This window comes from Benincasa hispida, chromosome 1, assembly GCF_027475165.1.
Source record: "Benincasa hispida cultivar pf3 chromosome 1, pf3_genome.v1.1, whole genome shotgun sequence".
Lineage (NCBI taxonomy): Eukaryota > Viridiplantae > Streptophyta > Magnoliopsida > Cucurbitales > Cucurbitaceae > Benincasa > Benincasa hispida.
Window position 1 is genome coordinate 85,686,497 of NC_143478.1, and position 72,089 is coordinate 85,758,585.

A 72,089-nucleotide genomic window follows, 5' to 3' on the forward strand; every position below is an offset into this window, starting at 1 on the left:
TGGAGGTGTCCTATACAAAGAGTTCGTATAAAACCCAGACCACGAGATGACTAGACTCAATAACGCCGTTGATACTAGAGACTTACATCTCACCTAAATAACCATAGGTGACACGACCTCAATCTTGAGTGTTTTGGGAACTACTGCCTTTGAGGGCGGTCCTTTAATTAGTATGGGTGAGAGTGGCCAGATTGCCAACTCAACATGCCTATCTTTTTGGGGACTTGTCTGATTTGGGAGCTGGGAACTCAATCCACAAGATGGAGTTCACTTCTTTCCCGAAGTAGGGACAAGTAGAGAGATTACTCCCTTAAGGGTTGATTCCGGGGCTTGAACATAGTGGCCATAACTTCTCTTTGGAAGAGAGGACTCAGTCATAGTTGAACTATGAGGGATAGTGGTACTTAAGGAGTTAGATGTAACTACAGGGGCATAATGGTTATTGGCCCAGTTGTACTTACAAGCGATCTGTGAAGGGTTGTCACACTTCTTATTAGTTAAGATGGACACATAATATATCTGTGCTAAGGAGAGTTCAGCTGTCGATCTTTAGTGGAGTGTCTGGTAGTTAACGAATGGTGGATCCTGTGACTAAAGAGTTTAGTCTGTTATTCACGTACCGTTGGTGCTTCGAGCTACAGGTCCATAAGGTCCCCTTGGTAGCTCAATGGATTCAGTTAAGATAAGTTCTTGGTGTTAATTTGAAATGTTCAAATTGATAAGAGGTAATTCGTTTATATATGATATGATCGGTATGATATATGAGATACATCTAGTAGAAGATTAATATAAATGAGATTTACATTAAGTACCATGGAATAGAAAAAGAGCTATGGTTTAAATGTTTCATGAGATGAAATATTAAAACTATAGGTTATAAATATAGTATGATAAGTTTGTTATCATTTATATTAATAATATTATCAATTATTGAATAATTAAATCTTTTTCTCTAATAACCAATTGAGTGGGAGGTTATTGGTGGTTCATGGTAACTATGAGATAAAAGGAAAATTGTTTTCCTAATTTTAGTAAGTTTTTTGTCAAAAATTATTTTAGAGATTTTTCTCAATCGAAATCTCACAGAACGGAAGTTGTCAAGTAAATCGGATTTACTAAGTGAAAAATTGAAAAAGGTAAACGATCGTGTAGTGTTTGTAGGCGACAGATACGGAACTAAGGGATGAGCTAAATGATCGCTTAACTTTTGTTAGACGAACGCTTAGCTTTTGATAAACGATTGGGCATCGACCTATACGATAAGTTCTATCTTCTCCCACTTGCTCATTCGTTTACACGATTGTTGAATTCTGCGCCTTCTGCCTCAATCCAAGTCCATACAGAGCCCACCCTCTGGATTATCCCACCGAAAATACCAAGGTAGCCTTCTTGGTGGTGTCATACTCATCGACTCCATCGAGGTTTTGTGGAGGCCGTTCGTGCTATTGGAGAGTTCGTGATCGAGGCGATCGTTGTGTTCGAGTGTACGGTGTTCGTGCAGTGGAGCGGTCGTGTTGGTCGAGCGTTCGAGGTTGCTGTGTTCGAGCGTTCGTGATCGAGGAGCGTGGAGACGAGTCTATAAATGTTCGTAGCATTTCTCCTTGTTCATTTGTATTTTCATGCTGTAATTTTTGTAATGAATGCCTAACCATTAGTTTGTGTTTACGACTGTAATTGTAACGTTCATACATGATTGTAATTTGCAATAATTTTTTTCACTGCTCATGAAAATCCTCGTGATCGATTTCCTTCAATTGGTATCATAGCTAGGTTATTCTAATATTCCAAATTACAAGTCTGTTTTGAACTTCATTCTACAGTCGTGGTGGGTTTCTGCATTTGTGTTTAATCGTTAAGTGCATTTGTGGATGAAGTTGATGAATATTTTGGGTTTAATTGTCTTTAGTTAAAGCCTTCTGTAATTACAAAGTGTTAATTTGTAAGGGTCCCTGTGTTTTTTGGCGTAATGAACTTGCAATCGAGTATGTAATTCAAAGAGTTTGAGTTAGTCGAGTCATTTGTAATGAAGTTTCGAAGCATGGAGATGTGGTTCTTAACGAAGAAGAAAACCAAGCGTTGGTCGTATCGTGTAGGCTAAGTTAAACAATCTTTGGAATTTAACTAAGCGATCGTTTAGATTTTTCTAAACAATTGTTTAACTAATGCTAAGTGATGGGATAAATCGTTTACTCTATCGCGTAGCGTTGGTTGCCCGATCGCGTAGGCGCTAGAGGTAGAAGATCGTAGTGGGAGCATGTGATGCTCATCGTTTAGTAAAAGGCGCGCGCTAGACGATCGTGTAGTTAGCAAGCCTCATCACTTAGTTACTACCTATACGATCGTGCGTATACGATACGAAGGCGCTAGCTAAGTGATGGCTTAGGCGATGGTACTTTACGGTATCGTAGTAGTTTAGGCGATTGTAGAAGGCGGGCGTTGTGCGAAACGCGCTAAGCGATCACGTACCTTAGGCTTCATCGCTTAGAAGAAGGTACACGATCGTATAATAATTGCTAAATGATGGTTTAGCCCTAGGAGCGTTAGTAAGCGATAGAACGAAGTTTTTGTTTTATCGTGTAGATGATCATGGGGAGTTTAGTACACGATGGTTGGAGACGCGATGCTTCGCCGAGCGGTTCAAGACCCGGTTCGCTTGTTTGAACCAGAGACTCCTTGTCTTTGTAATAGTTAGCTTTATTTTTGTGATTTTAAGGCAATTTCACCCGGTTCATAAACATTTCTTTATTATACATGTGATGTTTGGTACTTATATGCCAAAGTGTTCGACATATAATTTAAAACCCACCTTAGGTTGTGCCATTGTTCATGCATCATGTATTATAAATGTTACAATCGAGTAGGAAGAAATTACTTGAAAGCATGTGTATGCATCATGAAATATAAGAGTTATATTTTGCATGCAGTGAGCATTATCATGCATCATCTTTTTATTCTAAGTGTTATAGTCTAAGGGTGAATGGAAACATGTTTTGCTTGTTTCATTGTTGTTTTGTATAAGTGTTATATAAAAGACGTAGTAATGAATGGACAATGCATTGAGCATGACACTTAGGCTATTTATAAGCATTATGAATGCCTTGCATGTGTTAGCTTCACATTGTGGTGTTGATTTTAAATGTTATAAAGGAAATTAGACCTAAAATCAATAAGAAAGAGTTGCATGCGGACTTAGGGTGAACTAAAGTTTTTTTAAAAGGGTTTTAAAATTGGATTAAGATAGACCTAAGTTCAAGTGGTTCTAAAGAGTTTAGTAACCTAGACTAATCTTTCAAAATCGGTTTAATAGGATTAAATTGGTTGGCATAAAAGATTAAATTTGTTTTAAATCTATCTATAAGAGACTTTTTGTCTAAGACAGGTTCTGGCTAGGCTGGGGTTCTTAAGTTGACGGAAATCTAACACCCCTACTTGGGAACCTACCTGGAAAAGTGAATTAGATAGATTTTCAATAAGCATGCGACGATTTGGTCAAAGACTCCGTTAAAGAGTTTAATGGATGATGATCAAAAGTTGTTTAACTATCCAAGGTAAAAGTTACTCTTGGCCAAACCTAAAAGTCACTTAGTTAAAATCCTTAGTCGTGTTTTTTCTAAGTAATTTAAACCCTAGGTTACAAAATACTCAGTGAGAGGAAGAGATGTATCTGATATGTCTATGATTCTACTCATGTTTCTCCCTTTATGTTCACACCGTAAGATTCATGCTTGGCCTCGTGGTGCCCTGGGAGCATCCCCCTTCGGATGGTGTTTGCATGAGTCAATATCAAGGTGGACGGAGAGAATGTTTATAGTAAGTGGGTAAAGGATGTGTGTCAACACGTCCTATGGTCTCTGTCATTGGTTCACACCGTGAGATCATTCTGTACTCCCTCGTGTCGCCTTTGGTCGTCCCCCTTCGAATGAGTTTTGTGCAATTGGCCAAGATCAAGGTGAACTCTAGAAATGGATAGGTTCGCTTTAGGTTTTTCCCCAGTCGGATTTTTTTCCCTTCGAATTGGCTTTTTGGGTAGACCTCTAGGGCTTAAAATGGTGGGTCACACTTACGGGAGATTGTTAAGTAAGTTAATGATCTCTTGGCCAAATCAATGATGGCTAGTCATTATAGGAGCAAGAGTTGTTCTGGTATTAATGACTGGTTGAAAACTTCTCAATTCAGAGGAGGGATAACTGACCTCCCTTCAACGTCTTTTGTCCTAAATCTTTGAAGCGTCATTGCGAAACTAGATGTCACACAGGGTACATATTAGTTTTGTTAAAACCTTATTGGATGTTGTTTTGTTTTACAATGGGTATTTACTTTAAAACTTAATGTAGGTCAATATGTTTTTCTTTTCAGCAACTTGTTAGTATTTCCATTTCAAGCTTTTAAAATGACCGATTACTTACAGTGGAAAAAATCGTGTGAAATGTATTTCGTGGCAAATGACCTCGATCCCACTACTCTCCAAAAGAGGAAACAAGACAATAAATCTGATTTATTGGTCTTGGAGACGTGTCTGGTAGAGAATGATGATTCTGCCTTGATCCTTGATTTGGGTGTTACCAATCAGTTCCTCTTACCAAGGATTCGGTTCCTAGCAAACGTTGCCATAGAGAAAGATGACTCTACGAGTCGATACTGGTGAGGTTGTTTCAGCTATTGCCGTAGGTAGGCTGAAGTTATTTGTTAACAAGAAAGGTTATCTGTTACTGGATAATATTTTTGTAGTTCCTCATATTAAGAGGAACTTAATCTCGGTTTCATGTCTCATTGAACAATGCTATATAGTCTCCTTTTCTGAGAATAAAGTGTTTATTTTCAAGAATGGAATGGAGATTGGTTATGGTTCAATGGAGAATAACTTATATGTACTAAGGTCGTTAGTCATAAAAGCCTTGTTTAACACTGAAATTTTCAGTACGGCAACAACAACTAAAAGACCAAATATTTCTCCTAAGGAAAACGCCCATCTTTCGCATATGAGGTTAGGTCACATCAACCTCAATAGGATTGAGAAGTTGGTGAAAAGTGGACTTCTAAAGAGTTTAGAAGAAAAATTCTTGCCGGTATGTGAATCATGCCTCGAAGGCAAGATGACCAAACGACATTTTACTGGAAAAGGTTACAAAGCCAAGGAATCCTTGGAGCTTGTACATTCAGACCTCTGTGGTTCGATGAATGTTAGAGCTCGGGGTAGGTATGAATATTTCATCTCTTTCATAGATGATTATTCAAGGTTCGGGTATCTCTACCTAATGCAATGTAAGTCTGAAGCTATTGACAAGTTCAAGGAGTATAAGGCTGAAGTTGAAAACTTGTTAGGTAAAACGATAAAAACACTACGATCTGATCGTGGTGGAGAGTATATGGATCTCCAATTCTAGAACTATATGATAGAACATGGGATTGCGTCCCAACTCTTAGCACCTGGTACACCTCAGCAGAATGGTGTATCAGAAAGGAGAAACATAACCTTGTTGAACATGGTTCAGTCTATAATGAGTTATGCTCATCTTTTAGACTCGTTTTGGGTAGTAGAGACTGCATGTTATATCCTAAATAACGTTCCCTTGAAAAGTGTTTCTGAAACACCTTTTGAGTTATGGAGAGGCTGTAAAGGTAGTTTACGCCACTTCAGGATTTGGGGCCGTCCGGCACATGTGCTAGTGACTAACCCAAAGAAGTTGGAACTGCGTTTGAGAAGGTTTGCCTCTTTGTAGGCTACGCCAAGGAAACAAGAGGTGGATACTTCTATAATCCGAGTGAGAACAAAGTGTTTGTTTCTAAAAATGCTATCTTCTTAGAAGAAGACCACATAAGAGATCATAAGCCACGTAGTAAGCTCGTTTTGTGTGAGATCTCTAGTGAGACTGAGATTACTGAACGTTCAACAAGAGTTGTTGAACAGGCCGACAGATCAACAAGAGTTGTTGAGGTCAGAACGTCTAGTAAACCAACTCAAAAATTGAGACTACCTCGACGTAGTGGTAAGGCTGTGAACCCACCAGATCGCTACATGGGTTTGACTAAAGCCCAAAACGTCATTATGAATGATGGGATCGAGGATCCGTTGTCTTTTAAAAAAGCAATAGAGGATGTTGACAAAGATGAATGGGTTAAGGCCATGAACCAGGAAATTGAGTCTATGTACTTCAATAACGTCTAGGAGCTTGTTGATCCACCTGATGAGGTAAGACCTACTGGGTGCAAGTGGATCTATAAGTGAAAAAGAGGTGTAGATGAAAAGGTGCAAACCTTAAAGGCTATACTCATGGCAAAGGGTTATACCCAGGTTGAGGGAGTTGACTATGAGGAAACTTTCTCACTTGTTGTCATGCTGAAGTCTATCAGGATTCTCCTGTCCATAGCCACGTTTTATGATTATAAGATATGGAAAATGGACGTCAAGACTGCCTTTCTTAATGGTAAACTTGAGGAGACCATCTATATGACTCAACCAGAAGGGTTCATAGTTTCAGATCAAGAGCAAAGAGTTTGTAAGCTTAATAGGTCCAATTATGGGCCGAAACAAGCATCTAGATCTTGAAACACCAGATTTGACTCTGCTGTCAAGTCGTTTGGCTTTAATCAGAACGTTGATGAGCCTTGTGTATACAAGAAGATCATCAACAGCTCAGTAGCTTTCCTGGTACTATATTTGGATGATATTCTACTCTTTGGGAATGATGTAGGGTATCTGACCGACATTAAGAAATGGCTAGCTACCCAGTTCCAAAGGAAAAATTTGGGTGAGGCACAATATATTCTAGGGATCCAGACCATTCGAGATCGTAAGAACAAATGGTTAACCCTGTCTCAGGCATCATACATTGATCAAATGTTGATCAAGTACAGAATGTAGGATTCCAAGAGAGCTTTGTTACCCTTCAGGCATGGAATCGTATTTTCTAAGGATCAATGTCCTAAGACACCTCAAGAAGTTAAGGAGATGAGATAGATTCCTTATGCTTCTGCTGTAGGAAGCTTAATGTATGGACAACAGTCAAGATGATCCTCAAGTATCTTCGGTGAACGAGGAACTACATGCTCGTGTATGGAGATAAAGATTTGATCCTTACAGGATACACGGACTCTGACTTTCAGATCGATCGAGATTCTCGCAAATCGATATCAGGGTCAGTGTTTACTCTGAATGGAGGGGTTGTAGTCTGGTGAAGCATCAAGTAAGGATGCATCGCAGACTCCAATATGGAAGCCGAATACGTAACCGCTTGTGAAGTAGCTAAAGAGGTTGTTTGGCTGAGGAAATTCTTTTCAGATTTGGAAGTTGTTCCAAATATGGATTTTCCTATCACTCTTTATTGTGATAACAGTGGGGCTGTGGCAAATTTGAAGAAGCCTCGGAGTCATCGTCGGGGTAAGCACATCGAACGAAAATATCACGTAATCAGGGAGATTGTGCATCACGGTGATGTGATAGTCACAACTATTGCATCGGAACACAACATTGCTAATCCCTTTACAAAGGCCTTCACAACTAAAATGTTCAAGGGTACCTAGAGAGTCTGGGTCTGCGGAACATGCGGCATCTTGTCTAGGCAAGTAGATGATACTGGGATATGCCCTAGTTTATTTATATTGTACATGTTTTTTATTGTATTGTACATTAGTCTCTTGAGTCATTAGGACAAGTGGGAAATTGTTGAGATTGGTGTCCTATTCTCCCAGAGTCTCATTGTTTGTAATGATACATCATTCTGGTATTTACTCATATCCAATAAACAAAGCTCCATGGTTATCTTATGTGAACTTAAGCATGTATATGTGATATACAAGTGGATCCTGCCTTAAGTGATAACCTAAATAGGTCTGTAGTATAAGGATTAAGGTGGGATACCTAATCCTAGTGACACTACGGCCCACTTTGTAGAGGTTTGCAAGTGTTGTAAACTACTACAGATGGTAGATTCTGACCATTCATGTGGAGACTTGCGAGCGGGGGTGTCCTATGCAAAGAGTTCGTATAAGACACGAACAACGAGATGACTAGACTCTATATATAACGCCGTTGATACTAAAGACTTACATCTCACCAAAACGACTGTTGGTGACACGACCTCAATCCTAAATGTTTTGGGAACTCCTGCCTTTGAGGGTGGTCCTTTGATTAGTATGAGTGAAAGTGGCCAGATTGACAACTCAACATCCCTACCTTTTTAGGGACTTGTCTGATTTTATTGGGAGGTGGGAACTCAATCCATAAGATGGAATTCACTCATTTCCTGAAGCAGGGATAAGTAGAGAGATTGCTCCCTTAAGAGCTGATTCCGGGGCTTAAACATAGTGACCACAACTTCTCTTTGGAAGAGAGGACTCGGTCATAGTAGGACTATGACTTATGTTCATTAGAGGGATTAGTGGTACTTAAGAAGTTAGATGTAACTATAGGGGCATAACGGTTATTGACCCAGCTGTACTTAAGCGATCTGTGAAGGGTTGTCGCTCTTCTGATTAGTTAAGATTGACATATAATATATCTGTGGTAAGGAGAGTTCAGTTGTCGGTCTTTAATGGAGTGCCTCGTACTTAATGGATGGTGGATCCTGTGATTAAAGAGTTTAGTCAGTTATTCACATACCGTTGAAGCTTCGAGCTACAGGTCCATAAGGTCCCCTTGGTAGTTCATTGGATTTAGTTGAAGATCAGTTCTTGGTGTTGATTTGAAATGTTCAAATTAACAAGAGGTAATTCGATTATATATAATATGGTCAGTATTATGTATGAGATACATCTAGTGGAGGATTAATGTAAATGAGATTTACATTAAGTACCATGGAATAGAAAAAGAGCTATGGTTTATATGTTTCATGAGATGAAATATTAAAACTATAGGTTATAAATATAGTATGATAAGTTGGTTATCATTTATATTTATAATAATATTAATTATCGGATAATTAAATATTTTTCTCTAATAACCAATTGAGTAGGAGGTTATTGGTGGTTCATGGTAACCGTGAGATAAAAAGGAAAAATGTTTTCCTAATTTTAGTAAGTTTTTTTGTAAAAAAAATTTTTGTGAAGATTTTTCTCAATCGAAATCTCACGGAACGGAAGTTGTCAAGTAAATCGGATTTACTAAGTGATAGCTTGAAAAAGGTAAACGATCTTGTAGTGTTTATAGGCGACAAACTCGAAACTAAGCAATGAGCTAAATAATCGCTTAGCTTTTGCTAAACGATTGGGCATCGACCTACACGATAGGTTCTGTCTTCTCCCACTTGCTTAATCGTTTACACGATTATTGAATCCTCTGTCTTCTGCCTCAAACCAAGTCCACACAGAGCCCACCCTCTGGATTCTCACACCGAGAATACCAAGGTAGCCTTCTTGGTGGTGTCATACTCAACTCGACACCGTCGAGGTTCTGTGGATGTCATTCGAGGTTCTGTGGAGGTCATTCGTGACCGAGGCGATTGCTATGTTTGAGTGTGCGGTGTTCGTACAATGGAGCGGTCGTGTTGGTCGAGCATTCGAGGTTGTTGTGTTCGAGCATTCGTGATCGAGGAGCATGGAAACAAGTCTACAAATATTCGTAGCATTTCTCCTTATTCATTTATATTTTCATGCTGTAATTTCTGTAATGAATGCATAACTATTTATTTGTGTTTATGACTGTAATTGTAATGTTCATACATGATTGTAATTTTGAATGATCTTTTTCGTTACTCATGGAAATCCTCGTGATCAATTTCCTTCAATTCCAACTCTTAACACCTGGTACACCTTAGCAAAATGGTGTAGTAGAAAGGAGAAACCGAATCTTGTTGGACATGGTTCGATCCATGATGAGTTACACTTCTTTATCTGACTCGTTCTAGGGATATGCAGTATAAACTACAACTTATATTTTGAATTGTGTTCCATTTAAGAGAGTTTCTTAAACAAGAATTATGAAATGTCCATAAAGGTAGTTTACACCATTTCAGAATATGTGATTGCACAACATATGTGTTTGAGGCTAATCCTAAAAATTGAAACCTTGCTTAAAATTATGCCTATTTGTAGGCTACCCAAAAGGAATGAGAGGTGGTTACTTCTACGATACAAAAGATAATAAAGTGTTTTGTCGACAAATTCTATATTCTTTGTAGAAGATCATAAAAGGGAGCACAAACCACACAGTAAAGTAGTATTGAATGAGCTTTCTAGCAAAAAATACTGAACCTCTAATAAGAGTTATTTAAGAGCTAAGAGTTATTTAAGAGCTAAGTATATCAACAAGAGTTGTTGATGTCGGTTCATCCAGAAGGTCACATCCTTCTCAAACATTGAGGGAACCTCGACGTAGCGGGAGAGTTCCAAACCCGCCTGTTCGTTTTATGGGTTTAATGGAAACCCTAGTCGTCATATCTGATGGTGAAGTTGAGGATCCATTACCATATAAGAAAATAATGGAGGATGTTGATAAAGATGAATGGATCAAAGCTATTAATCTCAAAATGCAGGTTATGTATTTCAATTCAATCTAGGATTATATAGATCAATTTGATGCTGTAAAACCTATAGGTTGCAAATGGATCTACAAGAGAAAAGAGGGTGAAGATGGTAAGGTGCAAACCTTCAAGGTTAGACTAGTGGCAAAGGATTATACCCAGGTTCAGGGAGTTGACAATTGAGAGACTTTCTCACCTGCTGCCATGTTAAAGTCTATCTGGATACTCTTGTCTATTGTCGCATATTATGACTATGAGATCTGGGAAATGGACATTAACCTGCTTTTCTAAACGGCAATTTTGAGAAGATCATTTATATGCAGTAGCCAGAGGGATTCATAACCCAAAGTCAAGAGAAAAATGTTTGAAAGCTTAATCGGTCCATTTATGGCCTGAAACAAGCTTTTCGATCTTGGAACATAAGATTTGATTTTGCAATCAAGTCTTATGATTTTTATCAACACGTTGATGAACCTTGTGTTTACAAGAAAATCATTAACAATTTAGTAGCTTTCTTAGTGTTATATATAGATGATATCCTACTCATTGGAAATGATGTAGGACTACTGACTGACATAAAATAATGGCTAGCGGCCCAATTACAAATGAAAGATTTGGGAGAGGCGAAATTTGTTCTAGGCATTCAGATCTTTAGAGATCGTAAGAACAAATGGCCAGCTTTGTCTTAAGCATTATATATTGACAAAATACTTATCAAGCATTCGATACAAAACTTCAAGAGAGGCTTACTACCTTTCAGGTACAGAGTTGTTTTGTCTAAGGAACAGTGTCCTAAGACACCTCAAGAAGTCGAGGAAATGAGACAGATCCCCTATACATCAGTTATTGGCAATCGATGTATGTGATGCTATGTACTAGACCTGACATTTGTTATGCAGTAGGGATAGTTAGTAGATGTCAATCTAATAAAGATTAGGTCACTGGATTTTCGTTAAAACCATCATCAAATATCTTAGGAGAATAAGGGACTTCATGCTTATGTATGGGTTTAGGGATTTGATCCTTACAGAATACACTGACTCTGATTTTCAGACTGATAGGGATTCTAGGAAATCCACTTTAGGATCAGTGTTTACTCTTAATGAAGGAGTTGTAGACTGGTGAAGCACTAAGTAGGGGTACATTGCTCACTTCGCCATGGAGGTAGAATATGTAGCGGCTTGTGAAGCTGCCAATGAGGCTGTTTGACTCCTTGACTCAACTGGAAGTAGTTCCAGACATGTCAAAACCTATCACTCTGTACTATGATAATAGTGATGTTGTGGCTAATTCCAAAAAGTCCAGGAGTCACAAGCGTGGGAAACATATTGAGCACAAGTATCACTTGATTTGAGATATTGTGCGTCGAGGAGACTTGATCATCACGTAGATAGCTTTGACGCACAACATTATTGATCTGTTAGCTAAGGTGTTTGAGGATCACTTAGAGAGTTTAGGTCTACGAGACATACCTCATTTTGTCTAAGACAAGTGGAAGATATTACTTGACGCATATTGTATGCCTTACTTTCTTGTTTTTGTGTACATTATACATATTTGTATTTACTTTTGTACACCCCACTAGCTTTAGGACATGTGGGAGATTATTGGGGTTGATGTCCTAAATCTCATTGGTCTTATAGTTGTAATTGTATTGTACAAATAATTTTATTTATCTAATAAAATAAAGAGATATTTTATTTATCATTTAGTTGCCTTTATCCACAAAAACTAATAAACTAAGATCTAGGGTTATTTTCTGAAACTTAAACATGTATGTAGAGACATACATGCAGATCATGTTTAAATGATAACCTAAATGGTCTATAGTACATGAATAAGGTTGGGCACTTTATCTTAGTGACAGTACGATTGCGACCTGCTTTGTAGTTGTTACAATTGTTGTAAAATGCTACAAATTATATGATCCTGATCATTCATGCATAGACATGTGAGTAGGGATGTTCTATGCAAAGAGTTTGTATAAGATCAGACCACAAAATGTGTAGTCTCTCTATATAACATCGTTGATAAATGAGACTTGCATTTTATCAGGATGACCATAGGTGACTTGACCTAAATCCTGAATGAATTATGAACTCCTGCCTATGAAGGTGGTTATTTGATTTGTATGGGCGAGAGTGGCCAGTTTTGCCGACTCAATATACCTACCATTTTTAGGATTTGTTTGATTAGAGAGTTGGGAATATAAATACACAAGAAGAAATTCACTCCTTATCTATAGTAAGAGACTGTAGATAAATTGCTCATTTAAGAGCTTATTTCGGGGCTTGAACAATGTGGCGTCACACCCTCTCTTGGCCCGAGAGGGGTTTGATCATTGTTGGACTATGACTTATTGTTCATTAGAGGGATCCGTAGTAATTAAGGAGTTATATGTAACTACAGGGGAAAACGGTAATTATGGCCCAACTATACTTACAAGCAATTTGTGAAAGGTACGAATCGCATCGTTGGTTGGTATATATCACTAAACACAAAAATATATCTGTAGTGCAAAGAGTTCAACTGTCAGTCTTTAATGGAGTGATGACAGTTAATGGAAGTTGATTAATTTAATTAAGAAGTTTGATTAATTAATCGAGTACCATTGGAGCTTTAAACCATAGGTACATAAGGTCCCCTCATTAGCCTGAATAAAAATGAGAATTAAATTAATTCGGATTATTTTGAATTGTTCAAATTAATAGAGGGAATTATTTATATAAAATTATATGAGATATGATTTGAGAGAAAATATCAAACTTAATATGAATTTTGTTCATATTAAATTATTGAGAGAATTTGTTTTTATAATATTAAGTTAAAGTATATATATAAATTTAATAAAAATTAGTTTTATTTAATTACATGTATATTTTTTAATTACACAAAATAGGTTGTTAATCAAAGTACATATTAATTAAATGAAAAATAGTTTTATTTAATTATATGTATTTTTAATTACATAAACTTTTCATTTTCTTCAAATAACTTATAAACCTTTTATTTTCTTCAAAAAAATCTCTCATTATTATTTGGAAGATGAAAAGAAATATTCTTCTCATTCTTTTTATTTTCCACTTGCACTATTTAAATACTCCAAAATGTGTTGGAGTTGTAAGGGGTTGAAAATATTGAAGTTGTTGAAGGTTTTGGAAAAGTGTTTTTTTCTCAAAACAAAATAATTTCCTCTCCAAATTATTCAAACTAACCCACAAACTCTCTACGATTCTCTACCCTGAGAATATCGAGGTCTCCACATGGTGATATATGTTGTTTGTGCTGGATTTTATATCCTAAAACTCATAGTTTATAAATTAATAAACATATTCTGTTTTGTTTTTCAATAAAGTTGTTATTGAAATTGTAATCTTAAATCCAATAAACTAAGGTCCTAAGGCTATTTAATGTAGTTTGAACTTTATGTAGCAACATAAATGTAGATCAAGTTCAAATATATAGCCAAAATTGTCTATAGTATATGAATAAGGTTGAGAGCCTTATTCTGAGGACAATATGGATGCGGCTCACTTTGTAGTTAGTATAAACGATATGATCCTGAATTGTTCATATAGAGATATGTGAGTGGGGGCATCCTATGCAATGAGTTTGCATAAGACTAAACCATGAAATAGTTATTTTTTACGTTCTAAATGTCGTTTTATGTATAAAACTAATTATTTCGTTAATTGATGACCTAGGTAACTTAATCTTAATTCTGAGCTAACTATGAACTCCTGTTCACTCGGAATTATCCTTATATTTGCATAGATGAGGGTAGCTCATCATGTTGGCCCAATAAGCCTCCCATTTCAGGGATAAGATCGGGTGGATAGCTGGGAATGTAAGGTGGAAGACGGAATTCACTCCTACCCGTTATAGGGATAGCAGATAGGTTGTTCCCTTTAGTACTGAATCCAGGTCTTAAACAAGGGGCCCCACCCTCTCCTTGGCCCGAGAAGGGTTTGGTTTATAGGTTGGACCTTAAACCAATTGTTCATTAGAGGATCAGTGGAACTTAAGGAATAAGATGTAGTCTCGGGGGTAAAACGGTTTTTATGACCTAGCCGAGATTACGAACAACCTGTGAAGGATTTGCTTACTAATCATGGTTATATCAAATGGACACAAATATATCTATAGTGAGGGGGGTGCAACTACGGGACTATAGTGGAATGACCCGTTAGTTAACGAATGTTGATTAGCTCCGTCTAAAGAGTTTAGCTAGCTAATCTCGGATCGTTGAAGCCCATGATCTATAGGTCTATTAGGTTCCCCTACTAGCTCATATGGAATAAACTTAGAACAGTATGATAGAATAATTCGAATTGTTCGAATTAGGTGAAGAGAGAGAAACCGACAAGTATAAGTGATATAGTGGTCAGATTTTCAGTTTAGAAATACAGATTTAATATTTAAATGTGATTTAAATACTAAGAATATGAATATGTTCATATTCGGAAGCTCGGAAATAATGGAAATAGTCAAAGATGTAAAAAGTCAAAGAGTTGACTGTTGACTATGAAAAGTCAAACTTTGACCGACCTTATATTCAAATGTGATTTGAATTTTGAGAAAATGAATGCGGATTCATGCTCGGGAGGTCAAAATTAGTCAACACGAAAAAATCATAAAAAGTCAAAATGTTGACTTTTTGGTCAAAGTTTGACTTTGATCAAATGACTATTTTGCCCTTTGACTAAAGTTAGTGGGAAAATCCAAACTTTTGTTGGATAATTTCACTAACAAAATAGTGGACTTGGATGAAAGAGGTTTGACAATTTGCCAATTTTTGTTTTCAAAATTGGGCTGGAAACCAAACCCAAACCCTACCCAAATTCCATCTTCTTTTCAATCTCTTTCTCTCTCTCATTTTCTTCATCCACCAGGTCCCACAATCTGATTCTGAGTCCATAAGATAGTAGGTCAACTCTAGTGGTGGTTCAGAAGAGTTCGGGTCGAGATTCAACGAGGAAAAGTGGTTTTCGGGAGCTACAAAGGTTGTATCCTATCCTATTAATTTACTGTTTTTCCCTTGATTTGCATGCTAGTTTCCTTTTAATTAAAAGTAATTAGAGTGTAATTAGATCCTAATTCCACTGCGTATGTCTCGTGTTCCATCATGTGGTATCAGAGCATGCTTTAATTACGCTCAATTGCTTTTGGTGGGTATTTTTTTCCTTTCTATTCAAGTGTTGAATGAAATATGGACTAAAGTGGATTTATTATGATTTTGGCATTGTTTTTCTTTAAATTTCTTGTGAAAATTTGTAATTGCTCACATGTTTATGAGCATTGATGTGTGAAAAAGGGTCTAGAAATTTTTTAGAGTCATTAGAGTTGAAATTAGGCTCTAATTTCTTGATTCCGAGAGAGAGGACAACAGCAAAATTGAAGAAATTGTGATCACAGACTCGAATTCTACTCCCACACCCGACCCGCCAGCCCGAGCGCTCCGACCTGGATTCTTTCGCACGTGCGCTTGGCTTGCACTCTTCCCAGCCCGGATTCGACTAGTGCGACTCGCGTGCCCGTGCGCCCTGCCCGCTCCGCTCGCAACCCACACGTTGTGCGCCGACCTGGTTTGTAGTCTGCCTGTTCGCGCCTGCTCCACCTCTGTCGACCCGCCCTGCGTCTCCGTTGACTGCACCAACGAGCGTTGACCAGCCGATCTAGACCAATCTGTTTGACCTGATTGAGCCGATTTGACCGGTTCAACTTGGTTTTTGGTGTTTTTGGGCCGGTTCGAGTGGTTTTTTAGCAGTTCCAGATGGTTCAAAGTGCTTGAAGCCGGTTCCAGGAAGCTGGTTGCTGATTTGTGTAATAAATTAGTTATTTGTTTGTTTTTAATGCCAAAATCGATCCACTTTAGTGTTTTTTACCTATTATGCATGTGATGTATAATGTTGTTTGATTATGTATGCATATAGTATGCCATATTGTTTTAAAACCCCACCATAGGAAAAACATGTGACATGCATTTGTTATATCTTATAAGTGTTATAAAATATATACTATGCATGTTTAGTTTTAATATAAGTGTTATATTAAAGCATGTTTGATTGAAGGAAGCATGTTATAGATGAATGCACTAGGGTTATAATTGTTATAATTTATTTTATAATTGTTATAAAATAACCTAGACTTCTAAAATCTATAACAAAGATAAGATGCATGCTCAATTAAGGTTACCATCGAGCAATCACAATTTTCCTATAAAATAGGTCGATATCTTGTAAAATCGAAGTTACAAGAAAACTCACCCGACAAGATCTTGGCAAAAAGTCAGATAAAATGACTAAGGTTGAAGGTTTTTAAGTTGACGGTTCACGGAACACCTACTACCTGGAGATCAAGTCGGCGTCTGAGTTAGGTTAAACCGGTTTTATGAGCATGTGTGAATGGTATGAGGTAATAAAATTTGTTTATCACCTAGACATCGTAGGTTAAAAATCCAGTATAAAAGTTATACTCGGATGAATCACCTAGACTTAGGATATGTTTAGTTAGCTGAAATGTATCGCTAAGTATTTTATACCCTAACCGTCTAGAACACTTCAGCTAGAGAGAAGTAATGTACTTTTAGCTCTAGCGTCCCTAAGAGTTCACACCATGAGATTCATGCTTGGCTTTGGACCGCCCTGGGAGCGGACGGAGAGTGTTTGCATGAGTCATTACCAAGGTGAATAGAGGAAGATGTTCATAGTAAGTGGGAGAAGGAAGTGTGTCAACACATCCTACGTTCTCTTCCATTAGGTCGCACCGTGAGATTCCTATAATGCGCCTGCATGTCTACCCTAGAGCGACCTTACCAATCGGAGGGCTGTATTATAGGATTCAGAACTTCGCGAACTCTAGAAATTGATAGGGTCTCTCAGGTCCGTTTTCATTCTTGTATTTCCAACTTCGGGAGCATAATGATTTCGATCTTTGATATCTGAAAATGGAGGGTCACTTACAAGAATTACTAGGTGTTAGTAAATTCTTGATCAAAGTAGCGATAACTGAGTTACTATAGGAATAAGAGTTATTCTAGTAATAGTATCTAGTCAAGATAGTCTTGGTTCAATGGAGGAATAGTCGATCACCCCTCGGTGGAGGTTATTCTAAACCATTGAAATATCATTGCAAAATATAATAATGAAAGGTACATTATTAGTTTTTTTTTTTTGTTAAACTTGATTGGATTTAAAAGATTAATGTTTTTTATTAAAAAAGATATGTTTTTATTTCAGCATGACTAACTCTTTAGTTCAACTATTAGCTTTTGAAAAACTTAACGGCGATAATTACTCAACATGGAAAAATAATTTGAATTCAACACTAGTAATAGATGACCTGAAATTTGTCTTAACTGAGGAATGTCCTCAGGCCCCTGCCTCGAAAGAAGCACAAGGTAAATATGATTTACTAGTTGCTGAAACATGTTTAGTGGAGTATGATACCTCAACCTGGATATTGTATTCAGGAGCCACTAATCATATTTGCTTCTCTTTTCAGGAAACTAGTTCCTGAAAAAAGCTTGAAGAAGGCAAGATCACCCTCAAGGTTGAAACAGGAGAGGTTGTCTCGGTCGAAGCAGTAAAAGAATTGAAGTTGTTTTTCAATGATAGATATATCATACTTAAAGATGTTTTGTATGCTCCTAAAATGAGATGGAATTTAATATCTATCACATGTATATTGGAACAAATGTGTAAAATATCTTTTGAAGTTAATGAAGCGTTCATTTTTAGAAAAGGTATTCAAATTTGTTCTACTATACTTGAAAACAACTTATATAAGTTAAGACCAACTAAAGCAAAATTTGTCTTAAATACTAAAATGTTTAGAACAGCTGAAACTCAGAATAAAAGACAAAAAGTTTCTTCTAATGCCTATCTATGGCACCTAAGACTTGGCCATATAAATCTCAAAAGGATTGAGAGATTGGTTAAGAATGGACTCCTAAATCAGTTAGAAGACAATTCTTTACCTCCATGTGAGTCTTGTCTTGAGGGAAAAATGACTAAGAGATCTTTTACTGGAAAAGGTCTCAGAGCCACAATACCCTTAGAGCTCGTACATTCGGACCTCTGTGGATCGATGAATGTCAAAGCTCGAGGTGGGTATGAATATTTCATCAGTTTTATTGATGATTATTCAAGGTATGGTCATATTTACCTAATGCATCACAAGTCTGATTCTTTTGAAAAGTTCAAAGAATATAAGGCTGAGGTTGAGAACCAGTTAGGTAAAACAATTAAGACACTACAATCAGATCGAGGTGGGGAGTACATGGACTTAAGATTCCAGGACTATATGATAGAACACGGAATAAAGTAACAACTCTCTGCACCTAATATGCCACAACAGAACGGTGTATCTGAAAGAAGAAACAGAACCTTGTTGGACATGGTTCGCTCAAATGATGAGCTTTGCTAAGTTACCTGATTCCTTTTGGGGACATGCATTAGAGACTCTGTCTATATTTTGAATAACGTTCCCTCTAAAAGTGTTTCAGAAACACCTTATGAGCTAGAAAAGCTGTAAAGGTAGTTTACGTTACTTTAGGATTTAAGGATACCCGACACACGTGTTAGTGCAAAATCCTAAAAAATTGGAACGTCGTTTAAAACTATGCCTATTTGTAGGTTATCCAAAAGAAACAAAAGGTGGTCTATTTTACGATCCTCAAGAGAATAAGGTATTTGTATCGACAAATGCCACATTCTTAGAGGAAGACCACATAAGAAGTCATCAACCTCGCAGTAGATTAGTATTGAATAAAATTTCCAAAAACGCTACAGATAGAGCTAGTTCATCTACTAAAGTAATAGATAAAACTAGTACATCTGGTTAGTCACATCCTTCTCAAGAGTTGAGAATGCCTCGACGTAATGGGAGGGTTGTTCATCAGCCTGACCATTATTTGGGTTTAACAGAAACACAAGTTGTCATACCTGATGACGACATAGAGGATCCATCGACCTATAAACAGGCGATAAAAGATGTGGACCATGATCAGTTGGTCAAAGTCATGGACCTCAAAATGGAGTCTATGTACTTCAATTCTGTCTGGGAACTTGTTGATCAACGAAATGATGTAAAACCAATTGGTTGTAAATGGATCTACAAGAGAAAACGAGACTAACTCGATAAAGTACAGACTTTTAAGGCTTGACTTGTGGCAAAGGGTTATACCCAGAGAGAGGGAATGGACTATGAAGAAACTTTCTCTCTCGTTGCCATGCTTAAGTCTATTAGAATACTCTTATCCATTGCCACCTTTTATGACTATGAAATTTGGCAAATGGATGTCAAAACAGCCTTTCTAAACGGCGATCTTGAGGAGAGTATCTATATGGCTCAACCAGAGGGGTTTATTGCACGAGGTCAAGAACAAAAGGTTTGTAAGCTTCAAAAATCCATTTATGGATTGAAACAAGCTTCTAGATCTTGGAATATAAGATTTGATACTGCGATCAAATCTTATGACTTTGAACAGAATGTTGACGAGCCTTGTGTTTACAAGAAAATCGTCAATTCTACTATAGCGTTCTTAGTTTTATATGTTGACGATATTCTACTAATTGGGAATGAAGTAGGTTACCTAACGGACATCAAGAAATGGCTAGCAACACAGTTCCAAATGAAAGATTTAGGAAATGCGTAGTATGTTCTCGGAATTCAGATTATTCGGAACCGCAAGAACAGAACACTAGCCATGTCTCAAGCGACTTATATAGACAAAATATTGTCTAGGTATAAGATGCAGAATTTCAAAAGAGGTCTGTTACCTTACAGATATGGAATTCATTTGTCAAAGGATCAATGTCCTAAGGCACCTCAAGAGGTTGAGGATATAAGACGCATTCCTTATGCTTCCGCAGTAGGGAGCCTGATGTATGCAATGTTATGTACTAGACCTGACATATGCTACGCAGTAGGGATAGTCAGTAGATATCAGTTCAATCCTGGATATGATCATTGGACTGTTATTAAAAATATCCTCAAGTATCTTAGGAAAACGAGGAACTACATGCTCGTGATGGTACTAAGGATTTGATCCTTATTGGATACACTGACATTGATTTTCAAACTGATAAAGATGCTAGAAAGTCTACATCTAGATCAGTGTTCACTCTTAACGGAGGAGCAGTAGTGTGGAGAAGCGTAAAACAGACCTGTATAACTGACTCCACAATGGAAGCTGAATACGTAGCTGCTTGCGAAGCAGCAAAGGAAGCAGTATGGTTAAGGAAGTTCTTGACAGATTTAGAAGTCATTCCAAATATGCATCTGCCTATCACCCTATATTGTGATAATAGTGGTGCAGTTTCAAATTCAAGAGAACCAAGAAGCCACAAGCGCGGCAAGCATATTGAGCGCAAATACTATCTGATCCGGGAGATTGTACATCGTGGAGACGTTGTAGTAACTCATATATCTTCTGAGAAAACATTGTTGATCCTTTTACAAAGGCCCTCACGGCTAAAGTGTTTGAAGGTCACCTATAGAGTTTAGGTCTACGAAGTTTGTAAACTAGGACAAGTGGGAGAACTTTTGGGTATATGCCCTAGTTTATTGTATTCATATGTTTATTGTACTCATATGTTTCTCACTTAAATTCAACATTGTGATACTCCACTAGGAGTTTTAGTCCAAGTGGGAGTTTGTTGGATTTTATGTCCTAAAACTCGTAGTTTGTAAATTAATAAACATATTCTGTTTTGTTTTTCGATAAAGTTGTTATTGAAATTGTAATCTTGAATCCAATAAACTAAGGTCCTGAGGCTATTTAATGTAGTTTGAACTTTATGTGGTGACATAAATGTGGATCAAGTTCAAATATATAGCCAAAATGGTCTATAGTATATGAATAAGGTTGGGCGCCTTATTTTGGGGACAATATGGATGTGGCCCACTTTGTAGTTAGTACAAACGATGTGATCCTGAATCGTTCATATAGAGATATGTGAGTGGGGGCATCCTATGCAATGAGTTTGCATAAGACTGGACCATAAAATAGTCATTTTTTATGTTCTAAATGCCGTTTTATGTATAAAATTGACTATTTCGTTAATTGATGACCTAGACAACTTAATCTTAATCCTGAGCCAACAATGAACTCCTGCATAGGTGAAGGCAGCTCATCATCGCTGGTCCAATAAGCCTCCCATTTCAGGAGTAAGATCGGGTGGATAGCTGGGAACATAAGGTGCAAGATAGAATTCACTCCTACCCGTTATAGGGATAACAGATAGGTTGTTCCCTTTAGTACTGAATCCAGGTCTTAAACAAGAGGCCCCACCCTCTCCTTGGCCAAGAGGGGTTCGGTTCATAGGTTGGACCTTAAACCAATTGTTCATTAGAGGATCAGTGGAACTTAAGGAATAAGATGTAGTCTCGGGGGTAAAAAGGTTTTTATGACCCAGCCAAGATTACGAACAACCTGTGAAGGATTAGTTTACTAATCATGGTTATATCAAATGGACACAAATATATCTATAGTGAGGGGAGTGCAACTACGGGACTATAGTGGAATGACACGTTAGTTAACGAATGTTGATTAGTTCCGTCTAAAGAGTTTAGTTAGCTAATCTCGAATCATTGGAGCCCATGATCTATAGGTCCATTAGGTTCCCCTACTAGCTCATATGGAATAAACTTGAACAATATGATAGAATAATTTGAATTGTTCGAATTAGGTGAAGAGAGAGAAACCGACAAGTATATGTGATATAGTGGTCAGGTTTTCAGTTTAGAGATACAGCTTTAATATTTAAATGTGATTTAAATATCATATTCGGAAGCTCGAAAATAATGGAAATGGTCAAAGATGTAAAAAGTCAAAGAGTTGACTTTTGATTTTGAAAATTCAAACTTTGACCGACCTTATATTCAAATATGATTTGAATTTCGAGAAAATGAATGTGGATTCATGCTCGGGAGGTCAAAATTAGTCAATACGGAAAAATCATAAAAAGTCAAAATGTTGACTTTTTGGTCAAAGTTTGACTTTGATCAAATGACTATTTTGTCTTTTGACTAAAATTAGTGGGAAAATCCAAACTTTTGTTGGATAATTCCACTAACAAAATAGTGGGATAGGTGTTGGCTTATAGTGGAGACATTAAACTCACTAATATAGTAGATTATAGGTGTTGGGTTTTTATGAATTGATATCATGCAATTGTTTCATGGCCCTTTTCTATAAATATATACTTTTGAGTTTGGATGAAAGAGTGTTGACAATTTGCCAATTTTTGTTTTCAATATTGGGCTGGAAAACAAACCCAAACCCTATCCAAATTCCATCTTCTTTTCAATTTCTTTCTCTCTCTCGTCTTCTTCATCTATCAGTCCCACAATCCGGTTCTGAGTCCATAGAATAGTAGGTCAACTCTAGTGGTGGTCCGAAAAGAGTTCGGGTCGAGATTCAGTGAGGAAAAGTGGTTTTTGGGAGCTACAAAGATTGTATCCAATCCTATTAATTTACTATTTTTCCCTTAATTTGCATGCTAGTTTCCTTTTAACTAAAAGTAATTAGAGTGTAATTAAATCCTAATTCCGCTGCGTATATCTCGTGTTCTATCAATTTGTTCGTCTTCAAAGTTTTTGGAGAGGAAATCGTGAAGAGATTAGTCTTCAAGGATACGTTTTCCGAATCTTTTCTTCTTCTTAATTTATATATATATATATATATATGTATGTATATTTATATATGCTTAATTAATCATGTGTATTCTATTTTCGTCACATATATTCTTTGTGCGTTATGTAAAATTAAAATTAGAATGCAACCTTTTCTGCAATTGGTACTCGCATATCTTTTAAAAAAAAAATTAGTCTTTCTTTGGACCGACTATTTTTTACATGAACAGTCCTTATAATTTTCACATACTCATTACTACATGCATATCCACAATTTAGTAAAATAATTATCTTACTTTGGTCGATAGTTATCCGCATAAATCCATGAATATGCGCATCTTATATTTCAAATTTAAACTAATCTAGATAAAAGAGGTTACTTTGGTAACATATTATTTGGATCAATCCAATCTAAAATTTGAAACACAATAATATAATAATAATATTGTACAAAAATAATGGAAAAAGAACACCAAATAGTATTTACCAAAATTCACCCAATAATTGCATACACAAAATACAATTAAAGCAACGTAAACATGTGAATATCACCAAATATCATTAATCAAATTAAAATTTAAATTCACCAAAATCTCAATCAAATTTAAATTTAAATTTACCACATTATCAATCAAATTTAAATTTAAATTCACCAAAATACCAATCAATTTTAAATTTAAACTACAACATGATCCATTAATCTTGAATCCACAACATGATTAATCAAATTTAACTTAAATCCACAAATGATTAGTCAAAATTAAACAGGATTCACAAAATTATCAATCAAATAAAACTTAGATGCACACAATTATCAATCAATTCCAAATTAAATAGGAATTATCGATATGATTGATCAAATCCCATAGGATTAATTCTTGACAAATAGATCAATAAAAAAAAATTCCACCGAATTGAACATTATTTAGCTAATAAATTATAATTTCCTTATTTTTCCATAGTGATCTCATTTTTTATGTTACATTAATGATCAAAATAAAAGACAGAAAAAAAAAATACTTTCCTTAGATATAAATATATAATGTTTTGTATTGAATTCATCAGAGTGCAAGAAACTAAGCCTACGTCCGGCGAGACTTGCGACTGCAGTACTGATGCTGCTCTACCGGCGAGACTTTCAATTGCAGTCATGTAATATGCATAATTTGTGCATATTATTATTATTATTATTTTAAAATTCTTTTATTTCTTTAAATCAGCTTTAAAAGAAATCAAAATTGAACCAAATCCCAATAAAAAATAAACTTAAACCAACCATCTAACATGAAATTCATACTCGATACCACTTATTAGCATAATTACTTTTATGTCTATAACATACCGGATTCCATGTCAAATTAACATATCGAATTTCATTGAGAGATTGATGACAGCTTCAAGATGATGATAGCTTTAACATGACTATAGTCTTTCTCAATCAAAACTCCGATGCCCTTAATAGGATCTCGGATTCAATAAAGACCGAGTGCTTATTGTTTTGGTATATTGGGGACCATAACCCTAAGATGGTTCAATTAAGATTTCTACTAAACCCTAATTAACTCCTAAGTCCTTAATTACTTAGATCACATAATAAGACCCAATCTAATAAAATAATAAAATATTAATCACATACATAGTCTATACTTTGATTATACGTATTATTATTTAAATATGCCTAGCATTATCAATAACAGTAGCGTTATAACCTTAAAATAATGGAGCAAGGTAGTCGTCATATAATGCATAAAATGGGGATCAATCTTTACCATACACATTGTCATATTTGAATACATGTGAGCAAATTAGATTTTTCCCTTTTTGCAGCTCTTTATGGGTAAATATTTTCTCCATTTTTTCTTCTATTTGAGTGCATTAATCATCTATTTTTGTTTTTTATCTTCTTTTTTCTCTCCACAACTCACTTAATTGATTAGCAAGTTGCATCACCAATTGTGTTCAAGGTATTGCTATGAGACCATTGTTGCATGCCAAAATTTAAGTTGATTTAACTGTGGTAGGCTAATGTTTTAAACCTTGAAAACTTTAGAGCATCCGTTTTCAACACACGTTGGTACTCCGAATATTCGAATTGAGATTTAACCTTAAGATCTTATTTGAAGTATTAAGCACTTGATGGGGTTCTTTTTCATATGATTTTTCTTTTGAAATGATTGATTCAAGGTATTGTCATTTGCTTGTACATTTTGATTACAATAAAATGTTTAAGGTTTTTATCGTTTTAATATTGTTGTTTCCACATATTGTGCAGTTGCTTGAGGCTATGTAAGAACTTCATTGTGTTGCTAGTTACACTCCAACAAATACCTCATTTTATAGGTTTTTGACATAGCATTTTAGGATGTTCTTTTTAGTATTAAACAATAAGGGATGCGTACAAAATATTATGCATGAACTTAGTGGCAATAATATACTTCATATATACATAGTTAATTATTTGAATGGGAAGATCATATAAAAAAATCCAATCGAATATATATATTTTTATATATAGCCACCTATTTTTGTTCGATTTAATTTTGTTACTTATTTATGCTAAATTTGAATTTTGTTGCTAGCTTTCAAGGATTAAACAAACAAAAAAAAATGTTTTTGAGTAATTAATATTTAAATAGTTTTCCTTTTTTTATTAATTATTAATTAAAATTAAATAAAATATTTGTTTTGGAGAGAGATAAAAGGATTGAGCTTTACACTAAAAGTGGCCAAAGTCCCCCAAAATCCGAAAATCTATAACACAAATTAGGACATTTAAAACTATAAGATTTAAATTGGTTTTTCTTCCTAATTCAACATGTGAGGATGGAGGATTCATCTTGATGTTTTGATCGAAAATATATATTTAAATTAGTTTTGTTATGGGTGATTTTGGACTAAATGGTTTAATTGACAAAAAAAAAAAAAAAAAGCAATAATGTTGAGAAAATAACAAGTTTTGGCCCAATAAAAGCACACTAGACTCAAAATGGGCTTAAGGGAGATGACTACTTCGGGTCAAAGCCCAAATTGGTGTACTCGACCTCGGGCAAGGTTGTGGTCGATCCTAGCAAAGTAACTAGTGGAGTATGTCCCATGCAAGTCTTAGCCCAAAGCATTGCCCTAGGCCTATTTTGAACTTAAGGGAAGATGCTTAGCCTTGACCTAGGCTGACGCCGACTCTAGCCAAATATGAGACTGAGCACGTCCCTTGGTCTAGTAGATTATGCAATTATCCTAGAATAACTCCAGAACCCTAACAGAACAACTTAAGTCAATTATCTTTATAAATATATTATTATAGCTTCAGATGAGATAACGTGAATTTTACTCTTAAACTCTCTAACCTTCACTCTTTCACTCTGGTTTAAGCATCAGAGTGTAGCACCACACCGATGTACAGTTCTACTCTTTTACTTTTATAGGTTATGTTCTTCACCCTTCTGAACAAATTCGCTTTTGATATGAAGTCAAGTATGTCTTCTTTCGCCCAAAATTTGACATAACAAGTGGTCAATTATGAGGATGTTTGCAAAAGTAAATTAGAAACTAAAGACTGTCCATAGATCAATCTCTCTCACTCTCTTTTCATGGTTTTTTTTTTATTTTTTTAAACTCTCTCTTTATGGTTTACTTCCTAATCACTCCAACATTAACTTTCTTTTGTACTTTAATAACTGTATTCATAACGGTCTCCAAATAATTAAAAATATCACATTTTGGCCCCTTTAAATATTCTATTTTACATTTTCCCAAACGTACCAATCAATCTAAAAGGCGCGCTCACGACACCTTCGTCTTCGCCGAGAAGTTTCTCTTCTCCGTCGTCTCTCCGATGCCAATCTCCGCCGATTCTTCTTCTTCTTCCTCCTGCTCCGCTTCATTTCTAGAATGCGCCACTCCGACGAGTCCGAGCGTTCAACTCGTTTCTAAATCGGTGTCAGATCGACTTCTCGGCAAGTTCTTCGACGCCTCAAAATTCGACTTCGATTACGAACAGAGTAGCTTGTGGTCTCCGCCGATTCAACGGAAAGTGTTTCTGGATTCTCCGGCCGATGTTTGCTCCGGTTACGTGGTTCTCTCGAAGCTTGACTATGCGAGGAAGGCATGGAGGAAATTCATTATCTGTTTCAGTGTAAGTTCTCTCATGATTGCATTGTGATCTATGTAGTGATTGATTTGTTTCGTTTTCTTGTTTTCGAAATAAATTTTATGTAATGTCAAAGAATCTGAAGTAGATTTAGGACTGTTTGAGAAATCGTGAAGAAATTGCGTTTTATGCGTGAGAAATGTATTCAAGCGAATGAGAAATCAAAGAGAAAATGAAACGGAAAAGACTATATTTACTTTCGTAATTGTCAAATCACAGAATTAGAATCATAAACATGATTTTCCTTTTCAGTATACAGTTATGAACCCTAAAAATGTATGAACTGAGTTATATGTATCCGCTGTGTTTATATGCAGGAGAAAAGGAAATTATGCTGTTATTGATTTGTTTGATTGTAATTGGAAAATGATGGTGTTCATTGCAGGGATTTTGGTGCTCATTGAACCACTGATTTCAACTTATGAGCAATTCTCTCCCACAATAATCACACGATTCATAATGATTCAGGAACATATAGAAGAGAAATTATGTTATTCTTTTTTGAATATTCTGTTAATTGTATTCTTACTATTGAAGAAAGAAGAAGAAGAAATCAAAATTCACTAATCTCATAACTTTTGGTTTGAAGAATAGTCACATTTTTGCTTTGGATTCTCATTTTCACACAGTAGGATTTGAATTTGGTATATACAGTGACACTTCAAACTCAGGCAAATGGGATATTTTAAGAAGAAAAACAAAAGGGAATTTCAGAAAAAACTCTGCAATAGTCTGCTGAGGCAGGTAAGGCCAAGAATATCTGACTTTGCTTTTTGGATAAGCTTAAGCACAATATATATGCATTGCTTTTTTGCTTCTTTTTCTGATTATATAGAATCCTCCTTTTGTCTGTTATAAGCTTGGATTAGATTCCTTTTCACTTCTTGTTCATCATACATATTCATACACTATATATATTGACTGTTGGTGTTCTTCTTTCTTAGTATAGCCTGTTTATAGGCTTCTCCTTTTTCCCTTTTTTTTTTTTTTTTTTTACTTTGACTATTATTTGGTGTACATCTCACCCTAATTACATACCATAAAAAAAATGTCACGTGACAAATTATTGTTGGATAATTAGATAAAATGCACAAAGATAAAGATATGAGTGTAACCTAAAATGTACTAAAGCATTTCTATGATTTCAAAATGATATTGAGATGCTTAAAGTGTAGTTGAATACCTATCGTACTATAACATACATGTATATATATATGTGTGTATGTATATATTCTTATAAAAACATGCATGTGTATCATTTTAGAAGTTTTCAATTGACTTTTTTTTTTTTAATTTACTAAATATGGGACGAATAACTAAGGTCTTTAGCTAACTATTTTGTTTTTAATTTTTGTGTTTTAAAATTAAACCTATATCATCTATATTTTTTACCATGATTTGTACCTTTTTTAAGTACAATGATTGAACTCTTAGTCAAATTCCAAAAACAAAAACAACTTTTTGAAAGCTACTTTTTTTAGTTTTCAAAATTTAGCTTCGTATTTTAAATTATTGGTGAAAAATAGTTAATAAAGAAAGAAATTTGGAGGTAGGAGTAGTGTCTATAGGTTTTATTTTCAAAAACAAAAACAAAAAACAAAATGATTATCAAACGGGGCCTAAAATTTCAAATTTAAGTAAGATAAGAAATGTCTTATGCTCAAATTGATTTATGGAGATTTCATATTTGCTTAAGTGGGATAGAGATGAGTACATGTAACAAAATAAATTTTAGGTTACACTCGTTAATCTTTCTATTAAATCTCTTTTAATTATCTTTCCCAAAAATATTAATTTTCTAAAAAAAAATAAATAAAATAAAATTAATGTGAATTATTGAGTTCTCCTTTCAGAGTAATATTTGGTTCAGATCTCACACTAATCACATATAAATTCTCCTACTATAATGTTGTAAAGTGTGTATATATACATATTACAAAATTAATGTGAATTATTATTTTTCTGTGGATAAATTGCTATAGCTAGTTGGAGATTATTACGGCCCAACCCAACATGATCGATTTTGTTGCGCTTTCTTGAAATGGGCCAAAACTATAGTTTGGGAAAATATTCATAAATGATCCTTATCATTCCTATTTTATCTCCAAAGTTTTGAAACTAACTATTTTAATTTTTTTTTTGTATTTTCTTTTAGAAGCAAAGTGATTAGTTTCAAATTTTAAAAGTTTTAAAGACTAAGATACAACAAATTTCAAAAAATGCGGAACTTAAACTTATTTAAAAATTTTAAACTTAAAAGCCTCTATCTATTTATTTATCATATTGTCAAAGTGAGCATAGCAATAATAGGCATCTTCTTTCTTCGATGTTGCTGGTACAAATTCTCATACCCACATATTGGTTAAATAATAACAAAAATTTCCATGTCAAAAAAGACGCTATGTAAATATATTTTCACAATTTATAAAGGTAATTCTCATAGAGATTGTTTTTCTTCTTTTTTTAATTTTAACAATCAACAAAAAAAATTAATTGAGAGTAAGATGATAGTTAAAAATACAAAAAGTAAAATGAAACAAAACCTTTGTTTAGTGACTAAAATGATATTTTAACATTTTTCTTTTAGCATAACAATGGTAGGTAAGGTTCTACAAGAGATTGGTGGTTCAAATCTTTCCATCATATTGTACTATGAGAACATATGAGATAGGACTATCGAACTTTAGAAGGATTTTAGGTATCTGTTTCTTTAACTAAAATTAGATAATTTTAGAATTGCAAAATAATATTAGCAAAGAACAGGTGAGACAAAGTGAATAAAACCGATCATCCAAAGTTGAGTTACCATGTTTGAATGATTGGCAAACCGAAAGTTTCAATAAACCGCAAATGATTACTTTAAAACCTAAAGCACCAAAATTTTATTTTTAAAAGTTGAAAAAGATGAAGAAAAGCATTCTTGAAAATCATAGTGTTTGATATCATCAAAGAATTATTATTTTATTTTTTAAGAAAGGCATATTCCACATCATGAGATTTTTCTTTTTTTAAAGAATATGAGAACTGAGAAGATAAATGTAACATCCCAAGCCCAGGATTTGGCCCGACATTTTCCTGCGACCTGGTTATGTCATCCTCCCTTACCTTGAATGCTTTTTTAGAAGTGAAAGTTGTCCCACAAACCCGGTTATGTCATTATGTCATCCTAGAAAATTTCCAAGAGGTCACCCAACAACATAGGACGTAACTTTGGAATTCTTATAATTGAGCCAACAAAAAGGAAGGTGCATTTTGTTGGTATAAGTAGTAACTTTCAATTATTTTAAGTTTTTCTTAACTATACTTTCATGTCATCAGGATCCCTCTCATTCAGATATGATATCGGTTCATTCATGTACCCTTCTTGTATTATATATATCGGTTCATTCATGTACCAAGGTAGGTCGAATTTTGAACCCTCGACCATGCCTTTTCTTTTTTTTTCTTTTTTAATTATTACACATTCCACATTCTTTTTCTTTCTTCCTTTCTTTTTTTTTTTAAATTTTTCATTTTATAAAAACAATTTCTAAAAATATTTTATTGTTTTATTATTTTATTTAAACTCTAAAAAGAATAAATTAAAAAAAATAACATCTCATAAAAATAAAAATATATAAATTAAAATATCTCATTTATATAAAAAATAATTACAATGTGTCCCACAAGGCGGACGTCGTCGATTTCGAGCTGGTTGTCGTCGTCGACTTCAAACTTGAGGTTGCTCAGATTCTTCTTGATGTTGCTCTGGTACCTCTGCAGGCGCTTCATAATATAAATATTCATTATGCTCTCCATGACCCCAACCATGTCCATGCACGTATAAAGACGAATGACCAGCCTCTGAGTCATAATGTCCTGAATCAAATGCTAGCATCGTCATCATTGGACTAACATAATCAGTTTGACTCTGCATCTGCATCATAGAGGGCAACTCTTCCATATTATGTGCAACTTCATCAAACTCATCCTCATCCCGAACAGGTCCTCTATGTCTAGGAGCTAGTGGAGGAACAATTGGTATATCGTACATATAATGAATTTCCTCCATATAGCTTTAGTTGTCACTACATATAGCAAGAACCTGGTTCGAATCATTCGCAACCTCATGGAGTCTACTGTTGTTCGATCTCTGTGAATTATAAAATAATTAGACAATATTTAAAATAAATTAAATTAAAAATAATTAGATAATATTCATTCATTTACCAGATGACCCACAGCTGCTCCCGGACGAGTGATGTAGCGCCTTGTGATATTATTATACCAATGAATATATTCTGGAGTGACATCTGTGTCAAACTGTTCAAGAGAAACCCCACTGCAATAAACCTTGCACGATAGTGCCATCGCACTACCAAATGTGCAACTTTTTCGGACCAATCTCCAATCCTTAGATCAATATATCATGTAGTACGGGTTCAGTATTACAAGGCGATGGGACATCCTGCTGAAAACCGAATTGTCTCATCATCTTGTCAGAAAGATGCCACTCACCAATGTGAAAACATATGAGAGGACTCATCGTCCACCATATGTTTTGACCATTCGTACAAAAATTAGGTAAAGTATGCATAATAATTTTGTATGGCTCCCAAATAACCTGAAACACAAAATATTATATTAAAGAATATTAAAGACAAATACAATAAAAATGTGTATAAAATAATCAATTAGGTTCAGTGTAATGTATCTGATCAGGTTGAAGCAGATCAAACATGTATCTATACTTGCTGACTACATGTGTAACTGTCCTAGTCATACAAAATTTGTCTCTCCACCTAAATTTTTAAATTGATAATTTAGAATTTAAATTAACTAAATCAGTGATATAAAAATTAAATTGAATTAAAACAAGATACCGAGAACCATAGGCTCGTCCAACTAACTGAGCGTCATTAACATGTTGTAGCTGTGGAGCCATTGTTGGAAATCGCTCCCAAGCTCATAGTTGCAAAAGTATGAGAGGCTCAGCTATCTCTCGAACCTCAGGTCTTGTTGCTTTGCATAGTTGTCTATACAACCATGCCAAGCATGCTCCACCCCACAAATACCGCCCCGCATCATGGAGGTTAGCTAACAGTGGCAGGAACATCAAGTGAACAAAATGACTTGATTTATCTGAAAATAGACTTCCACCCATCATTTGTAGTATATATGCTCGTGCATATCTTATGACGGTTTCCTCGTCTGCATCATCTGTGAGCTCACGAAATTGTGTTCCTAACCATATTAAACTTAACATCGATCCTTTAATATTGTCGGCAAGTGGGGTCGCACGAGGTACAGTTGAAAAACTTGTGACCAGTCATCGTACATCACTCCGGTGACCGGCTCACCGTCAACAGGTAACCCCAACAACACTTCTATCTCTTGTAGAGTGATAATGCACTCTCCAACAAACATATGAAATGTATGTGTCTCGGTCCTCCATCTCTTGACCAAGGTTGTGATCAGATGCCAGTCCAACTAAATAAATCCTAATCTGGCAACCCTATAGAATTCAGATGTGCGCAGTAGCGGTAGTATTCGAGGGTGGAGGGGGATAATGCGCTGGAGAACTGCCTCTCGACACCTGCAAGATATTTCTCCAGTAGTATGATCTCGCCATACAACAGATGATCGATGAATGGACTGGTCGTACAAAACATCGGGATCAACAGGTCCTGGGTTTAAAACCATGATCTAAAAGAAAAAAAATATTTATTTCTCAATTAAAAAAATATTTATTTTTCAATTAGAAGAATAATGTACAACTTAATTAAAAGAATAATGTACAACTTTATAATAGAAAAAGTTGAATATACAATAAAAGTATCTACACTTAATTAAATAAACATGATAAATGAGGTGGTTGAAGAGGTATTAAGGTTGTGGAGGGCAGAGGGCAGCATGCATGCATCAATGCATGCAGGGAATCGAAGCAGTGTCGTGTAGAGGGGAGCATGCATGCAGTCGGTCAATGCATGCAAGGAATCGGAGCAAGGCAGCATGGTGATGGGACCTAACAATGCATGTTGAGGGTTGAAGTTTCGACTTATGTATGTCGAAACTTCAACCTTCAACAACCCTTAATATACATATTGTTTCCAAGTGTTTCTTTGTTTGTCGAGTTCTCAACGTTCGACCTCTATATTAATCGAATCCTCAATCCTCGATTTCTAGCATCGATCTCCCAAAACAACAATATTTCTCTAATAAGTTTCAAAACTACCTTATTTTCCTAATAAGTTTTGAAAACAACAATAAGAATATAAAAGGTCCTTTTGAAACTTCCAAATACTTTATTCTTAAATATAATATATATATATATATATATATATATATATTTAAAGTTATTAGCATTTAATTTTATTTATTAGTTAAATATTCTTTTTTGAATATATTGAAGATCAAATACTTGACCTTATTACATGACTTCTAAATATTTATCAATATTTGAATCTATTGATGATCAAAGACATTTACATGAAATTTAAATTGTTTGCATTGATGTTTTAAAAAAACAAAATTATAAGGAAGTTCCTAGACAAAAACAAATTAGTAGATGTATAAAGAATAAAACAAAATAAACAAAAAGAAAATTAGTGATATTTAAATCTTTAAAATTTAAATATTTGGTGCTTATTTAAAATGCATAAAATAAGCTACTTAAATTTTTTTTTAAAAAAAAAAAAATGTGTGTGATTTTTTGTACATGTTAAAAAAATTATAGTTGTAAAATTGAAAATTTAATACTTTCTACAGATTCAAAATTTATGGGAGGATAATTCATTAAAATTGAGGCCTAAATTATAATTTAACCAAAATAAACTCATGATATGTTTAGTGTCCATCATCACACATTCCCCAACAAAACATCTCTGACAGAAAATAAAGAAAGTAGCATGAGTAGGTTTGGCCTTATTTAGTTGCAATTACTTTTTCCTTAGGGACCATTCTGCAAAAAACAATTGCACAAGCAGGCTTCCATTGTGGGACCCAAAGTTAATTTTAGAATTTTTTTAAAAAAATTGAGCAACCCAATGCATACCATATGATGAGACCAATTTAATTTTGTACCCAAAAGAAAAAAAAACAACAACCAAAGTTTGTACCTTGCATGTATAGGCAGAGCATCCAAAGTCAATAACTTTTTTACAATTATATATTGAGATTTGATTTCCTCTATTTTCTTGATCTACATTAAGCCTTATTCCTTTTCATTTCAAATTTTGCCATTATTTTAATTATATGGTTTTTTTTTTAACAAAAATTTATTAGTAGTTATGGAGGAAAGGGAAAAATAAATTTTAAGATATGTACATTTAATATCTCATTCTACTTCTACCTACCTCTTTTAATAGGTAGATTGTGTAAATATTATTGATAATATTTTATACAACATTCTTTCCCATGATGGTCTCTAAATTAGGTTAAATTTCATTCTTATCTCAAATTCTTAGAATTATTTTTACTTAGTGTTTTAACTTTTGAAATAAATTAATTAATATACTAAGCTTGGGATGCATTTGAACCACATAAATTAGTTAAGATGAATATTTAGTGTATGGATATTATATGATAAAATAATGACGGAGTCTATATTTTAAAATAAAAAAGTTTACAAACAAATAAACAAAAATTAAATCAATATGAATGGAATATTTATCTTGCAATTATATAGTAAGCTTAAGCATATAAAGCCAACGATTAGGAAGTTTGAACATGTGTAATAATATATATAAAATGTACGAGGAAATATATATGACTAGAACTTAAAATTTATGTGAGAAATTTTGAAAATTTTAAATTTTAGTAATTACTAGATCCATAATATATTCATTGTTTTTTAATGGTGATTAAAGTATATTAATACACAAAATCAAAATTTATGTATGATAAGATCCTAAACTTTCAATTTTGTGTCAAATTGATTTATGAAATTTAAAAATATCAAATTGGCTGATGATCTAAAGATCTATCCGACACTTTTTAATTTCAAACTTGAAGAGACACAAATCTCAAAATTTAAGAATTTGGATAGGGAATTCAAACTAAATATCTCTTGGTTGCTAATGCCTATTGAATGATAGTTAGGACTATACTCGTTTTGACTATTGTGATATATATATATATATATATATATATTGAGACAAAAAAATCTAGGAACTTGTTTTTGGATGGTGAATCTTCCAAAGTTATTTTTGGTCGTATTGTTCTTCACTTGAATCAAAACAACCTTGAGAACATCACTTTGTATAAACAAATAAAGTCTATATACAAAGTTGTTCTTTGAATGGGTTGCATATTAAATTGAAACCACTTTAAGAAATTGGGCATTCAACATTCTTATAAAATAAATATTTTGAAATAATTAAATTTCTAAATTTTAATTTTAGAAGATAGCAATTCCATATCTTTAAATTTATAATAATTTAGTTCCTAAACTAGTATTACTATACCGTAAAAAGTTTATTAGGAGAAATATTCACGCTTAGTGCAAAGGATTCATGTGGAGGATTTTTTTTTTAAAAAAAAAAAAATTAACCTTGAATTTATGAATTTTACCACAAAATGTAATGCACCAAACCCATTGAAGGAAAATGAAAATGAAATGAGATGAAAACATTAAAGATTCTCTCCAATATACAAATCACAATTTTCATTATAACTTTATATACAAAAACTAAGGGCAAATATATATATATATATATATATATATATATATATATATATATATATATATATATATATATATATAATATATATATATGTATATATAGCTCTTTGCCTCCCCACTCCACGCGCTTGACACGCGCTTACCCTTTTGTCAAAAACAGCTTGAGAAATAAAACAAAACTAAGAAATAGACAAAGAAGAATGAACTTGCCCCCAATGAAAGAAACAAAAACAACAAAATTTTAATCTTTTTGTTTTTTATCCCCCCACCTAACAGAACACAATAGATTCTACTACTACTACTTTGGTTTCAAGTTTTTTACCTTCATTTTACCCCCACCAGATAATTGTAAATTTAACTAATCCTGTAAGAAGAATTTCATTGTTTTTTTTTTTTTTTTTGAACAGAGTAACTACTTTATAACCTTACCTCTGTTTTTGTGTGGACAGGTTAACATGATGTTTGTTGTTGTTGAGAGAGGTAAACTAGGGATTGTATTACAGTTTTACCAATGTAGAAACCCGGTACGACGGTGAACGCCACTCGGAGGTCGGGTTGTGTGGAAAGGATGAAGACTTCTTCGGTTACGCCTTTCATGTAGACGTCATTGAACCGACATCCGTTGTTTACTCGAAAGATGGACGCCTCGGGTTCGAAGGAAAAGGCTAAGCAATGGAGGAGCCACACCCATCTAGCCATATCTGCAAACCTGGCAAAGAATGCAGTCTCTGGGATTTTACCTGAACTCACCAGGCTTCTTTGGCTCAGATTCCCAAAGAAGGACGACTCCATTTTTGGGTGTATCAGCTGCAGATACTTGACGCGGCAGAACTTGGCGAATGTGGAGTTGGGTTCGTGGCCATGTCCAAGGAGTTGTTTGGATTTTAATGATTTCGTTTCGGCGAACCTCCTCAAGTATAGCTTTGTCTGCTGCTTCTTGTCGGGTGGTAGAGACTCGTTCGGAAGAGCAAAGTTGGGGAAATGGAAGCCCTCGAACATAACTCGGCATACGAACGCCTCGAAAGCGAAACATTTATGTTCTTCTTTGAAGTAAACTATGTCGGGTTCAATTGTAGAGGCAGCTTCATCAATATCCCAACCACCACACTTCATCTCGTCGATCAACAGTTGGACAAAACTTCTAACGGTTTTAACCGTATGCCGAAGAACACGAGCCAAGTGATTGGAGTTTATAGCAGAAAGGTGAAGGTTTTGGAGTGGCCCGCTTTGATTCATCCTCTTCTCTAGAACCTTATTGTTGCTCTTGGCTTCCTCCAACTTCTCCTTGAGAAATATAATCTCAGACTCCTTAAGTCTCACCTGAGAGTTCAGCTTCTTCACTGAAATTTCATACATTTTCACAACACTCTTTTGCTCCACAAGTTCCGCTGACAACATTGCAGTTTCGGGCAGAAGAAGATCAAACTGTTTCTTGACAAAACATCGTTTAAGTTCTGACAAACTCTTCAACTCCGACACGATACTTCGATCTGCAACTTGAATCCCATCAACATCAAATGGACATTGTGCATATTGTAATTGAGCATAAGCAGCTTTCAAAGCTGTAATGTTAGCAAACACTTTTGCAAGGAATGCCTCCATTGCACCTCTCTCTTGCTGATCTTCATCACTGCAATCAAACGAATCCGATTCACTATCCGCTGCACCATTATTATTCTTAACCACCGTCCTCCGTTTACCTTTCTCAACTCCATCCACCGCGGACACTCCAGTCAGCATTCGAATGTGAAGAACTTTCGCAAAAGTACGAGCTAGTTTGCTCTTTTTCGAAGATACAGCTGACTGTTTTACCGAATCCATCTGCATAAACAGAGCTCAGCAACGATCTCAAACCCAACCGAAACCTCGAAAAAACTCAACAAAATTCTTGGAGTAAATCGGATTCCAAACCGAAAAAGGAGAGAAGTATGGTATGGAATGCAAATTTGAGATGAGAATGAATGATGGAAGTGTGTTGAAATTAAAGTAATAAGAGTAAAGAAAAAAGGTAATTGCTTTTGCACATAGAACAACACACCATTGATGGGAGAAGAGGAGCTCTTTTTCCCAATTGTCTCTTTTTAACCTTTAAATCTCAATCTCTCTGTCTCTACAGAACTCTCCAAATATGTAAATCAATAAGCATCCATAGAAACACTAACTAATAACATCTTTGCTTTTTCTTTCCTCTTTCCATGTCTTCCAAACAAAGCTCTCACAAGTCAAAAATCCACATCACAAAATAAATATTTTCGGCTTTTTTTTTTTCTTTTGAAATATCCTAGATTGGGCCTAAAATTATTTTCAACATGGGTCCCTATTAGAAAATTGTCTTCAGGTATTTATCTTTTTCAAACTTTAAACACTCAAATAATAGATGCAAATGCAAGTTATTTGGAATTTTAACATTCCCCACTCAGTATATATATATATATATATATATTATTTTGTAGGGTAATTGTGATTTTTCAATATTTTAGGCCAACAATAAATCTAAAATATTGGGTAGCCCATTTCCTTTTTTCCTTTTTTTTTTTAAGTATAGATATTGGGTATAGCACTAGGACCATAATTTAACAGATCATTGTTTTCTTGGATAATTATTTTAAATAGCAAAATTACTAGAAATATTTATAAATAAGTTGCTCACTTTTTTTAAATAAAAGTGGTTTTGTTTCTCAAAAATCAAAATCATTTTTGTTTCCAAAGTGCATTTGTAACTATAAAATTTAATATTTCCAAACACTTCTTTAAAAGAAAAAAAAAACCAATCTTGTACCGCTTAATAGAGGAAATATTAAAAGAAATTGGGAAGCATTTTTTAGTATTCATTTCTTAAAGAAAATGGATTTTTAGATCCAGTTGATAACACATTATTTTCGTACTATGGCTTAACACTATTTAACATTTTTAAAAACACATTTTATTTATTGGTCAGATTTTGGAAACAACAATGAACTTAAAAAAAAAAAAAAGATCCTTCTAAAATTTCATTTTTTTTAAATGGTCTATACAAAGAAAATTACAAAAGAATAAAAAATAACATTTGAAAATCTATAATAAAAAAAAAGGTGAAAATTTCAACTTTCAGAAAACAATGGCTCAAAATTCAAATGGTTGATATTTTTTCTTTAAAAAGTTTGTTTTTTGGAAGACAAAATTGCGCATTTGGAAAGTTCATATTAAAAACAACTTTCCAGAATGTGGAAAAAAAGAAAAAGACTATATAATAGTCAAAGTTCCGCAAAAAATTTAAAAAAAAAAAAAAAAAATCAGCAAATCGTTTGGCTATAAATGAAAAACTCAAAAACCATTAAATCAAGTAACCTTCCCAGAAATATGATGAACTTGAAATCCCGTAATAAATAATAAATAATAAATTGATTTAAAATTTTTTAAACCCTAATTTGAAATCAGTCAAAATATCAATCCCACAAAGTCAACAAATAACAAAGCTAACCACGATAACCCCATGCTCCGTCAGACAGCAGAACATAACCCCTTTAAGTCGGTTTCCAATTCCAATTATAAAACCGTGTGGGTATACATAAAATCTATATTTTTTTTTCCAAAAAGAAATAAAAAGTATTAAACGTACCTCTCAGTAAAATCTCACGAGAAATCGCCACCCAGTCAATTCAATCTCTTGATCGAAACGACACCGTAATCCAAAAACAGAAGCTCCGCCTCCGACCTTAAACAACCCCCAAGAAGAAGAAATATATAAAAATTATGGCGAAAATAGTAATTAAAAAAAAAAGAAAAGGTCTTCCTCTAAAAAGTAATGCAATGAATGAATGAATCTGAGAAATATAAAATAAACAAAAACACGTTTTATTATTTAAATTTATTTTCCTTTTCGAAACGATCTTCAAATTTCAAAAACAAACACTCCTTTTCCAGCTGGTTTTTGTTTTTGTTTTTGTTTTCTTTTCTTTTCTGGGAATTTCAAACGAGGCCTAACGCTTGGGAAACTACGAAGCAATCAAAAGAAAGAACAAGTCACAACGGGCAAATCGAAAATTTAAAAAAAAAAAAAAATAAAACAAAAAGGTGGAGAATCGAAAAGGGGGAAAAAGAAGTGTGATGGAGAGAATAAAATGAAAAAAAATATATATAAAGAAAATAAGAAGGGGTGGATTTGGGAAATTATGGAAAGAAAAAGGATGGAGTAAAAAAAAAAAAAAAAAAAAAGTAAGTACCTGTACGTTCGTATCGTCGTCGGAGTTTTTGCGTTTTCTGGTGTTCGGAATTTGCTCAATCCGACATGTCGTTTACCCACAAAACAAAAGGAAATACACATACAAAGGAAACACACAGATTTTAGAAACGGGAGAAGAAGAGAGGGGAAAAGTCCAACAAGGACAGGCTTCCCACACAAACGTCTTTCGGAATGTTCTACTTTTCTAATATATATATATATACACTTTATTTTTATTTTTTTTCTTTTGATAAATATATAGTTTTTTTTTTTTTCGAATTTTTTGCTTATTTTTTTTCACGATTTACAAAAAAACTTTGCCAAGGATGATGGATTTCATTTTTTTTCCTCTAATCCTATCGATTCATAGTCAAATTCTAAAGACAATATTGGTTCAGATAGTTTGTTGTTTATTTTAGTCTATATACTTCTAAAAATGTCTAATTTAATAATCTGATTTCATATTTATCTCATCTATTTTTATAGAAAATTTTGCTTCATTTAATAAATTTTTAAATTAAGAAACAATTTCTAAATCTGCTATCAAAATATTGTACTATATATATGTATATGTATATATTACTATTTTTACTTTTAATAATTTTAAGAAGACTCGACAAACAAATTATACGAATACTTTTGTGGAAGATTTTCTTTAAATGTCACTTTCTAAAAAATTGGTTAAAGTCAAACAAATTTAATGGTAAAAAGTTTAGAGTGAATAGGCTATTGAAAATGAATTTACACTTTAATTTGGACGTGTTATGAAATTTGATAATTCTAATATGAATTGAAGATTTAAGTCATATTTGAGAACATAGAACATACCATTAATCAAAACATAATTAAGCTCGATATCTATCCTTTGAAATAGAGTCATTTTAATGCTTTATTCATAAATGCATCACATATTTAAGATTTGGACAACAAAAAGTATGCAAATGAGTTATTTTATAAAACATCAAAAAGAGATATGATGTTGGTATTCTTTCTTCATTGGTGGCAGATTTGTTGGGTGATATTTTCCTTGTTTGGATTGTCGTTGGTGTCTTTCTTGCCTTATGAGGTTTGTTGATATGAAAATCCTAGGATTTGAAAATTAAGAACTCAAATGGTGAACTCCTAATATCAAATTCTAAAATCCTCGATCAATTTGACAACAATCCAAAAGGTATGATAGATTTGGACTACCTTTTGATCGAAGACCAAAAGATAAGAAAAACTAGTTCCTTGCTCCAAATTCGAAAACTCCACAAGCAAGATGATTAAACTTACCTAAATGTTCTTAACATGCAACCCTGATTTGAGAATTGCAAAAGTGGCGATGAAACTTTGTCATCTACCAAAGAAGTTTCATTCAAAGAAAACCCTAAAAACTCAAAACATAAAATTAAAAAATTAAAAAAAATAAAAATAAAAATAAAAAAAATCTAGTATTGTCTTTTTTTTTCCTTTTTTTTTTTCATCCTTTAAACTCATTCTACATAACTAAAAAGACTTAAAAAGTATATGCTGCCCCTAATTAAAAAGAACTAACAATTCCCTCTCCCTCCACCCAAAAAAAAAAAAACATATATGGGTCCAATAATGAAAATACCCAAAAAAATTAAGGTATGTTTTCAAATTAAAATAAATTAACAAAGTGCAATCAGTTTCATTTTGTAGCATCAACTGACACCAATTACAAAGCATTTGATCAGATATTAATACTTGAATCCCCTCAATTGAGTTCATCTCCTCTTGAATGTGAGAATTCAACACTAACTATAGTGTTTTGGCTCTTGAGCGTGTGATTGGTACCAGAGGTAACACAAGGGCGTCCTAGTTCATATCATCTTCTCTCCCTTTTGAAGGATTCATCCTCGAATCAAGTTCATTATCTGCATCAAGGAGTTACGTCAGAAACATTAAAAGTAGAACTCACACTATATTTACCTTCAAAATCAATCTGATAGGCATTGTCATTCATTTTTTTCATCACTAGAAAGGTCCATTTCCCTTTGGGTTTAACTTAGAATCTCGTACATCCCAAAGGTGGACTTGAACCCAATCTCCCTCCTTAAATATCATAGGCTTTCGATATTCATTAACCCTCTCATCTTGGCATTTTGCTTTTCAATCCTCTCTTTAACCACTTTATGTAGCTCCCGAATGGCGGTGACCTTCTCACCAGCTTGAAAATTCACAACTTCGTTAAAAGGAAAAGGCAATAAATCAATAGGTGATAAAGGGTTAAGTCCGTACACAATCTAAAATGGTGTACATTTAATGACACTATGAAAAATTCTATTATATGCAAATTCAATAAATGGTAGAAAATCCTCTCAAGTTTTGGTGTTTCTATCTATTATAGCCCTAAGCATAGTCACCATTGTCCTATTGACTACCTCAGTTTGTCCATAAGTCTGATGGCATGTAATAGAGTAAACTAGCTTAGTACCAAGCATTCCCCAAAGTACTTTCCAAAAATGACTTAGAATATTGTTGAATATCGTCGATAAAATTATTCTGTACAATAAAAAGAAATAAATATTAAACAATATTCATATCATATATATGAAAAATGTCTGATTTTAAATCTCTTACCATGCAGTAATATAAACACCGTCAGGTGTGATAAATCGCCTCGTGATCGAATTGTACTAGGGAAAGTAGTCGTCTGATACAGCTGGCCCATTTATTAATTCTCCATGTGCACAACAATCATGTCATCCATGCCAATGAATATTCCGCATGGATTCGACGCCAATCTTGGTCATGCTTATCTTTCAAATCGATGTGGTGTAGTGTTGAGACTGTATAGGACAACGAAGGTATCGTTTGTCGCAGACCGAACTGTCTCAGCACACGATCTAGATGATGTCACTCTACAATATGGAAGCATATAAGAGGGCTAACGGTCAATCAGATGTCTTCACCATCACGACAATAATCAGATAAGGATGACCAAATCTGTGTGTATGGCGTCCAAATAACCTGACAAAAATAATAATAATAATAATAAGTATACATATAAAATGTTTTAAATATTCATTTATATACATATTTACTAACTGACTGTGCATCAGCATGTCGAATATTTTTCTGTACACAAGAAACATATTTGCTGATTATTCAGAGGCAGCTAATACACCACTCCATCTAAAATTATTCTTATATAAAATGATAATGAAACAAATATATAAATGAAAAAATATCTGACACTAAGTGGACAATGATCTGGGGCCTGTAGTTGGACTTGTGGTGCTATAATTGAAAATCGATCATAAGCCCATACTTGTAATAGTATCAGTGGTCCCGCTATTTCCAACGCTTGTGCATTGAAAGCCCGACAAAGTTCTCTATATAACCATGCAAGACATGCACCACCCCAGAGTATGTACTAGAGTATTTGACTTGTCAGCAAATAAAAATCCTCCAATAAGCTGCAGGATGTATGCTCGTACGTACTTACGTATGCTAATGTCGTCGTCATCGGGAGGTAATTTTGGAAACTGGGATGCCAACCAAGGGATACTCAATCTTGATCCCTTCAGATCCTCTGGTAGAACACCTAAGAGCTCTTCACAAACGTTCTTCCAGTCATACTGTAGTGAACCTATCAATGGTTGCCCGTCCACTCATAACCCAAATTGTATGGCAACATCCTGCAGCGTAATCGTACATTTCCCACAAGGCAGGTGAAATGTGTGGGTTTCTGGTCTTCAATTCTCAACTAGAGCAAAGGTGCTAATCAAGCTGGATGAAACCAATTTATGCAACCCCAAGAAAACCTACTTGCTGAACATATGGAATAATGCGGTGATCAAATGGGATAGTATGTTGTGCAGTCACCTCTCTTCTCCGACAACTCGACACTACAGTGGAAGAACTATCCCATACTGTCTGTGAATGATGCGTATTTTGTTGGTACAATTATACAGGATTAGAAGAACCAGGTTCCATTACCTACAAAGTTCAAATAACATTACATAATAAAATCCATGACATAAACGATACATAAAAAGTACATAAAAAAATACAATTGCATAAAATAAATTTATTACATAAATTCATTATAAATACACAAAGAATACAAGTACATAAAATATACAATTACATAAAAATTATAAGTACATAAAGAATACAAGTACATAAAATATACAATTACATAAAAAATATAAATACATAAAGAATACAAATACATGAAATATACAAATACATGAAAAATATAAATACATAAAGAATACAAGTATATAAAATATACAAGTAAAAAAAAATACACCTAATGACCCAAAGACGATGAAGCACCAAGTGTACGGTGTGGACAAGTGCGTTTGTTATGTTCTTCTCTTTTGCAAATTATACATTGCATTTTTTTGGTTTGCTTCTCTCCAATCCATTTCATTATGAATGCGCATACTTTTTGGCCGACCTTGTTCTCTTAGTAAGTCCGCATTTGGATGAACTTCTGTAAATGATAATTCTGGCCAATAATCTAGGTATTGAATTGGATGGAAGCGGCCTTCATAACAACGCTTGAAATTGGACAATTTGTAGCATTCATCAATAAGTGGTAGGTATGTCATACGCACGTAATTATAAATTGCAATTTAATGAGAGCATGGAATCTTGAATGATTGCCACTTATTGCAAGAACATGTCCCTTCTTTCAAGCTTAAAACTTGGGTGTGTTGTTCTTTATAGGGAGAAATCATACTTATGCCAGTTTGTACTTCGAAAGTTTGACTTTCCCTGTAATGGATGTCACCGTATGTGTCGATGCTCGTTTTTCCCACCTCTTCAGTTTTTTTAGGGCATATTTTGTATATATGTCCCCACGATCGAGTGCTTTACTGATTTCTTGTCTCCGGCGTTCAAAATACAGTATTGTGCTATAGAATGTTAGCCTAACCAAAGAAGTAATTGGTAATATTCTAGCACCTTTGAAAACACCATTCATGCATTCAGCTGCATTGCTTGTCATCCACCCATAGCGGTACCCACCATCATGTGACTGTGTCCATTTTTCCAAGTCAATGTCTGAAAAAAAATTCAAGACATTCAGGGTGCAATTGTTTCAATTCTTTCATGCACCGAATAAACTTACGCCTTTGGTGTTGATTTTCGGCCTTAAACACCAAATTTTTTAGTTGCTTTGATTGAAATTACTGGCAACATGGAGAAGACAATATCGGTGGTACGCTCTGGGTTCACTACAACCAATTTCTTCATTATTAATTGCAGCAAGAATGCCCTTATGTCTATCAGAAATCAAGCAAATACCCTCTCTTTGGGTAACATATCCACGCAATGCCCACAAAAACCATGACCAACTAGACGAATTCTCATCTTCGACGATAGCAAAAGCAAGGAAAAATATATGTCCGTTTGCATCAATAGATAAGGATGTCAATAATTTCCCCTTATACTTTTCGTAGAGATGAGTTCCATCAATCTGGATTAATGGCCTACAATGGTTGAACCTGTTGGCTTTTTGGCCCTTAATCTCAAATTAATTAATTTTAATTAATTAATTAATCAATGTTTTGATGATAGCAAACTCAATTTTTAATTACTGAAAATCTTAGTGTTTTAATATGTCCATAGTGTAGAGCTTAGAACAACGATTCCAACACCTCTTGAATCACTCAAATCGGAGCTACAACGAAGACGATATGACCGAAACAAGTCTATAGAGAAAATAACGTGACATAACCATACCATTTGCATGTAGACATGTGACAGCATATTGGTTGAATAGTGGATCATTAAGAGATTAGCATATGATGGACTTTTGATTTTTGGATTGATTTAAAATTAAAAAAAAAAATTAAAAGAAATTTAATATTATTTTAAATTTGTGTCTGACGGCTAGTTTTTTGTACATGGTATGTTTTTTATTTTTGGTTTGACTTTAAAAAGAATGAATTTAAAAAGAAAATGAATTAAAAGGAAAATAGATTTAATATTATTTTATGTTTGTGTCTAACGGCTAGTTTTGACACATGATATTTTTTTATTTTTTGGATTAATTTTAAAAATAAAATGAATTTCAAAAGAAAAAGAATTTAATATTATATTTTGTTTGTATCTAACTACTAGTTTAATTTAAAATCACCACCATTGATTTTTCTTTTCCAAAATCCAATGGTCCAAATTAATTGTGGTTTCTAAAAAATTTTCTATCCCTATATAAACCATCTTTCTCTCCAAATTTTACCTTTCATAATCCTCCAAAACTCAAAAGTTCCATTGTTGCTCTCTGTAAGCTTAAACTTGTAAATCCACTTTAGTGAGAGTTGTATTGTGTTCTTAAAAAATTCCAACATTTGTAACGGTTTGATCCTAAACCGTGGAAAGGATCGGGTTTGCTCTTGAACCCGTAAAAGGAGCGGTGGTGTAACGGTTGGGCTCTAATTCGTGGAAAGAGTCGGAAAGATTTTATTCAAATTCCCAAAAGGCGCTTGGGGAGTGGAGTAAATCGAGTTTGATCGAACCACTATAAAAATTACGGTGTCTTCTTCTCTAACTCTTTCCTTTTTATTTTTGCAATTAATTTAAGCAATTTATTGTATGTTTTAGTTTGTTCAGATTTATTTACTAAAATTTGATCGAATTAAATTATCACATTTTTTGTTTATTTGTTGCATAATTTGAATTTTTCTTATTATTTATAAAAAGTGTATTAATTAGTTTAATTGGGTTAATTTAGAAAAAAAAAGTTTAATTAAACCCTATTCACCCCTCTAGGGTTGTCATATGTCATATCGATCCAACCGAACCCTTCTCTTGTGGGACCGAAAGACCAAAAAACTCGTCCAAAAATAGTCATACCTGGCACACCAGAGGAAAGGAAAAACCAATATGTTTGTGTTCCTGGATTGTAATGAACAATAGCACTCAGCCAATACGGAAGCTCTGAATATGATTTCTCTCAATCGCCAACAGTGCTTTTCTCTTGGCTTGTCATACCCGTCTATAATTGACATTATAACTATATTGTTTTTTAATGGCTTCTTGGAGTAAGGCCACAGGTACTCCCATCAGCTCTAACCAAATTTTGAATTTCAATACTCATGAAATTTGAATCAAGCTGTGAATGATCCTGTGTCAATTCTGAAAACAAACATGAGTGTTATTCTTGGAGTTGTGTGATTTCGAACATTCCACGAGTTTTGCGCCGACATGCTCGTAGCCTCCAAGAAAAACCGTCACTCCATTATTTACATTTAACATTGATTCCACTACGACAATTTCATAGTATTTTGTCACACAATATTTTTTTTACAGCATGCTGTAAATCTTCTTTGGTATTAAACAACATTCCTTTTTGTATTAAAATACAGTCATATACTCTTACATTCCTTTCTTCCAAAGTAGACCCTAGTTCACATGTTGAATTTGTCATTTCCCAATCTATTTGGGTGAACATTTCCGACGATACAAAATCATGTTTACCACTACTATCGTTTCCAAATAATTCATCGACTTCAACGTCAATGTCACTATCTCCATCATTTCCAGGTTTAAAATTACTAAATCTTTAGGACACATAGACATATTTATTATGATTTTTTCAACTGTTATTGACAAAAAAATATGTTAATATGTCAACCCAACAAAACCCAATTTCTAAGTTTAACATATAAGATCTAAATATTATACATTTAAATCGGCCCAAATCTAAGATTTATAAACTATATATTTGAATCAGTCGAAACAAATAAAAAAAATATAAGATCTAAGACTTAAGATCTACAAATATATATCAGCCCAACAAATACATATAAGACCAGCCCAACAAATTCATATATTTCTAAGTTTAACATACACATAATTCTAAGTTTAAATCAACCCAAATAAATAAAAAAAATATAAGATCTAAGATTTATCACAAAACTAGAGAAAGAATTTTATTGAAGAACATACATAAAATATATTGAAACATACATACAGATCTAAAATTTACCACATAAATATAAGATCAGCCATACATATATTTCTAAGTTTAAAATATATTGAAAAACAATTAGAGAAAGAATTTTACCACAAAAGCAAGCAAAAATCGGCAGCCAAAAAGGTAGATTTCGGTGAGGAACAAATGGAGGACTCGGTGAGGAAAATCGAGTAAAATTGTAATTTTGGAAGATTTCGATGAGGAAAATCGAGGACTTAGTGAGGAAAATCAACAAGATTTTAGAAGGCATAAAGCAAAATGGAGGAAAATGGTCGAAGTTATCGCGAGGAACTACGAAATCGAAGAAATGGAAGGCAGAACATCTCGGTGAGGAAGAATAAGGGGCGGGCGACGATTTTAATCGGTACATGACTTAGGGTAATCGTGTACCGAGTATACGATTTCCTCAGTCAAACCTGCATGTCTGCCACGACAGACTATGCGTGCTAGTTGTCACAATCGCTCTTTTGGAAGCTTCTCTTAGCGATTGTGCGGCACTTGTTCCCGCTCACGAACAAGCCAGCCAACTCGATTACGGACTGCCGATGGCACACCGAGTGCCTCTTGCAACCTCCACCCCCGTTTTAGGGAAAACGGTTTTAGAAAACGGGTTTAGAGAAAAGGTTTTCGTAAGAAGATTTGTGAGTGTGAATAAAGAAAGAAAGATTGTAGTAGACTAGAAAGCAATAAGCAACAACAACGACTTTATAGAGTACTACTCCGGGTATGAGGAAATGATGGTTAGTCTTATCCCCATATAGTGCATTCTGAACAAAAAGCCAACTGGCGCCCTTGCATATGCAAAAGGGCGAGTGGTCACTTACAATGAAAATGTAAAGAAAGCAAGCTAACTACACTAATACAATACAGGATATGAAAGTAAGCTAGAAGGGGGTTGGATTGGGCATGCGGCCATGGGCAACAGGCCCTGGACAAGCATGACCGTTACATTCTCCCCCACTTAATTGGTTGACGTCCCCGTCAACCGACCTTGTTCAAAACCTGCAATGGCTGGAGCTGCATTCTTCAAGTCTTCGGCTCGCTCCCAACTGATCTCTTCGTCGGGGAGATCCTTCCATTTCACTAAGAACTCTGTCAGTTCTCGTCTGGGTCTTCCAATACGGCGCGTACGTTTATCCAGGATTTGTGCAACTTCTTTCTCAGCAGAACTCTTCATCGTGACCGGTGGGCGCCTTAGCATGTTTCGCTGTTCGTCCTCGGGATCGGGATGATAGGGCTTCAGGATACTCACATGGATGACAGGATGAATCTTCATCCATGAGGGTAATTGAACCCTGTATGAGGTTCTCCCGACCTTCTCAATTACCTCCACTGGACCTTCATATTTCCTTACTAGCCGTTGGTCTCTCTGGCCTCGGAAACGAAACTGTTCCGGTCGTAGCTTGATCAGGACCTTGTCCCCAGCTTGAAACTCAAGGGCCCTCCGCTTCTTATCAGCCCACTTCTTCATCCTCTTCGATGCTCTTTCTAGGTAGGCGCGAGCGATCTCAGAGGTTTTGCTCCACTCTTTAGTGAAGTTATGCGCCTGAGGACTTTTGCCTGCATAAGGGTGGTCCACCAAGTGTGCCATGAGTGGCTGTCTGCCGCACACGACTTCGAAGGGTGTTTTTCCGGTCGCGGAACTCTGCTGGCTATTGAAGCTGAACTGAGCCACATCTAACAACTGGACCCAGTTCTTCTGTCTAGCGTCGATAAAGTGACGCAGATATTCCTCGAGCATACTGTTGAAGCGTTCCGTCTGTCCGTCAGTTTGGGGATGATAGCTAGAGGAGATATTCAGTGATGATCCCAATATTCTGAACAATTCTGTCCAGAATGTCCCAGTGAATCTTCCGTCCCGATCACTAACAATGCTCATGGGGACACCCCATAATTTCACGATGTGTTTGAAGAACAACTGAGCAGTCATCACGGCTGTGCACATTTTCGGCGTTGGGACGAACGTGGCATATTTCGAGAACCGGTCGATGATAACAAGGACTGATTCAAACTCTCCCACCTTGGGCAAATGGGTGATGAAGTCGAGAGACACACTCTCCCACGGTCTAGAGGGCACAGGTAGGGGTTCCAGCAGACCCGCTAATTTCGCCCTTTCAACCTTATCTTGTTGGCAGACAAGGCAAGTCTTGGTAAATTGCATGACATCGTCTCGAAGACTTGGCCAATAGTAGCCTTGCTTCAGAAGGGCATAAGTCCTCTGCCAACCATTATGTCCTGCCCACGGTGTGTCGTGACACTCCTTCATCAGCGACCTTCGTAACTCCCCGGATCTGGGGATGTAGAGGCGATTGCCTTTGGTGTATAGTAGATCATCTTCCACCCAGAACTGGCGTGTCTTCCCCTCTCTGGCCAACTGTAAGATGGCCTGCGCTGCTGTGTCATTTGTCAAGTGAGTTTTGACAGTTTCTCGTACTGTTGCACTCAACGTACTTGCTTGTAGGCGGGCGAACATGCACAGGGCCGCATGTTCGCTCTTTCGGCTAAGAGCGTCAGCCGCTTGGTTGCTCTTCCCCGATCTATGTTCGAATTGGAAGTCGAATTCCGCTAGACATTCCTGCCACCGTGCCTGTTTGGACGACAACTTCGGTTGGTTGAAGAAGTGACAAATGGAGTTATTGTCGGTCTTGACCACGAACTTGGCCCCCAAGAGATACTGTCTCCAGGCCCTCAAGCAGTGAACTACTGCTAACATCTCCTTCTCGGAGGCGGCATACCTCCGTTCGGCATCATTTAGTTTTCTACTCTCATACGCGATGGGGTGTCCGTCTTGGAGGAGAACACCGCCCAACGCGAAGTCAGAAGCATCAGTCTCTACTTCAAATGGATTGGTCACGTCGACAATTCCGAGGACCGGCCCCTCAATCATCACTTTCTTCAAGCCCTCAAAGGCGGCTTGACATTCAGGAGTCCAGCTCCATTGGCTATCCTTCTTCAACAGTTCGGTTAACGGCCCTGTTCTTCTCGAGAATCCTTCTACGAACCGCCTATAGTAGTTGGCTAGTCCGAGGAAGGATCGTAGTTCGGTCACGGATGATGGTACCCTCCAGTCTCTAATTGCGGCCACCTTGCCCTCTTCCATACCAATCCGACCACACTCAATCACGTGGCCGAGGAAATTTATGCGCTCTTGGGCAAAGGAGCACTTCTCTCTCTTTACATACAACTGATTTCTCCTCAGCTTTTCAAAGACTAGTTGGAGGTGACGCCGATGGTCCTCCAATGAGGCACTATAGACCACAATGTCATCAAGATATACTACGACGAATTTGTCGAGGTATTCGTGAAACACTTGGTTCATTAGGGTACAGAACGTTGTTGGAGCATTGGTGAGGCCAAAGGGCATCACGAGGAATTCGAAGGCTCCATATCTCGTGACACAGGTCGTCTTGGGTTCGTCTCCTTCAGCAATTCGAACCTGATAATATCCAGACCGTAGGTCCAGCTTCGAGAAATACTTAGCACCGTGAAGCTGATCAAATAAGTCAGTGATGATAGGAAGGGGATATTTGTTGCGGACTGTGAGCTTATTCAAGGCCCGATAGTCGATGCACAACCGGAGGCTCCCATCCTTCTTCTTCTGGAACAGTACTGGGGCTCCATAAGGAGCCTTTGCCGGTCTAATAAATCCTGCCTCTAACAACTCGTCTAACTGTTTCCGAAGCTCAGCCAATTCTGGCGGGGCCATCCGATATGCATTCTTGGCAGGCGGCTTTGCCCCTGGCAACAACTCAATCTCATGGTCAATCCCCCTTCGTGGGGGTAAGGACTTGGGCAGGCTTTTCGGCATGACGTCCCGATACTCTTCCAAGACAAATAGAACGTCTTGGGGGATCTCCTCTTCAGTGGACTCAACTGATTCTATCGGGATGGCCATGAACGTGGGTTCGTCGTGGGCCAGGCCCCTCTTCAATTGGAGGGCTGAGATCATTCTCACCCCATTTGGCTGCTTGATACTGGCTTGGACTACGGTCGGTGTAGACCCAGTAATGACTAAGCATTTGGCAAGGGGCATTGGTATGACTTTATGTTCAAGCAGAAATTCCATTCCCAGTACCACGTCGAAATCATCCATCTTGACAATTACGAAGTCAACGAAGCCCTTCCAATCTCCTAACTTCACTGGAGTTCTCTTCGCTATCCCCGTAATTGGTAGGGCTGCGGAATTCACAGCTTTCATCTTCCCTGCATCTCTTTCCCAATTCAAGTTCAGGCGGCGAGCTTCCCTTTCAGCCATGAAGTTATGGGTAGCCCCAGAGTCAACCATCGTGGTTTTGGCCGATCTTTGGTTGACCCAAGCGTCCACATACATGAGACCTTTCTCTAGTGGCTCCGTCGCCTTTCCCATATTCTTCTGAAGTGCAGATAGGAATTTCAATGCCCCCATCCTGGGATTCTCAATTTCTGCCACTGGCTCGTTTACCGTCTCCTCCAGTTCAGCCTTGTCTTCGGAGGTAGAGGCCAATGTGGCTTGAAAAGCATTGAACGCAGTTCGATTTGGACATTCGCCCGCCCTGTGTGGCCCTCTACATATGAAACAAGATAGGGGGCGATTATAATTGTTATGCTGTTGTGGCGGCCCCTGCCAGTTGTTTCCTGATCTCGGTTGGGATGATTTACGGTCCCCCCCTGTGTTCTTGTCTCCTCCCCCAGGTCGGGGAGGACTGGAACGGCTGTTTCTGTTTCCCCCATTGGAGGAAGTTGATTGTTTCCTCACATCTTGCGAGTCAGTGCTAAGGTCGTACAGCCGTTCAGCTGCCGCGTAGGCAGAGGGGAGATCCTGTACTCTCTGTTCATATAGTTTTGATTTTGCCCACGGTTTCAGCCCTTCCACAAAGCAAAAGACCTTGTCCTTTTCAGACATATCTCGTATGTCTAACATGAGTCCTGCAAACTGTTTTACATAGTCCCTGATGTTACCTGTTTGCTTTAGCTCTCGAAGTTTTCGTCGAGCCAAGATCTCGACATTTTCAGGGAAGAACTGCGAACGAAGTTCTTGTTTCAATCTATCCCAAGTATCAATAGTGCAGCGTCCTTCCTGTATGTCTGTAAATCGTGATCTCCACCACAGTTTCGCATCTTCAACTAGATGCATCGTTGCTATTGTGACTTTCGACTCTTCAGTCACTGTGTTCGTCGCCTTGAAGTATTGCTCAAGGTCGAAGATAAAATTTTCCAGGGCTTTCGCTTCTCGCACCCCACAGAAGGGTTTCGGTTCTGGGATTTTTATTCGGCTCACTGCCATTGCTCCCCCAGATGGGGCTTGGTTCCCTACCGCTCGGATGGTGAGATTCACTCTAGCACTCACATCCGCTATCTCGGCTCTGACGACATCCAGGGCCGATCGAAAGTCTTCAGATAAGTCAGTTACCATCTGAAGTATTGCTTTTTGGGAGCTGTCCAGCTCTTCAACACGCTTCTCTATGTGGGCAACAGAGCTCGAGGAGCTATCGCCTCGTTCAAAGCTGCCGGACCGTACTGTCTTAGTCTCGAGGGTCTCTACCCTCATCATCAATTCTCTGACGGGTAATCCGTCTAGGCGGCCTACCACCGCATCAATTCCATCGGCTTTCTCGGCAACTTCTTGTAGCCGAGTCTCAAGGAAACGAACATTATCTAGGACCTCTCTCAGGTAGAGCATTTGTTCTTCCATCTCTGCCAATCTGTCCACATGGGACTTGTTCAGGTTCTTCGTCGCCGACATGATCACTGATCTCTCTCTATAAGCCAACCTGGCTCTGATACCAACTGTCACAATCGCTCTTTCGGAAGCTTCTCTTAGCGATTGTGCGGCACTTGTTCCCGCTCACGAACAAGCCAGCCAACTCGATTACGGACTGCCGATGGCACACCGAGTGCCTCTTGCAACCTCCACCCCCGTTTTAGGGAAAACGGTTTTAGAAAACGGGTTTAGAGAAAAGGTTTTCGTAAGAAGATTTGTGAGTGTGAATAAAGAAAGAAAGATTGTAGTAGACTAGAAAGCAATAAGCAACAACAACGGCTTTATAGAGTACTACTCCGGGTATGAGGAAATGATGGTTAGTCTTATCCCCATATAGTGCATTCTGAACAAAAAGCCAACTGGCGCCCTTGCATATGCAAAAGGGCGAGTGGTCACTTACAATGAAAATGTAAAGAAAGCAAGCTAACTACACTAATACAATACAGGATATGAAAGTAAGCTAGAAAGGGGTTGGATTGGGCATGCGGCCATGGGCAACAGGCCCTGGACAAGCATGACCGTTACACTAGTGACCAGGGATTTGTGTATCCGGTACACGATTTAGAGCCAATCGTGTATCCGGTACACGATTAAGGTATAATCGTGTACCCGATATAATATTTAAAAACCTATTTTTGGGAATATTTTATCTTCAATTCTATTTTTTTCATTATTTATTAAAAAATATTATTTTAAAAAATATTGGAAAACTCGACAGTATTATTTATGAAAATTTTACGAAATAAAAAAGTATGACGAAGACGGTGGAAAAGACAGAAAAAGACAAATTTAGGACGTGTCTTCCACGCAAGTCCTTTAGGGAAACTTCAAAAAATGCAACGTATCTTTCATTTTAAATATTTAGACCGATTTAACCCTACATTTTTCAGCATATTACGTAGCCGTTTAGGGAAGAGGACAGTTAAAATTGCCCATCAGTATGGGTATTTTGGGGAACTTATATTTGATGTGAAAAGACCTCATCTTATTTGGAAGCGTGGCCCACATAGGGGAGGGAAAATTAGTTCCCTGTGAACGTTAGGACGTGAGTATTTTGTATCAGCCACGTGTCTAAATCTTATAAAGTATACTCAAAATTTTTACACTAAGGATGGGAGATGCAACTTTTGGTCTTGAATTAATACTAATCGAAGAACACAATCTAATTAAAGTGTAGAGAGTGACCAATCCAATTGCATTTTAAAATTACTGAGACCAAATCGTTGATGTCGTTATTGTTATTGTTACATTATGGAAAGTATACATCTATCACATTTATTGATATCGTTAGTTATTGTTACACTATGGAAAGTATACATCTATCACATTTACTGATATCGTTACTATTATTATTGTCGTTTGACTCGTAATGATAATTGTGGTGGTATTGATATTATATGTAACATATTCATAATTCATAATAAATGTAATCAAAATAATTCAATTACGTTTGCGATTGTGACATTTTACGATTATATCAGTTCTCGTTATATATTGGTTAACGTGGTCTTAATGTTAGTTGAACTCGAGTGAAAAGGATTGGAGTATGTGAATAATGACTACATTTATGTGTATGATCTTTTGTTAAATACTAAAAAAAAAGGTGTAATTTTATATCAATTAAAAGAGGAAAAATGATAGTATACAAGATTGCAAAGCTTGGAATTGGAATCCCTATCAGCCCATAATTTTTTACTTCCCTTACAAACTCCACATTTTATAAAATATGAATTTCATTTTCCGGATGATTATAACAAGTTGGGGTTTCTCGACTTGGAACTTTATTATTAACTTTCTCCATTATAATATTTCAAAGGTAATATATTCTTTTAATTAAATACTACATCCAAGGAGGGATACTTGTTGTCTCTAGAGAGAAATTTCATTTTAATCCTTTAAGTTTTTTTTTTCTTTTTTGTCTTATCTTATATTTGTATTCTTGAATTTTAAATTTAATTTCTATTTATTTTTTAGGTTACAAAATATCCCATTTTTATTCTTGAATTTTGAGTTTTGTTTCAATTTGGCCTATAGGATTTCAAGATTTACATTTTTAACTTTGATCTTTACTCAATACTCGTTTTCAGTCTATGATTTTTTTTTTAGTATAATAGAGGTAGGAGAGCGCGAACCACAGACTTCTTAGTTACTAACATATATCTATTGAGCTTAGCTCAACACATACGTAAAATACCAAAGCTAAGGATAAAACGATAACATTTTAAAACTTAGAGACAAATGAAAATTAGAATCAAAATGTTGAGAATGAAAAAAATTCTTAATTATTTTTTTTTTAAATCTTAATTATTATTATTTTTTTAAAGTAGGTGGATGCCACCAAAGAAAACAGCCATTCACTTTCCACTAATGGTATTGGGTGAAATAAATATATTGAAGCTCTATGATCTTAAAATCAAATGCATGGCAATTTTAAAAGTTTGTACAAAATATTTCTGTTTTCAACTTTTATTTTGTCACAAAAGTATTTAAAAAAAAAAAAAAATCATGGGTAGAAGATATTACTTACAATTATATAAAAATTTAAATTGTCATTATCATATTGATTTCATTTTCGAATACATCATTAAAATCATTTACATAATCATTTTTGAGACATCCTTTATTACGTCAATTTATGTGAATGATATTAAAAATGATATAACATATACCTTTCTCATTTTTACACATATCTAACATAATATCATTCTTATTTAAACGAAGAAACTCTATAAGAATACATTCGTTAACAAATTTCTAAACTCAAAAGATACAATTTGATACATATTTTAAAGTCATATCTTGTATAGTATCACAAAACATCTCCTTTTCACTCCTCCAATAGTTAAAACCAAAAATTAAGGAAATTTGTTTAATAGGTTTTTCTTTTGAATGAATATATATATGGCTTAGGTGAGTAGTCATAATTATTGGCTGTCAAAGTGATTGAAACACACAATTATTAAAATATTTGATCATTCCAATAATTTCATAGTTATTGTTTGTTTCCAAATAAATGGTTTAGATTTAGATTTTTTAAGGGATTTGCTCCTGGTGAATTTAAGGACCTTTCCCATCAAAAAATCCCAAACAAAATTTAAGCGTCTGGAAAAAGGAAAGTCAACATCAAAGTTCATTCAAAACCATTGGACTCTTCTACTCAATGGAAATAAGTGAATCAATCAAATTAGTTATTTATAAAGAAAAGTTGCTAGTGATGGTAGGGTCTCAAATCTTCAAATCTTCAAATTAAAGTTAGATTCAATAGTATAGATTTGATTTATTAAGGTAGGACATAATTTTTTTTTTGGTTTAAATATTATTTTTAATTCTTATATATTTGAATCATTTCATTTGTTTCTTGTATTTTCAAATCGTCTAATTTGGTCACTATACTTTCCACTTTTATTCATTTTAGTTTGTTTACTTTTGAAACGTTCATTTTGATCTATTTACTTTTTTGAAGGGTTCATTTTTATCCATTTATTTCTATTTTTATCTTATTTCTTTATTTTAGGAGTTTCATTTATATTCCTCTATATTTCTAGTTGAAGATCGATCACCTCCCTATTGAGATCAAGTATATGCCAATAGTATTTTGAAAAATGTAAATATACATCGAATATACCATGTTTTATTTTTTTGGTGTGTTTACAATACATAGCATATATTGTTTGGTATATAAGACAAGATATTATACAAATTATCTTGTCTATGCACTTATTAAATATATACCACGGTTTATTTTTAGACTTACTTGTATAGTGAAAAGAAAACCATTTTGGGAAGTCCATAAACACATATTAATATAATTATATATATATATTTTTTAAAAAGTGGATAGTGAAGATGGTTAAAAAAGTAAATTGGATCAGAATTTCGTATAAAATAAAAACCCATAGGCTATTAAAGTAAAAAAAGAAATAGAAAAGTTTAGATCATTGGATAATTAGACCTATTTATTTAGATTATATAGGTAGAAAACCTGATTTCGTTTGAGGGGGAATGTTGAAGTATTAAACAACAATGTTGGGTTTATTTTTTTACTCTGTAAAAATCAATTTGTAATTCCCTCCTTGTATGTCGCTGTAGTGGTTGTAATTTGAATAACAAAGGATGAGATTTTGCTGAGCATTTCTGAGTTCTTTGATCAATCACGGAGACTAACAAATTCCACTAATTAAGCTATGCCAGACATTAGGAATGACAATGGGGTCGAGACGGGATGGGACTGGGAGGACAGTTAAAAAGAGTAACAATAAGATACGTAATGGAAATAGTTCTAAATACCAATTGTTCCACATAAGGAAGAAAAAGGCCAAAGAAATAATCCAAGTGTTACAAATTGAAAAATTGGAACTTCAAAAAGCTATAAACATGGTAGGAAATCACATTCCTCAGAATGCTGCAGCTGTGGGCATGTAACGGTTCAACTCTCGGTGTCCAGGCATGACCATTCGTTGTTCCTGCAAATCAAATCAAAGCATTGGCAAATTAGAAATCACTCAATCGAAAGTTTTACACCTTCAATTCTTAAACTACATTGGGCAAACTTTTCATTTTGTGGAATAAATATGAAAAAACAACAAGGGTCTAATTTATATTTCACTGAAAGAAAGCACACAGGATCAAATCATATCACATCTCTGGCAAGGAACCAGAAACTAGCATGAAAACAAGATAGAACAAAGCATGGAAGGGATTAGCTGTCATATTAGCTAAGCTGCAAGAAGAAGCATCACATATTACACAAAAAGAACACATAGGTGATGAGCAATATAGAGTACATTTTTTTTCCTCTCTATATAGTTTTCTTTGGGGTGGTGGGAGAGAGGGGCTAGAGCATGAACTAAGGATATTACCTTGATGGTAGGATGATGTAATAAGCAAGGCCACAAAAGATTCACCCACTTCTTGTCATTACAAGAATTTTAGGTTTATATGTCAGTTGGCATTTTATAAAAGATGACAGATCAATTTTATGATATTAGTTTCGAAAAATAGCGTCTTTCGTACTTTATGAAAAACTTCATGAAAGATGATGGACAAACTCGGTCATCAAAAGTTTGGTTATAATGGCGATTTAGAAAGGTAATCTAAAATTTTAAAAAATTGCTGGAAAATATTTAAATTTATGCCGAAAAATATTAATTTAATGACGGTTTTGAACCATCATCAAAAGGTATACAATATAATTTTTTTTTTATCTAAATCCCAATACGACATGGTTTTGGTAAATAGAAACATCATCATAAACCTTACCCAAAACGACATTGTTTTGGCTTATAAGTTTAACCACCCCCATATGTGTAACCCTCCTATCGATTAATCGTCTTCAAACCCTGGACTTGCACACACTTTGATGGCAACTATCACCCAAAATCTTGCTTTGTTGACGACGACTAACTCGAAGACCACGGCAGCAGTGACTTACTTGGCCAACAGCTTTGGCTTATTTCGACGGCGACTTACTTCTTTACTCTCTGAACGACCAACTTTTTGAAATCTGTGGCTCCGACGCAGACGGCAAAGCAACGTGAGACACACTCTGTTCCAATTATGGTCAGTTCTTTTTTGTTTTTCCATGGTCTTTCTCTATTATTTTCTTTATTTATTCATTTTTAGATCAAATTTGTTCCTCATTCTTTGATGACTTATAACTTGTGTTAGTTGAGAATGAAAATTTGATACTGAATCTGTGTTGGTTGTGATTCATCATTAAAATTAAACAAAAACCCTTGGTTACTTATATTGTTATGTTGCTGTTTGAGAATAAAGGGATGATTTTAGGTATTCTATCATTTGAGAACAACAAAACAATCTTGAATTTTCTTAAGATCTATTCATGTTTGACATATTTTTCATTCAATTATTTTGTTGCTTAGATTTTGGTTCGTTATTGTTGTGAATGATAACCCTAACCTTTTCAATTTTTTTACTTCAATATTTGTTATGTTAAAAGATTTAAATTTTGGATTTTTGAAAATGATAGATATTACACATATATCGATTTGGCCAAAATTCTATATTCCATTTGGTGCAAGGATACACAAATTTTTTTTTATCATTCCATATGATTGTAAGTTTAAGTCATTCAAATCTTTTTCTTTTCCATTTTTCAAAATTAACCATCATGAATGTCTCATAAGGGTTTGAATGATAGTGGATTTCGTTGTATTGTTTTCAATTTTTTTTTGCATGTTTTTCAAAATTAAGATTTAAATAATCGATTAACTAGTTTAGTAGAGCAAGAAATCTTGAAAAATCGTTGTTTTTATTTTGTTTCAAGATTTTTGTTTGCTTTTAAATATACTTTAGTTGGCTAAATCTGAGGGTTAGATCATATTTGTTTTAAATCTATTTGCTTAGCTTGTTTAAACCAACGAAGGCATTTTAGTCCATGAATTTAGTTAAAAAAATCTCTGGGTTTTTTTTTTTTTTTACCTGTTTTTATAAAATGAAAGTTAGTTAGCTATTTTCTAAAATAGACATTTCAATTTGGTTATCTTGTTGCTACTTTTTTTATTTTTATTACTACAATTTGGTTGTTTGTATTGTTATAGACTTATTAATGGTAAATCTTTTAAGTTCATGTTACTGGTCCTTATACGTATACACCTTTTAATAATCTTTTGTAGATAAAATATTTTCATAAGTTTTGTCAAATATGTTGTCAGGTGAATACAACTTAGGTATTGAAAACTTCTTTGAAAATGGATTACATTAGTTCAAAGGGTTAAAAGTTCATGGAGTGTTTATGTTTAAATGGTTGAAATATACTCCACGAAGATGTTGATGTAGTTAGAGACCACTTGTTTATTGATGGTATTGATAAGAGTTATAAGACATGGATTTTGCATGGAGAACAAGTTCTTAATTGGGGACAAGGACGAGAGTATTAATACTTTTGACGAAGATGATTACATGATGTAAGGTATACAATTAATTTGTTTGAAGTTAATTCTTATATTTCTACATATAATTTTAATTGTTATTTATTTCTATATTTCAGTGCTTCACCAAAAGGTTGTGTGGAATGTGGGTATTATGTAATGAGATTCATGAGAAAGGTTTTACATCATCCAAATACTCCAATCATTTCCATTATATGTCACTATTCAAACTTTTTATATATTGCATGTTTAGTAATAATGAATTTATTGTAATATTTGTTATTTATTTGCTTTGATATAGTTTAATACTAAGAACCCTTTTACCCAAGAAGAACTCAATGAGATAGGAGTTGAGTGAGAGAAGCATGTGTCGGACTACACTTGAAAGGTTTGTATGGTGCTACGACATGTATTTTTGTTTGGCTTTCTCTCTAACTTTTGGTATCCCTTAGACATTTTGTGCAAACTTTGTTTGATTGTAAAGCTGTTGGAGAGTTTTCAAGAAATTTTGGTAGATTATAGGCATTTTGTGTAGTTTTGAAATAATATTGTGTAGCATTATTTAGTTGTCAAGCTGTTGGAGAGGTTTTTTTTTGAAATTTTAGTAGATCTTATACATTTTCTGTAGGTTTGAAACATGTGTAGCTCTATATTGAAATTCAATTGTGAATTGATCATTAATATTGAAATGATATGACAGATTGTCTTCTTTGGAAGTTCGTATTTATTTTGCTGAATATTTGTGTGGAGAAATTTAATTGAAATAGAGGATGAGAATTATTAATATTATAAATTGTTTATGCAGGATTGGGTTCCATATTTTACTAATAATTTGTTGCAGGTTATATAAGATATGATGTTAGTATTAAACTAGCATCATAGTATAGAACAATAACAGCTATTAAACGTCATCTAAAAAAAACAACTTTGATTAGAATCGATGTCAGTTTCCAACTATCATCCATGACCCATATTATGTCGGTTAGAAACTCACATCATACCTAACCGTCATCATATTATGTATGATAGCATGGGTATGATATTAGTTTCTAACTACCATCATATAAAACCACCATCGAATATCTATGATAGGATGACAGTTCACAACTGCCATCATAAACAATCGCCATCATATATATACGACGGCATAAGAGTTGATGATGACTTAAAATCGCCATCAAAGCTAAACGGCCATCGTATCCTAGATGAAATGGGATAAAATAGCGGTTTGTAATTCGTCATCATATTTATACGATGACAGTTCAAAACTGACATCTAAAGCCAAAATTGTTATAGTGTGTACAGTGGTTGCAAATACAATTCCATGCAATCGGTTAGGAGGAGGCATTGACAAAGTGTATATCAGTTGTGCATGAATGCAGAAAAATCAACTTACCTGAGAGATGAAGTAAAGGTTGGAAACAAGAATAGAGTGAAGAATGATTCGCATGATGGAGGTGTAGAAAAGCTTAATTGGGTAAGAACTGTTGTCCATGGGAATTCTTTGACCTCACAGGCAGAACCACCTGGAACCCTTGGAAGTAGACAACAATTAAGAAGATCAAAACTATATATAGCAAGCAGATTTGTCAAATTAGGAAGATTCTGCCGATAGAATGATTCCCAATGCATGAACCTCGTCTGTTCGGGTAATTAGCAGATGGAATAATGCAATGACAACTCCTTCAAATTCAGATTCTCTTCCACTGTTAATGGTGGTCGGACTAAATGCCTTTCAAATAATATTCTCACTTTAGAATGCAAAACATTTTGAGAAGTCCATTAATGACAGTGTAATTGAGAAAATATGTGGGAAAGGATGACAGAAAGGTAGGAGAATTTACCACATGTTGGTTGTTATGAAGAGGGAAATTCCAGATCCTAAACCATATCCCTTATGGAGAAGCTCATCCAAACATATGACAACAATACCAAAAAAGCACAGTTGAACTATTAGAATAGCATTTCTCACGCCAAATTGACTAAAGCTACCATACATTCCCGAAAGAACATAACCAACTGTCTCACCAACGGCTATCAAGATGCCCAACAATTTCAATGTACCATTTCTGAGAGTGGAAAAGATATATACATGTGAAATTAGAACACAAAGGTGAATGTGAAACAAAATAGAAATCATATTAAGAATATGGTATACCTCGAATCTTAGAAAGGAAATATTAAGGTAAAGGATGAATACATTCACAATCAGCTATAATAATAATAATAACACAAGGAAAAATGAAATGCTACAAACTTTAGTAAAATGATAAAAACCAAAGAAATTAATAACTGGTTAGTAAATTATAATAGATATCATCATACTAATCAACAAGAAATGCAACCACAGTAATTCAAGTAATCATTGTTTACCAATACGCATAATTTACAGAAAATAAACTATAGCATGCATGATGCAACCCACTTCAACTACAAACAATGAGTTACAAATATTTATTCAAACCAAGTATTTATTATATGCTACGATTCTAAAAACACTTATAAAAAGTAGATTAACAAAATTCTTGGACCCGACTAGCAGTTGCATCACCATCCCAGATGTGACGATGGGGTGAAAGCTAAGAATAGTAACTTTTAGATTAAGTTTTTCTAAAAATCTATTAATTTCTTAATTATTTAAATAAATATATTATAATAATATTCTTCCATATTTTAATTGATTCAATTTTTTTATAACAACCATTTTTCTTAAACTTTTATCAAATAATCTAAATTAATTGAAATTCAAATCACTTAATATTTTAAAAGGTGTATATTATAATAAATTATAAATTATTATCAATGTAAAAATAATTAAAATGATAAGCCTACTTTGGTTTATGTAATTAAATTGTACTAATTTAGTATTAATTTAACTAACATCGTAACTAGTTTCTAATTTAAAAATAAAATTTACTAAACACTATTTTACTTCCTAATTTTTCAGAAAGAAAATTATTTTAAAAGCTACAGTAACCCCAAACGAAGCCTAATTAAGTTGACAAACGGTCCATCTCACAATGTTATTCCTAGTATGTTTTTGGGTGTTTGCAACAGGTGACATTTTCAGGGTAAACAATTAAATGTATAACGTTATTTTTAAAAGAATTGTAGGTATAACAAAATTTATTAGTGATAGACTTTATTATTGATAGACTCCTGTTAGCGATGCGGTCTATCAATGATAGACCATAGAGTTACATCAAAATTTTACTATATTTCTAACTTCTTTTTGCATAATACTATGATCCTCTCCCGTCTTGAATTCCTAAGATCTCGTTTGGTAGCCATTTAATTTTTTTGTTTTTGTTATTTAAAATTAAACTTATAAACAAACCTGTTTTTGTTTTTGGAATTTGGCTAAAAATTCAACTATTGTACTTAAGATGCAAATCACTATAAGAAATGTAGAGGAAATAAGATTAATTTTTAAAAACAAAAAATAAATTTTTTTTTTTACCAAACGAAGCTTAAATGTTATCTAAAAATTCATTACATAGAAAAAACTAAGATGGTATTTTGTAGCAATTTCATTTTAAAAGTTAAGTCTATTGCCTTTCAATTTCTCATAATGATTTATATCTCTTAAGTACAATAGTTAAATTCTTAGACGAATTTTTAAAATTATGTTTGGTTTTCTAAAATATTAATAAAAAAATTAGAGATGTAATGAGTATTTATAGGCTTAATTTTAAAAAGAAAATTTTAAAATCCTAATAATTATTTAATGGAGCATTAATTTATAATAATAAGTTTGTGTGAAATAGATTTTTAATAAAGTATAATTTATAGTTTTTATTTAATGACATAGTAAACCCAAATTTAAGAATTCAATTAGCGACGACTATTTTACAACAATTTCCGACCGTTGGTAATATTGGAATTGAAAAAATGTCGACCATAGTTTAAAATATCGACTTGTTGTGATCTCAATTTTATGAAAATATATATGTTGATGAATAAATAAACATCTATATTATTAAAAATAAACCAAATTTTATTATTTAAATTAATAAATAAATATTTTTAGTACAACTAATAAATAAACATTGTAAACTTTATTAATGGTAAAAATGTTTATTATTTATATTATATTTATGTTAATGACATTTTTGTTCTTATAATCTGTTTATGACATTTTGTTGGCTTTGTTTCTTGCAATTCAAATACTTTTTCACCGTATAATAGTAATATCTTTTTCTTTTGCAAAGATTAACAAAAAAAAAAAAAAATTTGGGGTAAAGAATTCACATTTGTATGGCAACCTCGTCATTGGATTCAAAGTCTAAAGGACAGCCCAAGCCGAATCCAGGTTTGATCCAAGCTCGACTCAAAATCAACGTTTGACCGATCCAATCCATCCCAATTCATTATTGATGTTGACAATCAACAAGAGGAAGCAATCCAGATCTTAAGTACTCTAACTACATCAATTTTTTAGCAAACAAGCATGCAAAATGATCAACATAGAAGTAGGATTTTAGAAAAAAATACCTTTGAAGAATCCTCCAATCCAGCTACTCCCTAGCTCGAAATTTACGACGAACTTATTGTAAACTACCACAAGATCTTTCCTACTATTTTCTTAATCTTTAGATTGGATGGTGAAACCCAAAATGAGAAGGAATTAAAGGAAATTTGAGGATTGTTTTGCTTTGGTGTCACTCAAGAAGAACTCCTTCTCCAAAACAAAAATCTCAGCTTGCATGAATTCAAATTCTCAGAAAATTGAATTGATTTTATTCAAAACAGCATGCAATCAGATTGCATAGTTACTTGACACCAAAACATGCTTAAGTTGAGTGGGAATTTGGTGTTTAAAGTAGAAAAAACCCACTAAGGTTCAATTTTCCAATTTTTATTGAATTTTATTGAAAATTCAATTTTATTTGAAATCTAATTTTAAAACAAAATGGAAAGGATATTAATTCAATAGTTATTATTTAAATAATGAATTAATTTTTAATAGAATTAATTCTTACAATTGATTTCAAACAAAGTTAATTCTAAACAATTAATTAAACAATTTTAATTAATTTAATTAATTTAATATCAAATATTAATTTAATTAAACACTAATGCTTAACATGAATCCCTATTCGTGTTTTTAATATTTAAATCATATTTAAATATTTTTTGACACTCCAATTTTGTTTAATTCGATATGTAAACGTTAAATTATATCACACATAATTAATAATTCCCTAAAAAAAATTGAATGTTTCAAATTCTCTCATCATGCTATTCTAAAGTTTAGTCCGTTTATGAGCTAGTAGAGGGACCTAATGGACCTACAGATTATGAGCTCCAATGATTTGAGATTAATCAACTAAATTCTTTTAATCGAATTAACCAACATTCGTTAACTATTGGGTCACTCCACTAAAGCCCAGTATGTCACACTCCCTCCTGAGTCCCCCTTCCAAACCTGAAAGGAGGCGTGAGGATGGCATATACCACCCTTTTGTGATACTTACTATCTATTCGTACTCACTCTAACTCATCTTAAGTCGGTATTAAGAAAACAACTATCAGCATAGCTTATTTGAAAATCAGTTTATACAACTTGAAAGGTTTTTACAAACATTTGCCAACCCCTTTTACAACTAAAACAAATAACATTCTAGCTTGTGGCAGACCTTGATTTCTTGCAGCAACCTGGACTCTTCTGCTACCTGTGAAAGAAAAACATAAAAGGAAAGAGTGAGCTCAAAGCTCAGTGAGTGGTAAACAACTACAAGGTCTCTTTCAACCCTTAGAGTCAAATAGCTCAATCAACATATCAACATAGCGAGGTTATTACTCAAACCTCATGCTCGAGTGAGTCCATCTCTGCTCTACCTACACACATGGTAGATAGTTAAACATATTTCTCATAATTTCAATATGTCTACTCTGTCTCCTATGTACACATACATCCCTCTCTTATGGGCTCAGAAGCAAGGCCCGTCGGCCCCCTGACCATCCCATACAAGGTTCCTCCGACAGGCTGGAGAACTAGACATCATGGCCCCCTGACCATCCTATGAGATTCTGCCAAGGGCTCAAGAACTCCGACCCCTTGACTATCCCGACCTCATAGTCTCATCTTCGTTAAAGCTACTCATATGTCGATACAAGCATATGATTTACAAAGATATGCTTAAGACCTTAAAAAGAATACCACTCATAGTTTAATCACAGGAACCTTCTTCTCCTTGCAAGTTTCTTGGTTTCTCTAAGTTCCTTCTTAACCCTTGGGCCTGTACTAGTTCAATAATCAGCTTAGAATATTAGGTTTAGGGATAAAATAACCTTAGAATACTTTATTGGCTCTAAACTTAGCTTACCAACTCATATTGATATGAAATTAGGCCCCTCAACACCTTTAGACAACAATTGGATGCAAACAGGCCTTCTTTACAAAGTTGGACGCATGGTTAACACCTTCTGGACCCCTGGAAAACACCCGATCAATGCATGGACTATGTTGGACGCATGGACAGCTTTTAGTCAACACATACCCCTCTTGGTCAATGCATAGGCCTTTCGCGAAACCCTAATTTTCCTCTAACCTCTCTCTTTTGAGTCTCTTTTGAAGGAAAAATGTGTTCTAAGTTGAAATGAAGCCTTCCTGGGGTATTTCTAGGCCTTCAGAAGCATCAATGTCACCTACTCTAGCCTTCAACGCATGACACATAAGTTTCATGAAAAACCTAAGTGATAACACCATTCAATGTCCAGCACAAGGGTCTATGACACCTCCTACTTGTATGAGAGCTTGAGGTGTCCCCACTATGCAATGTCTAATGCATAGGCCTCATTGAGATGTCACTTTAGCCTATTGTATGCCCTAATATGTGTCCACCTCACCCTAGGCTCAATCAGAACTTCATTTGGTTGAGCCACGTACCCTATTTTGCTATTAATCCGACCTTCTTCTCCAAGTTTCCTCATACTAATGCATGTAACCTAGGTTGGGCGCATGGTTACTTCAGCAACTAACCTCCATGCGTTCAACACCTCCCTCATACGTCCAAGATGGTATTTCCAATGCATGCTCACATAAGTTTGGACATATGATACCTCAACTTAGCCCTTAACTCGACTCATAGCTTCCTCTTAAGACTCAAGCATAAATATGCGCCCATCTTCCCTCAAACATGCGTCTATCTAGGGTTTTAGGCTTCCTTTGTATGACTCTCTCCCAAGGGTTTGTCTTATACTTCCATCTTGCTTCTCCTAGAGTTCTAATGGAATGCATAAGTCCTCCCATGTGCCAACCCTGGCCTCTATGTGCCCATCACCTCTCTATGCGTCGACCCTTCTTTTTCTTCATTCTTTTTTAGCTTATATTTTCCTATTTGACACATAGTCTACTTTCCAACCTCAAAGACTTAGCCATGTGTCCTCATTGTCTTACTTTTCCTTCTAAGCATGCATTCACATGGCCTTGATGCTCCCAAGGCTCCACCTATGCGTCCAACCCTTCCCTTGTTAGGGTTTTTTTCCATTTGTGGTGCCTTATGTTCTCAAATACTTAGCCAATTTTCTCCTTCCAAGTGTTTTATGCGTCCACAAGCCTTCCCTATGCATCCATGAGGGTTCCTTATGCGTCCACATTGTTGTTCAATGCATGGTTCACTCAACTTCCCTCATCACATAGTTTTCTTCATCCCCTATGAAGAAACCAACGAAGCTTCGCAGCAAACAGAGATCGTCCCAATTTTTAATTCTCACAGAACACAAGTTTTACAAAAGAATATATATATATGAAAATCATGAATTTATAGCATGCTAAATAAAACAGACAAAGAAAATTAGGGATTAGAAAACCTTACCTTTGAAGATTCGATCTTCAAGAAATCCTTCAAACCAAAAATCACGAGCAAAGAGTGAACCAAAAAAGACACCACCAATTGGATTCCTCTATATTTTCTAGAATGAGAATCCAAGGAGTTATGGGCTCTTGGAATTTTAGAGAGGGAATGAGATTGAGAGAGGAGAAGAGAGATTGGGAATTTATCTCAGAACTTTTATGTGTATCTTCTCCTTTGTCAAACGAAGAGAATGCATAATAACCCAATCACAACCACCCCCTCACTCACACATCGTGAGTTGAGAGAGATTAGGGGAGGGAGGTTATTTCCCTCCCTTAATTTCAAAAAGACTGACAGTTGCACACTTCGCACTATAGATATATTTCTGCGTCCGTTCGATATAAACAATCAATAGTGCGATGACCCTTCACAAATTGCTTGTAAGTACAATTGGACCAAAATTACCGTTTTGCCCCTACAATTACATATAACTCCTTAAGTACCACTAAATCTTTCTAAGGAACAATAAGTCATAGTCCAATTATGACCAAACCCCTATTGGGCCAGGAGAGGGTGTGGCACCATATTGTTCAAGCCTTGGAATCAATCTTTAGGGGAGCAATTTATCTACTTACCCCAACATTGGGAAAAGAGTGAATTCCGTCTTGTGTAGCTATGTTCCCAGCTCACTAATCAGACGAATCCCCAAAATAGTAGGCTTATCAAGTCTGCGATTTGGCCATTCTCACCCATACAAATCAAAGGACTGCCTTCATAGGCAGGAGTTCACAACTCACTCAGGATTCAGGTTATGTCACTTATGGTCATCCTGGTGAAATGTAAGTCTCTATTATGAACGACGTTATATATGTTGGGGTTGATACCCATAATCTCGTAGGGGTCCTATAGTTTGTAAACATTGTTGAACAAACTCATTATGTATTTAATAAAATATATTATATTTTATTCATTGCTATAAAATATATGATATTTTAGTTGCACTAACCACAGACCAATAAACTAACATCCAAGGTTATCTTTGTAACTTAAACATGTATTAGAGACATATAGGTGGATCATGTTTAAGTGATAACCTAAATGATCTATAGTAGATGGATAAGGATGGGTACCTTATCATGGTGACACTACGAGTATGGCCCGCTTTGTAGGTGTTACAATTGTTGTAAAGTGCTACAAATGATCTGATCTTGATCATTCATGTATAAACATGCAAGCAAGGATATTTATACAAAAAAATTTGTATAAGACCGGACCAAGAAATGTTTAGTCTCATTATATAATGTCGTTCATAATAGAGACTTACATTTCACCAGGATGACCATAGGTAACGTGACCTGAATCCTGAGTGAGTTGTGAACTCCTGCTTATGAGGACAATTCTTTGATTTGTATGGGTGAGAGTGGCTAGATGGCCAACTCAACAAGCCTACCATTTTGGGGATTCATCTGATTAGGGAGCTAGGAACACAACTACACAAGAGGAATTCACTCCTTTCCCGAGGAAGGGATAAGTAGATAAATTGCCCCCTTAAGGGTTGATTCTGGGTCTTGAACAATGTGGCACCACACTCTCTCCTTGCCCAAGAAGGATTTAGTCATAGTTGGACTATGATCTATTGTTCATTAGAGGGATCAGTAGTAAAGCTTAAGGAGTTAGATGTAACTACATGGGCAAAACGGTAATTTAGCCTAGTTGTACTTACGAACAATGTGTGAAGGGTCATCGTATTATTGATTAGTTATATCCAATAGACACAGAAATATATCTATAGTGCAAAGAGTGCAGTTGTCAGCCTTTAGTGGAGTGTCCGACAGTTAACAGATGGTGAATTATATAATTAAAGAGTTTAATTAATTATTCATGTACTATTAGAGTTTCAAGCTACAGGTCCATGAGGTCCCCTTGGTAGCTCAATAGAATTAATTGAGAATTAGTTTTTGGATTAATTTGAATTTTTCAAATTAATAGAGGGATTTAATTATATATGATATAATTAAGTTGTTTCAATTATATGTAATATAATGCTCATAATGTATTTGATACATTATAGCTTAATGGGAGGAAATAAATATTTGAATGAGATTCAAATATAGTTTCTACGAAGTGGATTCATAGTTGTTAAATCTAATATAAATATGATTTGTATTAAATACCATATAAAAGAGAAAAGAAACTATAGTTTATATTGTATGTGATACAATATTAAAACTATAGGTTATATATTATATTTGATATAACATAAAATTTAGTGTATATATATATATATATATATATATATATATATTATATTTGATATGATATGATAAGTTAGTTATCATATTTATATTTATATTATTATTATTATTTTAATAATAAGGAAGGGAGTTACAACTCCCTTCCCATTCTTTTATCTCCACCCACGTAAGTGGGTGGTGGTTATTTTTTGCAAGGAGAATAAAAGAAAAAGTTTCTTCTTCTTCTTGATTGGTTAATCGATTTTGATAGTGTGAGAAAAACAACAGAAGAGTTCTGTGTTTTTGAGTTTTTTGAGAGAGTTCTCAATCTTTCCTCCATTACATTAAGTTTTCCCTTAAATCTAAAATAGCTAGAGCCCACCACTCCTGGGTTCTTACCCTGAGAATACCAAGGAAATACTTGTGGTAGTGTTCGTTCATGTTTGAGGTTAATCTTGAAGAAAGTCTTCAAGTTGTTTATGAACTGTTTGAGGGAAAACATGAAGACAGGTCTTCAAAGGTGAGGTTTCTTGAAACCCTTACTAAAGCATGCTGTAATTTCGAATTAGATGCATAACTTATTTATTATTTACTGTAAAAACTTATATTCAATGAAAATGGAATTTGATTGATCTGCTTCTGCTCAAGATTCTCTCCCCATTAGAGTTCCTTCAATTGGTATCAGAGCCAGGTTGTAGGTTTCTGATTCCAAATTCCATTCTTTTATTGAATTGTTTTACAGTAATTGTGGGTTTTATAATCTGCATTCTGTTTCATGCGATGAATGGTTATGGATGTAATTTGTTGATGGACGTTTCGTGATAGAACGCCCTATTTAAGGCTTTCTTTATTTACAAATTTGGTTTGTAAAGGCCTCTGTGTTTTTTGGCATTAATCTTGCAATTGATTTTATAATTTGTAAGTTTGAGTCGCTCGTGCTGTTCCCGAAAAGCTTCAAAGAAGGGTTGTAGAGCACAATTTCGATGGAGAAGTCGAAGCAGATATTCAAAATCATATAGCTCTTGTTATGTGATCATGTAGCTTTTGCTACACGATCGTGTAACTAATGGTACATGATCGTGTAGCATTTACTACAAGATCGCATAGTTGCTTGCTACACGATTGTGCAATCTTCATACAAGATCGCATAAATGCTTAACGGATAGTTGCTTGCTATGCAATCATGCAGTCTTTCCTACAAGATCGAATAGATGGTTGCTACGCGATTGTGCAGTCTTTCCTACAAGATCACATAGTTCATTTGCTATACGATCACTGCAAGGTGGTTCATTGAAGGGCGGTTCGGTTCGAATAGTTTAAGTCTCGGTTCACCTGTTTCAAACCGGATGACTCAAGTTTATTTAATAGTTAGCCTTTTGTT

General features: G+C 34.7%; 3 protein-coding genes, 1 long non-coding RNA gene and 1 pseudogene across 8 annotated transcripts; 2 read left to right on the top strand and 3 right to left on the bottom strand.

Moving 5' to 3' along the window:
• Nucleotides 1–26,827: 26,827 nt before the first annotated feature.
• Nucleotides 26,828–28,182, top strand: LOC120068490 (uncharacterized). 3 transcript variants are annotated; one of them, XM_090307408.1, is made up of 2 exons: nt 26,828–27,228; nt 27,561–27,810. In XM_090307408.1, the coding sequence occupies exons 1-2, from the start codon at nt 26,929–26,931 to the stop codon at nt 27,585–27,587; spliced, it is 327 nt and encodes a 108-aa protein (XP_090163534.1). In that variant the 5' UTR covers nt 26,828–26,928; the 3' UTR covers nt 27,588–27,810. The 3 variants fall into 3 exon arrangements, with proteins under 3 accessions (XP_090163534.1, XP_038876217.1, XP_038876207.1); XM_039020289.2 differs by lacking the exon at nt 27,561–27,810 and adding an exon at nt 27,898–28,182 and having other exon boundaries at nt 26,829–27,228; XM_039020279.2 differs by having other exon boundaries at nt 26,832–27,228; nt 27,629–27,810.
• Nucleotides 28,183–36,092: 7,910 nt separating this feature from the next.
• On the bottom strand, nt 36,093–40,560 carry LOC120084518 (protein GRAVITROPIC IN THE LIGHT 1-like). Of its 3 annotated transcripts, XM_090306321.1 has the most exons (4): nt 40,108–40,300; nt 39,504–39,599; nt 37,606–37,726; nt 36,093–37,535 (listed from the first exon to the last, which is right to left on the bottom strand). In XM_090306321.1, exon 4 carries the CDS (start codon nt 37,505–37,507, stop codon nt 36,356–36,358), a length of 1,152 nt encoding a protein of 383 aa, XP_090162447.1. In that variant the 5' UTR covers nt 37,508–37,535; nt 37,606–37,726; nt 39,504–39,599; nt 40,108–40,300; the 3' UTR covers nt 36,093–36,355. The 3 variants fall into 3 exon arrangements, with proteins under 3 accessions (XP_090162447.1, XP_038896242.1, XP_038896245.1); XM_039040314.2 differs by having other exon boundaries at nt 36,093–37,726; nt 40,108–40,560; XM_039040317.2 differs by lacking the exon at nt 39,504–39,599 and having other exon boundaries at nt 36,093–37,726.
• A 1,612-nt stretch (nt 40,561–42,172) lies between these two features.
• On the bottom strand, nt 42,173–53,767 carry LOC150038792 (uncharacterized). The gene is made up of 3 exons (XM_090314492.1): nt 51,003–53,767; nt 42,494–42,614; nt 42,173–42,355 (listed from the first exon to the last, which is right to left on the bottom strand). The coding sequence occupies exons 1-3, from the start codon at nt 53,765–53,767 to the stop codon at nt 42,173–42,175; spliced, it is 3,069 nt and encodes a 1,022-aa protein (XP_090170618.1).
• A 6,646-nt stretch (nt 53,768–60,413) lies between these two features.
• Nucleotides 60,414–61,003, top strand: LOC120067047 (uncharacterized). Its single transcript, XR_005478917.2, has 3 exons — nt 60,414–60,716; nt 60,795–60,852; nt 60,977–61,003. It is a non-coding gene; the product is annotated as an uncharacterized LOC120067047 (long non-coding RNA).
• Nucleotides 61,004–61,788: 785 nt separating this feature from the next.
• LOC120079507 (protein transport protein Sec61 subunit alpha-like) lies at nt 61,789–66,505 on the bottom strand (annotated as a pseudogene).
• Between the last annotated feature and the right edge of the window lie 5,584 nt (nt 66,506–72,089).

Coding starts and splice junctions, on each gene's coding strand:
- LOC120068490 (XM_090307408.1), top strand. CDS start 26,929: ATGCCAATCTCCGCCGATTCTTCTTCTTCTTCCTCCTGCTCCGCTTCA. Junction 27,229..27,560: donor AATTCATTATCTGTTTCAGT/GTAAGTTCTCTC, acceptor GTTTATATGCAG/GAGAAAAGGAAATTATGCTG.
- LOC120084518 (XM_039040314.2), bottom strand. CDS start 37,726: ATGGATTCGGTAAAACAGTCAGCTGTATCTTCGAAAAAGAGCAAACTA.
- LOC150038792 (XM_090314492.1), bottom strand. CDS start 53,767: ATGTCGGCGACGAAGAACCTGAACAAGTCCCATGTGGACAGATTGGCA. Junction 42,615..51,002: donor ACAGGGCCGTTAACCGAACT/GTTGAAGAAGGA, acceptor TTTATTGTACAG/AATAATTTTATCGACGATAT. Junction 42,356..42,493: donor AGACTTATGGACAAACTGAG/GTAGTCAATAGG, acceptor ACACCATTTTAG/ATTGTGTACGGACTTAACCC.